At 37.7% G+C, this 60,948-nt stretch overlaps 5 protein-coding genes across 8 annotated transcripts; 4 read left to right on the top strand and 1 right to left on the bottom strand.

Annotated features, from left to right (window-relative positions):
* The first annotated feature begins 389 nt into the window (after window positions 1-389).
* On the top strand, window positions 390-1,007 carry LOC130955321 (uncharacterized). The gene has a single exon (XM_057882162.1). It carries the CDS (start codon window positions 390-392, stop codon window positions 1,005-1,007), a length of 618 nt encoding a protein of 205 aa, XP_057738145.1.
* A 7,916-nt stretch (window positions 1,008-8,923) lies between these two features.
* Window positions 8,924-11,698, top strand: LOC130955663 (60S ribosomal protein L18a-like protein). The gene is made up of 4 exons (XM_057882583.1): window positions 8,924-9,197; window positions 9,581-9,656; window positions 10,404-10,518; window positions 11,377-11,698. Exons 1-4 carry the CDS (start codon window positions 9,050-9,052, stop codon window positions 11,440-11,442), a joined length of 405 nt encoding a protein of 134 aa, XP_057738566.1. The 5' UTR covers window positions 8,924-9,049; the 3' UTR covers window positions 11,443-11,698.
* Window positions 11,699-13,502: 1,804 nt separating this feature from the next.
* Window positions 13,503-15,319, top strand: LOC130955662 (60S ribosomal protein L18a-like). The gene is made up of 4 exons (XM_057882582.1): window positions 13,503-13,738; window positions 13,820-13,935; window positions 14,048-14,111; window positions 14,778-15,319. The coding sequence occupies exons 1-4, from the start codon at window positions 13,724-13,726 to the stop codon at window positions 15,117-15,119; spliced, it is 537 nt and encodes a 178-aa protein (XP_057738565.1). The 5' UTR covers window positions 13,503-13,723; the 3' UTR covers window positions 15,120-15,319.
* A 16,889-nt stretch (window positions 15,320-32,208) lies between these two features.
* On the top strand, window positions 32,209-38,870 carry LOC130955710 (zinc finger CCCH domain-containing protein 34-like). 4 transcript variants are annotated; one of them, XM_057882641.1, is made up of 7 exons: window positions 32,209-32,704; window positions 32,890-33,035; window positions 33,301-33,369; window positions 33,596-33,715; window positions 33,826-34,140; window positions 34,398-34,718; window positions 37,654-38,870. In XM_057882641.1, the coding sequence occupies exons 1-7, from the start codon at window positions 32,629-32,631 to the stop codon at window positions 38,062-38,064; spliced, it is 1,458 nt and encodes a 485-aa protein (XP_057738624.1). In that variant the 5' UTR covers window positions 32,209-32,628; the 3' UTR covers window positions 38,065-38,870. The 4 variants fall into 4 exon arrangements, with proteins under 4 accessions (XP_057738624.1, XP_057738625.1, XP_057738627.1 ...); XM_057882642.1 differs by lacking the exon at window positions 37,654-38,870 and adding an exon at window positions 36,050-36,118; XM_057882644.1 differs by lacking the exon at window positions 37,654-38,870 and adding an exon at window positions 35,797-36,032.
* Window positions 38,871-56,188: 17,318 nt separating this feature from the next.
* On the bottom strand, window positions 56,189-57,241 carry LOC130955319 (ethylene-responsive transcription factor ERF086-like). Its single transcript, XM_057882158.1, has one exon. It carries the CDS (start codon window positions 57,239-57,241, stop codon window positions 56,189-56,191), a length of 1,053 nt encoding a protein of 350 aa, XP_057738141.1.
* Between the last annotated feature and the right edge of the window lie 3,707 nt (window positions 57,242-60,948).

The following is a 60,948-nucleotide window of genomic DNA, read 5'->3' as shown; positions in this document are numbered from 1 at the left end:
GCTCTCACAGCGACTGAGAAGATTCTCTCTTAGGAGGGGAAGACCCGTTCAACAAGGACATAATGAGGGCAAAAGTTCCAAGGAACTTTAAAAGTCCTGATATGGACCTCTACGACGGTACCACTGATCCAAAACATCATTTAAGCAACTTTAAAAGTCGGATGTATTTGGCTGACGCTTCTGATGCTACTCGCTGCAAGGCTTTCCCGACCACCTTGACGAAAGCAGCGATGAAGTGGTTCAATAGTCTTCCCTCAAGGTCGGTCACTAGCTTCGACGACCTCTCACGAAAGTTCTTGATGTGATTCTCCATCCAGAAGGACAAAGTAAAGCACGCATCGAGCCTTCTGGGAGTAAAACAGGAGGTCGGGAAACCTTTGAAGGACTACATGGAAAGGTTCAACAAAGCGTGTTTGGATATTCAAAACCTGCCCACAGAGGCAGTACTTATGGGCCTAGTAAATGGACTCCGAGAAGACCCCTTCTCCCAGTCCATCTCGAAAAAGCATTCGACCTCTCTCAGCGATGTACAAGAAATGGCTGAGAAGTACATCAACATGGAGGAAAACGCTAGGCTCCGAGAGTCAAGTTGGAGATCCGGGCTCTCTCACTCGTCAAAAGAGAAAGAGAGAGAGCCCAAGAAAAAGGAGGAAGTCGGTCCAGAAAGGCGTCGGAGATATTACTCCTATACTCCTCTGAGAGTTTCTCTAGTAGATGTCTATAGAAAAATTTGTCATACTGAAAGGCTACCTCCCCCTAGACCCATCAAAAATAAAAAGGGGAGAAGTTGTAGCGACTACTGTGAATACCAGAAGATATATGGTCACTCAACGAATGAGTGTTACAACCTGAAAAACATTATAGAAAAGCTGGCCAGAGAAGGTCGGCTAGACAAATATCTCGTGGAAAGGTCAGATCATCATGGCAAGAGGAAGCGAGACAACGAGGACCGAAGAGATCCACCACCACAGACCCCGGAAAGACATGATCTTGGGGGAATTCGGTAGAGGCGGCCTCACAAAGTCATCTCGCAAGAGGCACTTGAAGCAAGTCTACCAGGTCGGGGGTGAAGCTCCCGACCTCCCTACCATCTCATTCACTTAAGAAGATGGGTAAGGCATCATCCCTAGACACGATGATCTAGTAGTAATAACCATGGTTCTTGCCAACGCCCATCTTCACAGAACCCTGGTGGATCAGGCAAGCTCAGCTGACATCCTGTTCAAACCAGCATTTGATAAGCTGGGATTGGACAAAAAGGAGCTAAGAGCTTATCCCGATACTCTGTATGGGCTGGGGACACTCTAATAAAGTCACTAGGATTCATACCCCTGCACACAACTTTTGAAAAAGGGGTAAAATCCAAAACTCTGAGCATCGACTTTATAGTCGTTGATGTGGGTTCAGCCTATTGCCCTAATAGGCAGGACGACCCTAACTCGGTTTGGAGCAGTGTTGTCCACCCCCACCTTTGCATGAAATTCCCAACGCCAGAGGGAATAGCAACCATCAGAGGGGATCAAAAGCTGGCAAGAAAATGCTATAATGAAAGCCTAAACCTGAGAGAAAAAGGCAAGGACGTGCACACCATTGAGCTTGGAGGGATCAGAGCTAAGGAAGAGCTGCGACCACAACCTGGGAGAAAGACTGAAGAAGTACATGTTGAAAAAGAGAAAGGAAAAATACCAACATAGGAGTCAATCTGAAAGAAGATATGAAGCAAAAACTTATAAGGCTCATACAACAAAATTCTGACCTTTTCGCCTGAAAAGCCTCCGACATGCCAGGGATTGATCCCAAACTCATATCGCACAAACTGTCAGTATACCCTGGATCACGACCTATACAGCAAAGAAGATGGAAGCTCGGACCCGAGCGAGCCCAAGTGGTGGAAGAACAAGTACAAGCCCTCCTAGAAGCCGACTTTATCAAAGAGGTTAAATATCCAGCATGGCTGACAAATGTAGTGCTGGTCAAAAAATAAAACGGCAAATGGAGGTTGTGCGTCGATTACACTGACCTGAACAAGGCGTGTCCCAAAGGCCTATATCCACTTCCAAACATTGATACTCTAGTAGACTCCAGCTCGGGGTATCAATACTTGTCGTTCATGGACGCATACACGGGATATAATCAAATTCCGATGTATAAGCCGGATCAAGAAAAGACATCTTTCATCACGCCACGAGCCAACTATTACTTTGTGGTCATGCCTTTCGGGTTAAAAAACGCAGGAGCCACATATCAAAGGCTGATGAATAAGGTGTTCGCACCTCACCTTGGGAGTCTAATGGAAGTCTATGTAGATGACATGCAATTAGAAACCAGGGATGAGGCTGAACTCTTAGCTGACCTCTCGAAAGTCTTTAACACCATTAGGATGCATGGGATGATGTTGAATCCTGCAAAGTGTATCTTCGCAGTGGAGGCGAAAAAATTTCTAGGATTTATGCTTACACAAAGGGGGGATTGAAGCTAACCCTGACAAGTGCAAAGCAATTCTAGAAATGAAAAGCCCGACTTACTTAAGGGAAGTCCAGCAGTTGAATGGCCGACTTGCAGCCTTCTCCAGGTTCTTGGCAGATTTAGCATTAAGATCCCTACCACTTTTCTCCTTACTAAGAAAAGGGTGCCAGTTCGAATGGACTTCTGAATGCGAAGAAGCATTCTAGGAGTTCAAAAGATTTTTAAGCCAACCTCCCATTCTGACCCGACCTAAAATTAGGGAAGAACTCATCCTATATTTGTCCGTAGCCGACAAAGCTGTAGCATCAGCTCTAATACGGGAAGATGAGGTCGGACAACATCCTGTGTACTTCACTAGCAAGGTTCTACAAGACCCAGAATTAAGGTATCAAAAACTTGAGAAGTTTGCATATGCCTTAATTGTAGCCTCCCAAAGGTTATGACCTTATTTTCAAACTCACACAATAAGAGTTCGAACGAACCAGCCCATGAAGCAAATCCTTCAGAAGACGAATATTGCGGGCAGAATGGTTTAGTGGGCTATAGAGCTATCCAAGTTTGACCTTAAGTACGAATCTCGGACGACAATAAAAGCCCAATGCCTCACTGACTTCATGGTAGAATATGCAGGAGATTAAGAAGAAGCCTCCACCACATGGGAACTATAGGTGGATGGATGAATGGATCCTCCAACAAAGTCAGAAGTGGTACAGGAATAATCTTAGGCAACCAAGAGGGAACTCAAGTGGAAGTCTCCCTCAAGTTTGAATTCCCAGCCTCCAACAATAAGGCAGAATATAAAGCCTTGATTGCAGGGTTAAAGCTGGCAGAAGAAGTGGCACGACCAAAGTAGTCGTGTTCAGCGACTCTCAGGTGGTGACCTCCCATATAAACGGAGAGTATCTGACCAAAGACCCCAACATGAAGAGGTACCTAGACAAAACCTTGGAGTATCTTGGGCGTTTTGCAGAGACCGAAGTTAGACACATAACTCGGAATCTCAATAGTCGAGCAGACGCCCTCTCCAAGCTAGGAGGGAACAATAGAAGCTTGATACAAGAAACTCTCCAAGAGCCCTCTGTCGCAAAAATAGAGGTCAAGTAAGACGTCCTTGAAATATCCGGATTAGACCTCGGATGGATGAATCCACTAATCGAATACATGAAATTCGACATCTTATCCAACGAGGAAAAAAAGGCCAAGAAAATCCGAAGGGAAGCACAGAACTACGCCTTGATAAAAAAATATTCTCTATAAAAGAGGGATATCCACACCATTATTGAAGTGTGTCCTGACTTCAAGGACGGTCGAGGTATTGGAGGAGGTCCACAACGGTATCTGCGGGAATCATCTCGGAGCAAGGTCATTAGCTAGGAAAGTTATCTGAGCAGTATTTTACTGGCTGAGATTACAAAAAGATTCCACCGAGTTCATGAAGAAGTGCCAGCCATGTCAAATGCACGCAAACTTCCACGTTGCTCCCCCCGAAGAGCTCATTAGTATAACTTCTCCATGGCCTTTTGCAAAATGGGGATTGGACCTACTAGGACCCTTTCTCCAAGCGCCTGAACAAGTAAAATATCTAATAGTGGGAGCAGACTACTTCACGAAATGGATAGAAGCAAAGCCATTAGCCACCATCACAGCCCAAAGAAGTCGGAAATTCCTCTACAAGAAAATTATCACAAGGTATGGGGTACCTCACTCCATTACCACTGATAATGGCACTCAGTTCACCGACTCTACCTTCAAAAACCTAGTAGCCAGTATGAAGATCAAACATCAGTTCACCTCGATAGAGCACCCACAAGCAAATGGGCTAGCTGAGGCGGCTAACAAGGTCATACTGACTGAGTTGAAGAAAAGGTTGCAAGACGCAAAGGGAGCATGGACTGAAGAACTCCTTCAAGTACTATGGGCTTATCGGACCACACCTCAGTCTGCCACAGGAGAAACACCCTTCTGACTTGCTTATGGCATAGAAGCCATGATACCAGTTGAAATCAACGAGCAAAGTCCAAGGGTGAGCTTCTACGACGAGGTTGGAATCATAGAGGGGTACAAAGAAGAGCTCGAGCTACTCCCTGAAGTCCGAGAACAAGCCTAGATAAGAGAAGCAGCATTGAAACAAAGGATGGCAAACAGATATAACAAGAAAGTCATTCGAAAAAGCTTCACTCCAGACGACTTGGTCTTGATAAAAAATGACATAAGAGTTAACAAGTATGGGGAAGGAAAGCTTGCTGCTAACTGGAAAGGACCATACAAAATTAGTGAGGTCTTAGGAAACGGCTACTACAAGGTGACCGACTTAAACAGCACCGAGTTACCTAGGTCGTGGCATGCTTGTAATATGAAAAGGTACTATAGTTAAAAGCGAACTCCACTCCCTGATATACTCTTTTCCCAACTTCATGGTTTTCTCCCAAAGAAAGGATTTTCCTGAAGGGAGTTTTTAACGAGGCATCAAAGTGGAGACTAAGGGGCAATAGTTTTTAAAACCCTTAGTAGTAAAAAAAGTACCTTTGACAAAGCAAATAAAGATCTTTTCTTACATCTCTTTGTCAATTCCATTAAGTTGTTTTTTCTACGAAATGCATCGAGTTTAAGCTCGACAAAACGTGAAAATTCCATGACCGACCTAAGTGGTCGTCAAGATAAAATGACAAGGTACAAGTCGGTATAAAGATGTTATAAAAGTAGATCATGATAAACTTGGAATCTATCGACTTATAAGTCGGCCAAACCGAGAAGAATGGAAATGCATCGCGAAAATAACCTAAGTTACAAACAATTCAAATGAAGAAAATTTGAATGAGTAAGGAATGTCAAAAAGAGATAAAAGAAAAACCATCAAAAACGAAAGGCAAAAGCTGTGTCAAGTCTTTGAAAATCCAAACATAACTCAGGCAAAACACAGCCTGCCCAAATAAGAGGTTTTTCCAAAAAGCAAAAGATCAAAAAGGTTTTTACAAAAAATGTAATAGAATAAAAGTCAAAAGCATGCACGCACCAAAGATATACTAAACCCTTATCCAAAAAAGGGTATTTCTAATTTTGTTAACGGCCATAAAAGGCCAGGAAATGTCAAGAACAAGCCACAATCAGAAGACCAAATATAAAATTGTTTAAAAATAAGAGGCCCACAGGCCGGGCCCTAATAACCAAATATCAGTTGGAAGGAAGATCAGCACCGCCAGAAGGAAGACCACCGCCACCAGAAGGAGGATCAGCAGGGAGAGAAGTCGGAGCAGTAAAAGGGGAGGACGGGGCAGATTGTTCAGGACCTTGAGAGGGAACCCCCAAAGAACTCAGGAGGTCCCCAAGTTGTCGAGGAGGAGACTCCATTATCCTCTGCCCCCGGGTCTTCAGGTCGGAGGCAGTCTCAGGTCAGGGAGGGGAGACAATGGCCCCATCCACCACAATCTTGTCAGGGTCCAAAGGAGAAATGTCCAGGTCGAGAGCAATAACCCCGACTTGCTCCTTAAAGACCCTTCATGCCTCCTCTGCACCCTCAGCTATCGAGTCCTCCAGATCCTAGAAAGCATCCCGACATCCCGCCAACTCCTTCTTCAAATCAAGGTTCTCCCCAAAGAGCCTAACATAATTCTGCTCCGCCTTCTCCTTAAGGCCCTCTGCCATGGCGCATTGGCCCATCAATTTCTTCTCCCTTTCCCAAAGGCGATCCTTTTCCTCCTTCAACTCGGCGACCTCCCCATTCAGCCTCTTCTCCTCTTCTTGATAAAGGAAAATCTTCCTCTCAAGCTCTTCCACCTTTTGGGTGGAACCCAAAGAGCTAAGTGGAGTCTTATCCAAAATATCGAGGAGCTTCGTACATATCCTCGCCGCACGAATACTCCCCTGAACTAGGCAGTTAAGATGGTTTCGAACAGAAGCATCATCCATATTAATTTGAGTATAAAGATAGATATGGTTCCGAACGAACTTAGGACCATCAAAATTAGCTTCCCCAGATAAAGAAGAATCAGACTCAGAAGTCTTGCGCTTCTTCTTCTCGGGTTCCGAGAAGATCGGGGTGGAGGAGAAGGAAGAGAAGAAGCAGAAGATGAAGATACCACAATGGGATGAGAGGAGGTCCCCAAGTTACGAGGAGGAAGAGGGGGACGAGGAGGAGGGGGAAGAGTGCCAGCAGCCCTGGCGGCGTCAACTCGGGCCCGAGACCTCTTCTTGGCATCTTGGACCTTCTGGTAAGAGGAGTTAGAAGCTTTCTTCACCATCTGTGAAAAAAGGAATAACAAATAATTTAGTTTTACAAAACAAAAGTTTACAAGTCAAAATAACAACTCAAAGATTTCAAAGTCGGAAGCAACAAACTCAGCAAATCTACCTATTTGGGACCGAACAAAGCTCGGAGACCCTTGGAGGAATTTCTTTGTGTCTAGGTAAGGGGCTCTTCCCCAAACTTCCTAGAAAAACACCACAACAGCCTCCTCGATCTCGTCCAGGTCATCCAGGCCATACTTGTCCACAGGTGAGGCCTTTAACCAGTAAAGAGGAAAGTGGGGAGAAGAATTTTCATCCAAGAAAAAGGGATGGTGACCCTCTACGACTTGAACTTTGAAGAAAAAGTTTTTGAAGTCATGAAATGATTCATCAAAAAGATTGAAAATTCTTTGACCTTGAATGGCCCGGAAAGAAAGCCACTGTTGTTTATTATTCTGCCCACTGAAGGGCTTGGTCATATGAAAAAGAAAAAAGAAAATCTTCAAAGAGGTCGGAAAGTCCAGTTCTCGACTGACGAGCTGGTAAATTTTTAAGAAAACCCAAGAATTGGGGTGGAGCTGAGTTGGAGCAACTCGGCAATGGTTCAAAACTTCTATCTCAAAGCTAGAGAAAGGAAGAGACACCCCTAGGCGGGTAAAAAGACTCTCATACATGAAAAAGAAATGAAGGTCAGCGTCAGCAGCCCTCCCAAAACAGATCCGATCTTTAGGACCCAGGGCAACTAGTTCGTACTTAGGTTCATCCTCCTTTAACAGGAAAATGCTATGATGAACGCGAAGTTCAGAGAGAGAGTTGGTGTCCAATAGGGGTTCTTCCCCGAGAACAGTAACATCCACCCACTCAAAGAAGGGATAAGACATCTTTTTAGTAAAAAAGGGGGCGACGAAACCTACAATGAAAAAGGGGAAGGATAAAAAATAGGGTCTCTAAGGGGCCAGAACAGGTTCCTCAATAAAGCAAAGTCACTAGGTCTACAGCCAGACTCGCTATAAACACTCCTCTAAACAAAACATGCAAACAATAACATTCATTAATAAAAGAGGAGAAGAGAAAGAACTGACCTTTGCTTGTGAAGAGGGACAGATGCGACGACAACTAAGGCACTCAAAGAAAGAAGAGTTTTCTTTCGAAACAGAGTGTAGGCAGAAAGTTTCTTCAGAAAAGAAACAAGGCAATAAGAGGAAAAAGTATTTATAAACACGTCAGGGGCATAAAAGTAAATTAGCGCAATCATTTAAGGAACGCGTTGTTACCAATGTAACTGGTCCCCACGTGTAAATACGAAAACTCTAACGGACGCGACGTTTGATTAGACGCGACTGTTGAAAAATTTGAATCACGTCGGTTTTAAATCACGTCGGCTATAGGCCCGAGTTCAAATACTCGAATCCAACTCTTGAGTAAAAGAGATCAAACTCGAGTAGGAGCACTGTTCATACCCTAGCCCAACGCTAAGGCCCAAGTCCAAAAAAGATAAAAAGGTCCAATTCATAGATTGGCCTCCCCACATAACCGACCTCCTCAGAAGAGGTCGGATTCAACACAGACCTCACCCCAAGAAAGTCGGGACTGAAGGATAGCTGGCAGATAACACTTATTCAAATAAGTAACTGCCCTAAAATCTCTCAACCCACTTCCAGGTGCCATATCTCAACTCCCCTAAGATAAAAGGACGGTTATCCTCCTTAAAAGGTGGAACTACTCCAACGGTGATTATTGATTCACCACTATAAATACACTGACACCTCTCAGGTATCTCTAAGTTCCAATACTCTCTAAACCTGCTAAAACCCTTTGCTGACTTAGACATCGGAATGTCTTTGCAAGTACCACCCCCCATTCATCCACACACACAAGTCGGAAGAGTACTCCCTGACGCAAACCTAGTCGGAGACTTCCTCCTTCGGACGATTGGGCTAACCTTATCAATCCAGCTCACTAATTTCCGGTTACCTATCGTAATAATATATATAAGTTCTTTTTTATTTTGACTCTTAAGGAAACAAATATTAGAGTGTTTTGATTTGTATTTTTATTTTTAATATTTTTAATTTTTAATTTTATAAAAAAATAAAAATATTATTATTTTTACTGTTTTTTTTTTTTTACAAAATTTTAAAAATAAAATATACTAAAAACAAAAACAAAAAATAAAATTACAAAATAAATACATTTTTATTGCTTGGTACGAAAATAGACGGATCCATCTGTTTCGTGATGGATGAACAATAAGCAGGTTTGGGCCAAAAAAAAAAAATATAGTCTTGAGAGAGAGAGAAGGGAAAAATTTGTCGGAGATTGAGAACAGGCAGCGTGTGGGTCTGAATATCTGTCTCCGATGGGTACTGGGGGAACCACCTCCGCCAGCTGCAGCGATGAAGCCAACATGCCTCCCTACTATGGAACCTTTCAAGGCGTCGCTAACTTCTATCCTCCTCAGCCCTCGTCCTCCCATAATTCTTACCAAGGATACACCCTCCTTCCCGGTATAACTCCAAACAATGACATTTTTTTTTAATTTTTCTTAATTCTCATTAATTACCTTGTTTTCCACTCTTAACCATAATAATAATAATTTCATATACGATCTTCATTGGCATCAATATCTGAATTTACGACTACCGTTTTCCCGTTTTCTGCTCATCGAAGAATGATAGTAGCTGCACAAAATTATTTGCTTTTATTTTGAAGAGAAGAATAGTATTTATATTTAGGTGCTGGAACGTTATTTTATTTTAATTGCGATTGTATCTCATCACTTGCCTGTTCTATCTTATAGAAGCCACGTACTAACTGATTTCACTTATATCTCATCACTTATTTTAATTGATTTCACGGCCTCACTACCTTTTTTTCCATATTGTGCAAGTTTATGCTGTTCTTGAGGGACACCCCATAAGAGAACGCCGTCTTCCTTGCTGCGGACTTGGCCTGGGTTGGTGCATGTGAGTTTTCTTTACCCTTACTTAATCGCTCTTTATCCTGTTCTGGTCAAGTGTATTCTTCTCTGTTTCTATGCCTTAGCTAATAAGTATTTTAAAGGAATGCCTCCTTCTGATCTGCAATGCCATTGGAGTGCAAATCACTGCTTTTGTGTATAGATTTTGTACTTGTCTTCTTCTTGATTTGCCTCAACTCTGTTTGTTTGGCAAGTGTCTCAGGACAAACCCAATGAGATAGACAAGTTGTGTCTCTGTCCTAGTTTCTGGATGGACAAAAATATTATATTCTATATTTCTGTCTTGTTTCAACTACCAAGCCTAGCCTTAGATACCTTCATTCTGTATTCTTGTTACCTATGGGACAAATGGAATCGAGCAAAGTATAATGGGACACTTAGTTGTTAAGAAGAAAAAACTGAAAACAATTTAACAAGTTATGTTATTGCCTTGCAATGCTTTTGGGTAACCAAATAAGATGGAAAATATTTTGGCTTCAAGGAGCAGATATATTATAACAAGTTAATTGGATGCCATTTGGTGTGATGCGCAACTGCCACCGCTCTAAGATTTCTTGTGATGATAATGTTGGAAATTTAATCGTCTAATATACTACCTACCCTCCTCCCGTTCTTCCTAAATGCTTTAACCTTGAATGCAGAAATTCAAAAGAATATAACAACATCTGAGCTAATTTTCATAGGTTGTACTTTATTTTTCCAATGATTTTGATTATTTGACTTGTATTATAAGGTTTATACTGGGATTTTTTCTTGGGGGCATTCCCTGGTATTTCGGAACTTTCTTGCTACTATGTACGCGGGTGGATTACCGAGAAAAGCCTGGATTGATTGCGTGCACAATTGTTGTAAGTGTTCATTGGTATTTGTTTCATACTCATTGTTTTATGGTTGTCGGGTTGTCTCTAATGCCATAATGGTTTGTAGTCATGCCTTATGAGTTATGATAATCTGTAGGGGGCTAAGAAGACTTCTGAAGATGATCATCTTTGTTTCACTTTTAATATCTCAAAATTATCCATAGCATTTTCTGTTTTGCTCGGCTATTTGTTATACTGTTAGAGATAAAACCATTCATGTGTCTCCTTCTATTAGCTTATGTTTTTGGAAGAAATGATTTCATGACATGGTATAAGAGCTTCTATGATCCAAACGTCTAGAGTTCGATCATTGATAACTCTAAAAGAAAGAATTTCAGTATAAGGCAAATAAAAAAGAAAAAAAAAGGGCCTATACAAAAAATTCAAGTAAATCCAAAAAAGGCTATTGCTTGAAGGACATGTTAGAGATATAATCATTCATATTTTTTCCAATTAGTTTAAGCTTTTAGGAAAATTGATTTCATTACATATACTAAGCAGCATAAAGACGAGTAGCGAAAATTACATTTTGCTAATATGTTGGGGGTAATAGGACTATGATGTTAGATGCCAAACACCTAATTTCCAAAAGAATGCTCCTAGGTTTTTAATTCTATTTTGTGAAGAACATTCTTACAACTATTGATATGGGACCCGTGCTGCTAGTATGTCAAATTAGTTGTCTGATCCTATAATGAGTCAAATATTTCCAATTTTTTAAAATTGTTACATGAATTCGCCGTTTGTGCAGTGAATTTATTTCCAAGTATTCGTTTCTCCTTTCATTGAGTATTATTTGGAGTTGATCTTTCGTGTGCTCACTTGGACTATTTACTTGATTTACAGTCCCTCATAATTGTGATAGCCATTACCCTTGGCTCGAGTCATCGACATTTTGTTTGGTGGACATGAAGCATAAATTTCACTGTACAGCATGTTCTGCAAAACCTGTGGAACTTTTCTTCTTGTAATTCATACTCTTCAACTCATGCGAAAGTTGCACTTAGCAATTGGCTGCTGCGCCTGTAAATTGCAACTCAAAAACATTTTTCCGTGTTGACAAAGTTTGGAATGAAAACAAAAACAAATATATCCAACTTGTTCTAACTTCTTTCCCTAAACTTATTTGGATTGCTTAGTGCATTATCTAATTATTAATTAAAAGGCTCACAACAAGAGTTGCTAGTGGTTTTTCATTTGGTTGGGGTTAGATGGAAATGGATTGTTCACATGTTTTAATTTTAGTTTTTTTTTTTTTTGGTTCCCCACGGTATCCCCCAACCCGACAGGTCAAGGACTAATCCGCCGCGGTACTGAGTTCCATTTAAGGGTTTGCCGCTGGCCAATGTATTGCTGTATGCACAAGGCGGGATTCGAACCCCCGACACTTGCTTAAGCGGACTAGTGAGCTAACCACTAGACCAACCCAACTTGGTTAATTTTAGTTTTTTTATATGGATAAGAATTCAGCATAATTTTTTAGGTTTTTTTTTTTCCTTGGAATGAAATTTTAAGTGCCTAGAATTTTTACTCAGAAGTTAAAATTCGAAGTAATTAGTTAACCGTTCGTAATCAATCCCATGTTGGTAGATATTTAGGAAAAATGGATCCTCTTAATTTTTTTTTAATAATTGAAAGAGTAAAATATGATTTCTTACCATTAATTTTATAAGTGAGATTAAGAATAAAAATAAAAGAAAAAATAATGAAGGGTTAGAGATTATACTTTACACTTTTAATTTTTTTTTTTAACAATTAAGAGAATTCATTCCTGATATTTAGGTGTGGCTTAATTTTCAGCAAAATACAATGAGGTCGATTAAGCTTATATTAGTAACCGTCTATAAAAAAAAGGCTTTATTATAATTATTGAATCCTATTCTAACTTGCATATTTGCCCTTATGTTATATACTTATATTAAGAAAACCGTTATTTTTAAAATACTAATTTATTCTTTATTCTTTTGTCTAAGTTTTTGTATTTATTTATAAATTTGATTAGCTAACATATGTCTTAAGGTACATATTAAAATTATCAATTAAAAACTTTTGATAAAAAATATATAAAATTTAAGTTTTTAATATATTTTTTATATATTTATTAAACTAAAAAATTTCAAAAATGTATATTAATAATAATTTTAACATGTGTTTAGCTCATTTTTTTATTAATTTGTTTAGATTCTATGAAGCATAGACTCACATAGTCACTTCGCATATATTTTTGATACATTTGGATACAACATTCGTCTATATGTATCTTTCAAATTTAACTGTGTCCTAATTATTAAAAAGTACACTATTTTTTTATCTCTAAAATTTATTAAAAATTTTAAAAATATACTTAAGTTTTATTTTATCTTAAAAATTTTTTTATTTATATCAACTAATTTTTCAAAAAATTTAGGATTTATTTAAAAATAACTTTACAAGGACAAAGACAACATTTTGTTATTGACACCTATTTACCAAGCATTATTGCTGTCAAGTATACAATTGATGATGCAAAATTTTTTTGGATAAAATTAAAAAAATATAACTTACGAATATTTTTTAAATTTCTGACAAATTTAAAAAAATATACTTTTCCTTAAAAAAAATAAAAAGATACTACTCTAAATATGTTTGAACATATACAAATATAATTATGTACCAACGTGTTCAATTTTATTTTTAATATGTATTTTTAAATAAATTTAAAAATAATATATATTATTAATAAAAAATTATCTATATATTTTATATAATAAAAAAATTAAAACCAATAAAAAATTGATTTATACTTTATATCATTTTTTGTGTCTAATAAAAATTTAAAATTAATGCGTCGATGATGCCATGTCATATCTTAAGCATGTGTTCGTGCTCTTCATAGTTTAGAATTAGATTCATATATATTTTTTAAAGATATTTTAAATTGTGCTGTTTTTGGTAGTGATAAATTTAATATTTAAAAGGATTTTGTTTCTGGTCACAAAAGAGAAGAAGGCCATTGTTATGAAACAAAAAAAAAAGCTGGGAAACATTTGGGCCTGGAAAATGGTCCAGCGGAGCTCCGAGTCAATGTGTTCTGAATTAGGGTTTCTTGGCGCCTCATATATAAAATGCCGAAACTAAAACCCCCTTGTTCCTTCGTCTTCCTCATACCACAGCCAGAGAGAGAGTTTCTCGCGTTCATCACGTACTCTCAGAAATGGTTACCTTCAGGGTGAGTCAAAATCGAACTATCTATATATCGATATCGACGTTGCTCGATTGAGTTGATTTTTGGTCCTTTGTTGCTTTGCAGTTCCACCAATACCAGGTTGTCGGGAGGGCTCTCCCTACTGAGTCAGATCAGCACCCTAAGATTTACCGCATGAAGCTCTGGGCTACCAATGAGGTTCGCGCAAAGTCCAAGTTCTGGTAACCCTTCTCTCTGTTCCTCCTATCTAGATTTTCGCATGATTATTTCTCCTGTTAGATTTTTTGGGTTTGGATTATGGTTTAGATTTTTTCTCCTGTTGATTTCAATTAGGTATTTTCTGAGGAAGCTGAAGAAAGTTAAGAAGAGCAATGGTCAGGTCCTTGCCATCAATGAGGTAAAATCTCTCTTAGGAGTCAGTATAAAATGTTCTTAGATGTCGAAACTGGATTGGCTGTTTTTTGGAGGTAGAATCGCTTGTCATTTTGAAAGAGATATATGATTCTGCTAAAACGTATTTCTTTATGACTCAAAAATAACCAAGAAAGTTCTCTACTACTGCTTAGGAAAACTATCTTAGTTCCATATGCTGAATTATTGAGTTATACCAGTTCTTTTTGTTAAATGTAGCGAATTTATATGTTTTTCTTTGAACTATTTGCAGTGCACAAACATTGCAAAATTATCCTTTGATTGCCTTTATATCTAAAAAATGCATGTAAGGATGTTGATCCCTTGAAATCTTTATGTTCATCCATTTTAGGGCATGCACTTCTGATGAACAGAATTTTTTATGTGTTACATTATTTACATCTATGGTGGTAGGATACTTCCACTAGGTTTCATAGGGTCAAATTCCTGCTTTTATAACCTCTCATACAATGAGGCTTAGGTCATTGTTATTGCAATATATAAAATGTACTCTTTGAAAGATGTATGCTACTTCTAGATGTAATTTTCCGAGAGTGGAAACACACCTATCAGCAATGGCCTGTTTATTGTTCAGTCTTTGTTGCATTGAGTATATATGTATGTGTGTGTTAATCATCTTTTTGTTCTACAGATTTTTGAGAAGAACCCAACCAAGATCAACAACTATGGTATCTGGTTGCGCTATCAGAGTCGGACAGGGTACCACAACATGTATAAGGAGTATCGTGACACCACTCTAAATGGTGCTGTTGAGGCGATGTACAATGAGATGGCTTCTCGCCATAGGGTTAGGTTCCCCTGCATTCAAATTATCAAGACTGCCACCATTCCAGCCAAGCTTTGCAAGAGGGAGAGCACCAAACAATTCCACAACTCCAAGATTAAGTTCCCATTGGTTTTCAAGAAGGTTAGGCCACCAACAAGGAAGCTAAAGACCACGTACAAGGCCAAGAAGCCTAACTTGTTTATGTAATGTGGTTGACAAACGAGTTTACAAACTATTCTAGTATCCCTATCAGGCATTTTGGGTAGAAACGGTCCTGTTGATTCCTTATTACCAGATTTTGTTTAAGATTTTAAACTATTGTTGGGTTCAAATCTTTTATGTTATTTTGTTGGACGTGATCTTTTTTGATAATTGAGTAGAATCAAGCAAGTATATATTGCTGTCTATGTTAACTTGCATGAAATTTATGCGTTCTCAAGCCCGTGTTCTTTGTTGAGTACCACCGTATAAGGGATAAATTTGAGTTAATCTACCGCTTCAAGAATAGGAAGTACAAACTATAAATTTTCAATTTATAAAGAAATTACTGATACTTTTTTAGTTTTGGTTTTGGTATTTGGAACTGGAAAGTTTCCTTTGCTTAAATAGTTAATAGCTCTCAAGTGAAAATTCGCGATATTGGTCCTCCTCTGGCCTCACCCAGAAGTCCCAAATACAGAAACCACGTGTCCCACAGTCCTCTAATCTGTTGGTGATGTTCAGATGCTTTGTTCCCATGGTGTCTGCCACCCTACGCTGGACAGTTGAATATCGTCACAAATTCACACTGCTACTTTGGTGGCAACAATGTGATGATATCTTGTCCCTTAATTCATCGCATGGGGTTTTGGGCCAATGAAACTGCCCGGGGGATCTGCCAATACCATGCAATGTAATCGATACCAAGTTAGCACGCACCCTTTTTTTGGGTGATCTTAGAAATATCAATTGAAGAGTACATATGGTATTTATTTATACAATTATTAACTTTGTACCCTTCTTTGTGTAATGGTATGGTATGTATGAGCATGACAGATGGCACACGTCATATGGCCATGACTTCTTTTACAATTTCAACACATGAAATGCCAATTTCAACCAACCCCACCTTTTGAATTTGTGATAGGATCTGTCCCCATCTTTTGAATTTTCACTGCTGCCGAATATCAATCTAATCTGTTATCAACTATTCAACTACCTTGTGTTAGAGGTGGTGGTGCCCATGGATTAACATTTTATTTATAGTAATGCTCTTTCTAAGCTCCTTTTTTTATATTAAAAAAGTTTATACAAATTAAAAACCATCCCATTTCATCAACTTTTAAAAGTTTTCTATCCAAAGAACTATCATTGGCCTTAAAGTATATTTAAGTGAAGATAGGGTAGTAATTAGGTTTAGGCCTGGTCTTGCTCCTCTAACAGTCTGATTCTGTTGGTACCTTCAAAAATGCATATTTATTTCAAGCATGCACGCTTTTTCATCGTTTTTGTTTTATGTTACTGCTCTTCCATTCATTGACTGCACTACTGCTTCTAAGGGGGTGAATAATCAGTTTAGCAGTCACAACAGTAATAATGATCTCTTCATTTTCATCTAGGCTTCTTCTTGCATTTTTGCTCTTAGAAAGGATAAAAAAGGAAAATTTTTCCTATTACTCCACCAAACAGTATTGGTAGGAAAACAGGATTCAATATATAGCATTATTGTTTGATAAGATAATGTGAATGAGGAGAGTCATCTTCTATCTCCATCTTACTCTTCAGGTTGAAATCTCTATAGCTAGCATTAATAACTGCTCTTTCTTTTGCTGAACCATTTTTGTTATGTTTCTTTAATTTTCTTTTTGCAACGTAATCATTCAAGTTTCGATCTTTGCTCAAAATGTAATAATGATCACTGTAACTTTAATAGTGGAGTCCTAAACCTTTTTCTTATCCTTAACTTTGCTTTTAGACTACAAATTTGGCATTATTAAGATTTGTTTTTTAGTAACTAATTAACTATTATCAGATCATTTCAATTTTCAACTGGTGATTGTTAGCACACCATTTTTTGTGAATGTGAACTAAATTAATGGACCAAGTTGTTTGAAATATATAATTGCCTGCTGTTATGTGTCGTCTATCTCAAATTTGCTGTTGTCTCTTAATTTTAGAAATAAATATTATTTTAGGCAATAATTCAATCCAATCGATCGACACTCATATGTACCGGATTATTACTCATTTATCCACTTTTAGATTGAATGTGGAACTACAATCCAATATAAATTTTACATTTTATTTAAACATAAATATACATGTATTTTTTGAATATGTATATAAATAGAATGCCTGCAAATAATAATATATTTCAACTTTTTTACACACATATATAAGTGAATTATAAATCTCTTCAAGTTCAAACCCCCTCTTCTCTCTCTATCTCTTTCCTTCTATCATCATGCAAGAAATCTAACATCTCGTTATCTAACAGATGCTTTCAGACTTCGGTGCTTCTTGCCACAGTTGGAGGTGCCATATCTCTTATAAAGTTTGATAATTTATTCAATAACAATCATCAAAGATTAGGTCTAGCACTTAATGTTGTTATATTTGTGCAAGGCTTCATTGGAAATTTTCGGCCTCAAAAGGTTAACTATTACACCTACTACGTCCATATTTTTGCAAGCTTCTCTCTCTCTCTCTCTCAATATATGGATTATCTCTTTTGTTTTCTAACGAAATAAAATATATTTTTTATCATCATTTTTATATTATATTATATTATTTTTAAATTTTAATGTCGCAACAACAAATATCGGTCGACGGTTTCCAATAAATTATTTTTTGATGGAGTTACACCATAAAATGTTAATAATATTAATACTTGCTCTAATATTTTGGAATAAAATACGGTTTGCAGCAATACGTTTATATACTGTTTATGATGCCACAAATGCAAATAGTATAGCCGAATCACATTTTCAAAGAAAGTCAAAATTAGAACACTAGAAATAATATACACAGAAAGTCAGAAACGTTATTCTCTGTCCGAAATAAAAAATTTCGCGCTAGAAAAGGATAAAATAATAATTAAAAAGAAAACTCCAAAAAGAAGTTTGTAATAGGCTAATAGCATTAGGCCATATTATTTCACACACGTGTTTTTAGAGGAGAAAGTGCTCTTTTCACTAAACGGTAGGTCGCAACTCGCAAGAGTACTTTCTCTCAGCCAAGTAACCAACCGCTTCCATTCTCATTTACCCATCAGTCAATTTTTTTATTGTAATTTATTTAGTTTAATAATTTAATAATATATTTATTTTATATTATTATAAAAAAATATTGAATATAATTAGATTAATGATAGATTTAACAATAAATTTATCGAATAAAAAAAATTATCATCAGATTCAGTTTTTCAATATAATTGAAAAAAATTAAATAAAAGTGCTTTTTTGATTACACGATGTGTATTACCGATAAAATTTTTTTACGATAAATCTGCTGATAAAATGGATCCTATTCAATTTTGTAAACTTCTTTCCTTCTATATTTATTGGTAAAAAAGAGAGAAAGATAAATAAAAAAATGAGAGAAGAAATTTGTTAATTTTGGATAAAAAAATATTTTGTGACACATTTTAATTGTTGAATTATTAATATAAAATATAAATTATAAATTATATATAGAGTGGAAAGGATAGAGAAAAATAGAAAAAGAAAAGAATGTAAATAAGAGAATGTAAAAAGGGAATTTACTAATTTTAAAACTTTTTTTTTTAATTTTAATAAGAGTGTTGTTCATACCCTGGCCCAATGCTAAGGGCCCAGGTCCAATCGAAAGGCCTGATCTAATAGATTAAGCCTGGCAAAGCACCGCACTCCACTTAAGAAGTCGGGGTCAACCACGACTTAGTAAGAAGAAGTCGGTTATAAGATTAGCTGGCAGGTAAACACTCATTCAAATGAGTAACCGCCCCTAAAATCTCTCTAACCACTTCCTAAAGCCATATCTTAACCTCCCTAAGATAGTGGGACGGTTATTATCCTAAAGATACGGCACTACTCCAACGGTGGTTATTGGCTCACCATTATAAATACACTGACACCCCTCAGGTATCCCTAAGTCCAATACTCTCTAAGACCTGCTTACACCCTTGCTAACTTAGCCATCGGAGTGTCCTTGCAGGTACCACCCCCCATTCACACGCGAGCACAAGTCGGACGGAGCCTCCCGAGCTGCGGACATACCCGGAGTTCTCCTCCACCATACACTTGGGCCGCCAAACGCCATCCATTGGACTAATCTCCGGTTACCCACCGTAACATTGGCGCCGTTGCCGGGGACCCGAGAGATCGTCCATCAATGGCGGATAGATTCCACGAAGAAGTTCGTGCGGAAACGGATTCCGAAGAAGAGAATCTGAACGCAGGGAACGACAACGTGGATTTAACCCTCCACCAAGAAGTTAATGATCAGCACAGAGAGGGAGCCTCCGGGGTAAAAAACCCGAAGACAAATCCCTCAGACGAACGAGAATCGGAAAAAGGTGGACCATCCCATATGACTGAACTAATGGGGTTAGTCTACAGTCGCTTGGAGCAATTGGAACAAGAGCGGGAGAGGCAAAAGGAAACCGAAAGGTACCTTAAAGAGGAGATGGAACGGCGAAAAGAGTTAGAAAGAAAACTCTTGCAGCTAGAATCCTCCCTCAAGAACTCCCGCGACGAAGGAGAAGATCAACTCCCCGGCGGAGAAGATCCTTTCAGCGAGGACATAATGAGGACAAAAGTTCCAAGGAACTTCAAAAGCCCTGATATGGACCTCTATGATGGAACTACGGATCCAAAGCATCATCTTAGCAACTTCAAAAGTCGGATGTATCTGGCCGATGCCTCCGACGCTACGAGATGCAAGGCTTTCCCGACCACTTTATCGAAAGCAGCGATGAAGTGGTTCGATAGCCTTCCCCCAAGATCCATTACTAGCTTTGAAGACCTCTCCAGGAAATTCTTGATGAGGTTCTCGATCCAAAAGGATAAGGTAAAACATGCACCGAGCCTCCTGGGAATAAAACAGGAGGTCGGAGAGTCCTTACGAGCCTATATGGAAAGGTTCAATAAGGCATGTTTAGAGATCCAAGACCTGCCCACAGAGGCAGTAATAATGGGGTTAGTCAACGGACTTAGAGAAGGCCCCTTCTCACAGTCCATATCTAAAAGGCACCCCGTTTCTCTAAGTGATGTACAAGAAAGGGCCGAGAAGTACATCAACATGGAAGAAAATGCAAAGCTAAGAGACCTGAGTTCCCGACCCGGACCCACTTCCTCCTCCAGGGAGAGAGAAAGGGAAGTCAAGAAGAAGGAAGAGCTCGGTCTTGAGAGGCCCAGGAAGTACCACTCTTATACTCCTCTAAAGACTTCTATAGTGGACGTATACAGAGAGATTTGCAACACTGAAAGGCTGCCACCCCCAAGACCTATTAAAAACAAAAAAGGGGGAAGCCGCGGCGAGTATTGCGAGTACCATAAAATATATGGTCACTCCACCAACGACTGTTACGACCTCAAAAATGTGATAGAAAAGCTGGCTAGAGAAGGTCGGCTTGACAGATATCTCATGGAGAGGTCGGACATCCATGGAAAGAGAAAGCGAGATGATATGGACAGAAGAGATCCTCCACCACAGACCCCTGAAAGACACATTCACATGATCTCAGGAGGATTTGCGGGAGGGGGAGTCACCAAATCTTCTCGCAAAAGACATCTGAAGAGAGTCTATCAGGTCGGGGATGAAACACCCGACCTCCCCACTATATCATTCACAAAAGAGGATGGGCAAGGGATAATCCCCGGGCATGATGATCCCGTGGTGATAACTATGATCCTAGCCAACGCCCATCTCCACAGAACCCTAGTAGACCAAGGAAGCTCGGCGGACATCCTTTTCAAGCCCGCCTTCGACAAGCTAGGGTTAGATGAAAAAGAGTTGAGAGCTTACCCCGACACTCTATACGGGTTAGGGGATACGCCAATAAAGCCACTGGGATTTTTACCCCTTCACACCACCTTTGGAAAAGGGGAAAAATCAAGGACTCTGAGTATAGACTTTATAGTCATCGATGAAGGGTCAGCCTACAATGCCTTAATCGGCAGAACTACCCTTAATCGCCTTGGAGCAGTGGTATCGACCCCTCACCTCTGCATGAAATTCCCGACTCCAGGAGGAATAGCAACGGTGAGGGGAGATCAGAAATTGGCTAGGAAGTGCTACAATGAAAGCCTAAATCTGAGAGGAAAGGGCAAAGAAGTCCACACCATAGAGTTAGGTGGGGCAAGAACCAGAGAAGAGCTGCGACCTCAGCCGGGAGGAAAAACCGAGGAGATACAAATCGGAGAGGAGGAAGGAAAAAACACTTACATAGGAGCCAACCTAGGGGAAACCCTGAAACAAAGGATGGGTGAACTCCTAAGAGCTAATTCCGACCTCTTCGCCTGGAAGGCGTCCGACATGCCCGGGATTGACCCCGAGCTCATGTCCCATAGACTCTCGGTTTACCCAGGGTCCCGACCTGTACAGCAAAGAAGACGCAAGCTCGGCCCAGAGAGGGCCTCCATAGTAGAAGAGCAAGTACAGGCGCTCCTGGAAGCCGGCTTTATCAGAGAGGTCAAATACCCAACATGGCTAGCCAATGTAGTGCTAGTCAAAAAACAAAATGGTAAATGGAGAATGTGCGTCGACTATACCGACTTGAATAAGGCATGTCCTAAGGACCCTTATCCTTTACCGAGTATTGACACCCTGGTAGACTCCAGCTCAGGGTACCAATACCTATCATTCATGGACGCCTACTCGGGATATAACCAAATCCCGATGCATGAACCCGACCAGGAGAAAACATCGTTCATCACACCAAAAGCCAACTATTGCTACGTGGTCATGCCATTCGGACTGAAGAATGCAGGAGCCACGTACCAAAGGCTGATGAACAAAGTGTTTTCCTCCCATTTAGGGAGCCTAATGGAGGTATACGTCGACGACATGTTAGTAAAAACCAAGCAAGAAGTTGACCTCTTAACCGACCTCTCACAAGTCTTCAACACTATAAGGTTGCATGGGATGAGATTAAATCCCGCAAAATGCGCCTTCGCAGTAGAGGCAGGGAAATTTCTAGGCTTCATGCTAACACAAAGAGGGATTGAGGCAAATCCCGACAAATGCAGAGCCATCCTAGAAATGAAAAGTCCGACTTGTTTGAGAGAGGTTCAACAGCTCAATGGCCGACTTGCAGCCCTCTCCAGGTTTTTGGCAGGATCGGCACTAAAATCCCTTCCACTATTCTCCCTATTAAGGAAGGGATGCCAGTTTGAATGGACTCCGGAATGTGAGGAGGCGTTCCAAGAGTTCAAAAAATTCTTAAGCCAACCTCCTATATTAACTCGACCAATACCGGGAAAAGACCTCGTCCTATACCTATCCGTCGCAAACAAGGCTGTTTCATCAGCCCTGATCAGAGAAGACGAGGTCGGGCAACACCCGGTCTATTTCACCAGTAAGGTTCTACAAGGTCCTGAGCTAAGGTACCACAAACTAGAGAAGTTTGTTTACTCCTTAGTGATAGCCTCACGAAGGCTACGACCTTACTTCTAGGCTCACACAATAAGAGTCCGCACGAACCAGCCCATGAAGCAAATCCTTCAAAAGACGGATGTTGCAGGGAGAATGGTTCAATGGGCGATAGAGCTCTCCGAGTTTGATTTAAGATACGAAACTCGGACTGCAATTAAAGCCCAGTGCCTCGCCGACTTCATTGCAGAATACGCAGGTGAACAAGAGGAAAAACCGACTACATGGGAACTCTATGTAGACGGATCCTCCAACAAAACAGGAAGTGGCGCAGGCATAATATTGGTAGATGGAAAAGGAACCCAGATAGAGGTCTCCTTGAAATTTGAATTTCCGGCTTCAAACAATCAGGCAGAATATGAGGCCTTGATTGCCGGATTAAAATTAGCAGAAGAAGTTGGCGCTGCGAAGGTGATGATCTACAGCGACTCACAAGTGGTGACTTCCCAAATAAGTGGAGAATATCAGGCAAAGGACCCCAATATGAAGAAATACTTGGAAAAAACCTTGGAACACCTTGGGCACTTTGCGGAAACCGAGATAAAGCATATAACTCGGGATCTAAATAGCAGAGCTGATGCCCTGTCCAAGTTAGCAAGTACCAAACTCGGAGGGAACAACAGAAGCCTGATTCAAGAAACCCTCCAAGAGCCCTCGGTATCAAAAACAAGAGAGGAACAAGAGATACTTGAGGTAGCCGGCCTAAACCTCGGATGGATGAATCCTTTGGTCGAATACTTGAAATTCAACATTCTCCCCAAAGAGGAGAAGGAAGCCAAAAGGATCCAAAGGGAAGCACAACATTATACTTTGGTAAGAAATGTCCTTTACAGAAGAGGGATATCAACACCGTTGCTGAAGTGCGTGCCGACCTCAAGAACCTCCGAGGTGTTGGAGGAAGTACATAGTGGGATCTGCGGAAATCATCTCGGAGCAAGGTCACTGGCCAGGAAGATAATCCGAGCAGGATTCTATTGGCCGACCTTGCAGAAAGATGCCACAGACTTTGTGAAAAAATGCCAGCCATGCCAGATGCATGCAAATTTCCACGTGGCTCCACCCGAAGAGCTCATCAGTATAACTTCCCCCTGGCCTTTCGCGAAGTGGGGAATGGATTTGTTAGGTCCTTTTCCCCAAGCACCAGGGCAAGTCAAATACTTGATCGTGGGGATAGATTACTTCACAAAGTGGATAGAAGCGGAACCACTAGCCACTATCACCGCTCAAAGAAGTCGCAGGTTCCTCTACAAAAACATTATCACAAGGTATGGAATACCTTATTCCATAACCACAGACAATGGAACCCAATTCACCGACGCCACCTTTAGAAGCCTGGTAGCTAGTATGAAAATCAAACATCAATTCACCTCGGTAGAACACCCACAAGCCAATGGGCAAGCCGAGGCAGCTAACAAAGTCATATTGGCAGGCTTGAAGAAGAGACTACAGGAAGCAAAGGGGGCTTGGGCTGAAGAGCTCCCTCAAGTATTGTGGGCTTATAGGACGACCCCCCAATCCGCCACAGGAGAAACACCCTTCCGACTAGTCTATGGGGTAGAAGCCATGATTCCCATAGAAATCAATGAGCAAAGCCCAAGGGTAATTCTCCACGATGAGGTCGGAAATGTACAGGGGCACAAAGAGGAACTCGACTTGCTCCCCGAAGTCCGAGAGAACGCCCAGATAAGAGAGGCGGCATTAAAGCAAAGGATGACTACCAGATACAACAAAAAAGTCATTCGAAGAACATTTGTCGTTGACGACTTGGTCTTAATCAGAAACGACATCGGAGTCAACAAATCGGGAGATGGAAAGCTCGCCGCAAATTGGAAAGGACCATACAAAATCAAGGAAGTGTTAGGGAAAGGTTATTATAAAGTAACCGACCTGGACGGCACTGAGTTACCCAGGTCGTGGCATGCTTGTAATATGAAAAGGTACTACAGTTAAAAGCGAACTCTACTCCCTGATGTACTCTTTTCCCAGCTTCATGATTTTTTCCCAAAAAAGGGTTTTTTCTGGAAGAGGGGTTTTTAACGAGGCATCATAGTAGAGGCTAAGGGAAAATATGCTATCAAGACCCTTAGTAGCAAAAGGTACCTTCCCAATTAATAAAGATCTTTTTTACAATATCTCTCTTAATATCCTCCTTTAGTATTTGTAAGTCTTTCTACGAAACGCGCCGACTTAAGCTCGACAAAGCGTGAAAATCCCATGAACCGATCTAACATGGTCGTCAGGATAAAACGACGAGGTACAAGTCGGTGTAAAGAGGTTATATAAGTTGATCGTATGAAACTCGGGAACAGTCCGACTTATAAGTCGAAGACAAGAACCCGAGTAGAAAAACTCGGATATATTCCGAGTAAACGAAAAACGCATCACAAAAATAACTTAAGTCATAAAAACTCACTACAGCAAAGTTGAGTATAAAGGATAACAAAAGAGATATGGAAACCTGAAAAAGTTTAAAGTTTGCAGACAAACCTTTGCACGAAAAAGGCTCAAGAAAACAATGCAAGCTAACAAAAGGTTTTTTCGAAAGGATCAAACATATTCAAAGTAGAAAAGCATGTACACACGCAAAGTAACTTAAACCCTTATCCAAAAAAGGGCGCCTACTTCGATTAGAAAACCCTTATCCAAAAAGGGCATTTATTTTGTTTAAAACCCTTATCCAAAAAGGGCAACGAACAGAATATTTTGTTTACGGCCTTAAAAGGCCAGAAGGAAATTGTTCACAACCACTAGCAAATAAATAGAAGTTTAAAAAAGAGGGGACCCACAGGCCGGGCCCCCATATAGCCACAAAGATAAAGAAGTCATTTTTTGGACGGAGTAGAGGAATCGCCACCACCAGGAGGAACACCACCAGGACCGGGAGGAGGAGCCAAAGAGGAAGTCGGGGCGAGGGTCGAAGAACTCGGAGCATCTTTGGAATGAGGAGGAGACTCTATAACCCTCTGCCCCCGAGTCTTTAGGTCTGACTCGGAAAGAACCTCGGGAGCAGGAGGATCAACAATGGCGCCGTCAATCACCACTTTGTCGGGATGTAGTGGAGAAAGATCCAAGTCGGGGGCTATAACCCTGACCTGCTCCAAGAAAATTCTCCAAGACTCCTCGGCGCCATCGGCGATAGAGTCCTCCAAATCAGCATAAGCATTCCGAGAGTTCACCAAATCCTTCTTCACCTCCACCATATCTTTAAATAAGCTTTGATAACTCTCCTGGGCTGCCTTCCTTAGATTTACCTCCATAGTGCATTGGGCTCGCAGCTGACTCTCCTTCTCCCGGAGGTCATCTCTCTCCTTCCTCAACTTATCCCTCTCCCCCTTCAACTCCCTCTCATGTTTTCCAAACATGAGAAGCCTCTCCTCCAGCTCCTCAACCTTTGGGGAAGTCCCCAAGGAGCTGAGGGGAGTCTTCTCAAATATGTCCAAAAGTTTGCCACAAACTCCCGCCGCCCTAAAACTTTCCTCGGCCAGAGCGGTAAGGTGGTTCCGAACAGAAACATCATCCATGCTTATAAGAGGATAGATGTTCTTTCGGACGAATGCAAGAGCATCCGCCTTAACCCCACCTTCCCAAGAAGGGCCAGACTCTGAAGTCTTGCGCTTCTTCTTATCCGGCTCAGAAGGAAGTTGGGCAGGAGGGAGTGGTCGAGCCAAACTTGAGGAGGATATAATAATAGGTTGAGAGGGAGTACCCACATTTCTAGGAGGAGGAGGAGGAGGAGGAGGAGGAGGAGGAGGAGGAGGAGGAGAGATGACCGCCTTGGAACCCCCGGACCTAGACCGGGACTTTGCCTTAGCTTCCTGGATCCTTTGGTAAGACTCTTGAGCATTCTTTTTTGCCATATCTACAAAAGAAACAACCAAATTACAAGTCGGTAAAATACAAGTCGGGCAAAATAACTCGGAAGACAAAACGACTCGGAAGTAAGAAATGCATGCACTACCTATACAAGATTGAACAAAAGCCGACGTCCCCTGAAGGATTTTTCTCGTATCTAAGTATGGGGCCCTCCCCCATGCTTCTCGGAAAAACCCCACAATGGCCGCCTCCACCTCGTCTAGATCATCTAGACCAATCTTTTCGCAAGGGGTGGCCGGCAGCCAGTAAAGGGGAAAGCGAGGGGAGGAATGCTCGTCCAGAAAAAAAGGGTGGTGGCCCTCTACAGCTTGAACCTTGAAGAAGAAGTTTTTGAAGTCGTGAAAAGATTCGTCAAAAAGGGTGAAAATCCTCCGACCTTGAATGGCTCGGAAGGATACCCATTGTTGTTTGTTGTTTAGCCCACTAAAGGGCTTAGTCATATGGAAAAGATAAAAGAAAATTCTCAAGGAAGTCGGAAAGTCCAGAGCGTGGCTTATAAACTGATAAATCTTCAAAAAACCCCAGGAATTGGGGTGGAGTTGAGTAGGGGCAACTTTACAGTGGTGCAAAACGGATATCTCGAAATCTGAGAAAGGAAGGAAAACACCCAAGCGGGTGATCATACTTTCATACATGAAGAAAAAATGAGGGGCCGCCTCATTAACTCTCCCAAAACAGACCCGGTCTTCAGGACCCGGGATTATCAGTTCATATTTGGGCTCGTCCTCGTCCGAAGTACAGAGCCTATGATGAGTACGAAGGTGAGTGATGAACTCAGCGTCAACCAACGGTTCCTCCCCAAGGACCGTATCATCAACCCACTGAGAAAGAATGTCTACAGAAGCCATTTTTTATATAAAGAAGAAAAGTGGCAGAAAACCTACAAAAAGGGAAAAAGAAAAAGAAAATCAAAAAACACGGCCACTAAAGAAGAGAGATTCGAAACTAGAATCTACAGGTCAACCTATCTACTCGCAAAACAAAACATGCAAACATAAAGCATGACATGGGAAAAGCAAAACTAACCTTTATCCGAAAATGGAGGTTGGAGAAGAACAGAAGTCTTCGAACGCAAGGATGCAATACGAACAAGATAAGAAGAAGTTTGAAAGATCGCAGAAACGGAAAATAGAAAGAGAGGGAAAGTATTTATAAATAGGCTAAGGGGCATAATGGTAAAAACGAGGCAGTCATTAATGCGACTGCACCGTTACCAAAACCCTCAATCCCTAAACGCTTCCCCAACGGACACGACGCTTGAATTGACGTAACTGTCAGAAACAAAAAGTCGCGAAAATCACGTCGGTTTCAAAACCCGTAAAAGTCGGCTACGAACCCGAGTCAATTACTTGAACCCAAGCCTTGAAAGGATCTTGGGCTCAAGTAGGGGCACTGTTCATACCCTGGCCCAATGCTAAGGGCCCAGGTCCAATCGAAAGGCCTGATCTAATAGATTAAGCCTGGCAAAGCACCGCACTCCACTTAAGAAGTCGGGGTCAACCACGACTTAGTAAGAAGAAGTCGGTTATAAGATTAGCTGGCAGGTAAACACTCATTCAAATGAGTAACCGCCCCTAAAATCTCTCTAACCACTTCCTAAAGCCATATCTTAACCTCCCTAAGATAGTGGGACGGTTATTATCCTAAAGATACGGCACTACTCCAACGGTGGTTATTGGCTCACCATTATAAATACACTGACACCCCTCAGGTATCCCTAAGTCCAATACTCTCTAAGACCTACTTACACCCTTGCTAACTTAGCCATTGGAGTGTCCTTGCAGGTACCACCCCCCATTCACACGCGAGCACAAGTCGGACGGAGCCTCCCGAGCTGCGGACATACCCGGAGTTCTCCTCCACCATACACTTGGGCCGCCAAACGCCATCCATTGGACTAATCTCCGGTTACCCACCGTAACAAGTGTCATATGACACATTTTGGTTATTAATTTAGTTAATAATATAGCTATATTTTAAGATTAATTTTAATTTAATTTGAATGCAATTAGAGAATGTTATGTTGTATATTTTAATTATCAAATTTGTAATTACTCATTGATAATAATATATATGAGATATAGAGAAAGTGAAGGAATGGGAGAGATATATAAAAGGAGAGAGAAGAGGAAAAAATTCTTTAATTTTGGAAGAAATGATTTGATTTCAATTGTAATAAAAACGTGACATATGACATATTTTAGTTGTCAAATTAGTAATATATAATAAATTATTCTAAAATTTATATAAATGATGGTACTGTTATAGTTGCTTGAGTATTTGATGCAAGTTAATTGTTAGAATTTTGAGTTTTAATGGCCTTAATATTAGTTTTATATTGTGGTTAGTTTATACTATGTTTGTGATTTGTTGTGTTGTTTCTTTGGGTTGTCCTTGACATATATTCGAGTATTGCAATTGATCCAAAGTGCATTATAAATTATATATATATGTGACACATTTTTTTTATTCTAGACTAGTATTTTGCAGTTGTATTTTTTATTATCATTGTGTTGTTGTATTTTTTATTATTGTTGTGTTGTTGTATTTTTTATTATCTTGTTTCACTATTTAGTCTTTCAAGAATTTAAGTGTTGTGTTATATTTTTTATTATTGTTTTTTTTAGTGAATGATCTTTTTAGTGAACTTGTTTGTGATTTATAGATAAATTTTAAGAAATTGTAAAATTTTAAATTTTGTTAGTTTAGAAATTTTAAATTTAAATATTCAATTTTTAAATAAATCATTAAAAAAAATTAAGTTTGTCGTCGGATTTAACAGAAAAAAAAATTTGAAGGTGAAAAGCTTTAGAATTTTGCCAATTAAAATTTTATATTAAACAGGTTACCAATGAATTTGTTTAGTAAATTCACCGATAAATACAATGGTATCTAAAGACTTTTTTATAATATACATTTAAACATTGATGACTAACTCATGGCCAAATATAATAAATTTTAATTTCTAATGGCCCTTTGGTATTTTTCAAAACACATTATTTAGGTGTAAATGACACATAAATTTTCGATGAATGGTGCGTGAATTTTTGGCGAATGACATGATATTTTTTGTGAATAAACAAAGATATTCAAAGGACCACAAGTTTAAAATAGACTCACTCAACAAATAAAATATATTTAAATATATTTTAGATTCAAAAGACACTTAAATTATTACAGATGACACAAATAACTACATTTCTTATCAATAATGCTAGAGAGACAATCATCTAAAATTATTTTGTTTAACTTGACATCTATAATTTTATATATATAACATCTAAAATTACATATTTATTACATCTAATATTTTTATTTATTTCAAAGTAATTAATAAATATAAAATAAGACAACTTTAGGCTGGTTTGTATTATCTCCGAAACATTTTCGATCTCTTATATATTAGTTTAAATCACACATGAATGACTAGATCTCTCGAGTTCAATACCATTCAATCAATTCAATAATAAAAAAATTTAGAGTTCAATATGACTCAATCAGTTCAATGATAAGAAAATTTAGTTAAAAAAATTTCTATGTCATAGTTAAAAAATTCCAATGTCAATTAAGAAACTTCTTAGATCACGTTTAAAAAATTTTGGTGTTATTTCTAATAAATATTGTATAATTCAAAACTGTCATTCCTCCTCCTTTTTATCATCATCGTCGTCGTCATTTTTCTTCTTCTTGTGTTATTGTTAAAAAAATTCGATGTTATTTTTCTGATAAATTTTGCACAATTTAAAACTCTTTTTCTTCTATTCTTATTTATCATTATCATCATCTTCTTTTTTTTTTCTTCTTTTTTTTTTCTTTTTTCATATTCTCTTTCTTATTTCACCTTCTCATAATTCAATACCACCCAATTAGTTCAATGATAAAAAAATTACATCGTTTAAATAAAAATGACACGATTAAAAAATTTCTATGTCACAGTTAAAAAATTTCGGTATCAAAATTAATAAATTTTCTGTATCACAATTAAAATTTTTTTATGTTATTTTTCTGATAAATTTTGCATAATTCAAAGTTCATCATCATCATTGTTGTCGTCGTCATCATCATTTTTCTTTTCTTCTTCTCTCACATTTTCTTAATTCTTGTTTCATCAATTTAACAAGAACTCGTATCACAATTAAAACTTTTGATGTTATTTTTTGATAAATTTTATATAATTGTGAATTATTTTTATTGAATTTAAACTATCTTAATTAGATTTAGTTGACGAAAATGGTTAGATATGTAACGGAACAAACCGTTAATTAATAATCGGCAACAAATAAAACTTAACTAAGTTTGGTCTGATTTAAGTTAAAAGTAGTGGCCATTTTATGGGATGCATAAATGAACTTACATGCTTTACATTAATTTATTAAATCCGTAACATATGAAAATTAATAATCAGAGTGAATTATTATAAAGAAACAGTGTGTGAAGAGGCTATAGTTAGGAGTTAGGTTGGGAAGTTTGCATAACCGAACTGAAAGTTTTTTGTGTCTGATCTGTTTAGGAGAAAAAGATCCCATAATCCTCGTCACACAGTGAATTCATGTGACCTTTTTACCACTTTTAAGGAAGATCCTCTTTTATATGCCACGCGTAGCCAACACCGTCTGTCTGATCTCATGCTCTCCTTTTGGCCTATGCTGTCATCACCTTATGCCCACACCAACACAACACTATTACATAATAAGTTAATAACATCTTAATTAATTATTAACTAATCTGCCCATTATTTGTTTCCAATTTAACTAATATAACACCACAAGCGAAAGGACAGCTCTGTCATGTCTTAGAAATAAATGATCTCAAATATTTTTTTCTCAATTATTGTAAACTGTAATTTTTAAATTAATAAAAAAAGATATTAAATAATATAAAATCTTAATAATATCAATTAAAATAAAAAAAATCAGAAAGATGTATTCTTATTAACTGTTTGTTTGTAAGTATACGATATTAAAATACAAATACCGATATATAAAATTATATTTAATAGATACAATATGGATATAAATATTATATTTAAAAATATTAATTTAATATATTTTATATTTTTTAATATAATTTTATTTTTTATTATTTTTATTATTTTTTATAATTATATTTTTTCTTAAATTCTTATATGAAATAAATTAAAATAATTAAACTTTTATAATTTATTTTTTATATTTTATTTTTAATATCATGTATTATTATCTTAGCCATAATGTTGTTGTCTAGCTAGTAACTCTTACTATGAGAAATTTAATGGCACTTTTAGCCTTCTCAAAATTTCATTCTTTTTTTTTTTGTATCTTTTTTTTTCTTTTCCCCTCTGTCTCTCCCCAAAAATTCTGACACTAGCTTAGCTTGTTACATCACCGTACCCATTCAGCCAATCCAAAACACACACCGAGTTTCAACAAAATTTCCATTCTAGAAATATAAAATTTTTATTTGCTGGACAATAAATTTTTATATCAAATTGTTTGTTTATATGAAAAAATCTAATCGAATATTTTAAAATTATTAAAAACTGTTATGTTTTTATTAAATAATAATAGAGACTGATTTATTTTTTTTATCAAAATTTAATAGAAAGATTGATTATATCTAACAAAACAAAAAGTTAAAGATAATTTTTATAATTAAAATTTGTTAAAAATCAAATTATCTGATTAAAAAATTTTTGAAAATTAATTTGGAAAATTAACAAAAAAATGATAATAGTTTCGGTGGTAAAAAGTATAATAATATCGTGGAAGTGTGTTGGCGGGTGCATATAAATAAAAGCAACCAACAAACTCACAGACCAAAAAGAAGCCCCCCTTTCACACACAGAGATTAAAGAGCATAATAATCAGCATATACAAAGAAAGATCGAAAACACAAAAACGCTTTGAAACTGAAGGAGAGTGAGGAAAAAAATAAAAATAAAATATATATAGAGAGAGAGAGAGAGAAATATAGAGAGAGAGAGGGAGAGAGGAACCAACCTACCTTAGTAGTTGTTAGAAGAAGCAGCAGTTCAAGTCGCTGTCTGTGTGTGTGTGTGAGAGAGTGTGTGTGTGAGAGAGAGATGAGAGAGAGAGAGAGAGAAAGAGCACTCAAGAAAATCTAACCCCATTTTTTCTCTCTCTACTTTCTCTCTCTAGAATCTGCACTCTGGAGCAGGGGAACACACCCCATTTCATCGGAAGAACCTTTTCATTCTCTGTTCCATCAGCTCCGGTTTCCTTGTGTCCGCGCAATGGAGCGGTACGGCCGGTCCAGCGAGGGTTCCCGGTCTGATCCATCGCCGGAGTGGACCGGAACTGGTCTCGAAGGTATGATATTATATTTGATATAATGCCCCAACCGCTCTGTTCTTTTCATTTTTGTTCCTAAAATAAAATATGAAAATCGTTTCCCTTTTTGCCCAAAGTTTGTGGCTTTCTGCGATTGTGATTTGTGTTATAGGAGAATGTGGGGTGTTGTGAAGTGTGTCTGATCCTGATTTTGAAAAATGCAGAGCCGGTGTGGCAAATGGGATTGGGTGCTGCTGAGGAATCTTATCCCCAAAGGCCTGATGAAGCTGATTGTATCTACTATTTGAGGACTGGATTCTGTGGCTATGGTTCCCGCTGCCGTTTCAACCATCCCCGTGACCGTGCCGCGGTAAAATTTATCGTTCGTTTGATTTTTAAGTTTGTGGAGGGTTTTTTGTTGTGTTATTTTTGCGCTTGATGTGATAATCAGTTTTTCTTAGTGTAGTTTGATTTGATATTGGCTATGATCAGTTTGATAGTGTTGAGCTTATTGAATCAAAAGGCATTTCGTTTGAGGGGTTCTCCTTTGAATCACTATTTTTTTTAATCAATTGAACTCTGAGATTGATATATTTGCAGTGATCTAATGATTTGGTGATATGTGAATGTTTCAGGCTGTTGGTGCTGCTGCTAGGACTGGAGGAGGGGAGTATCCAGAGCGAATTGGCCAGCCTTTGTGCCAGGTGCTTAATATGGTTCTGCTTATACTTTTGATATGCATTGAATTATTCCCTTTGACAATTGACCCCTGTGATTCCTTGTTTTATATGAAATGATGTGCTCTGTGGTAATCTATAATTCTATTATATGTTGAGGATAGAATAAGCTTGAATTTCTGTTTTGACTCATCTTTGTAGTTTAAGTTTCCTTTTGTGTGTTGATTATATCTGCTGATGCTTAAAAATGCAGTATTACATGAAGACAGGGTCATGCAAATTTGGTTCTTCCTGCAAGTACAATCATCCTAGGCAGGCTGGAGGCTCTGCTACCCTTGTGACACTAAATTATTATGGTTATCCATTGCGACCGGTCTGTATTGATATATATATATATAGTGAACCTTGGTTCTCATTTTTAGTCATAGGTCATGTCATATGGGCTTACTTTGAACTGACATTTTACAATATTTTTTCTGACAGGGTGAGAAAGAATGTTCCTATTATGTGAAAACTGGGAGATGCAAGTTTGGTGGAACCTGTAAATTCCATCATCCCCAGCCTGCTGGCATCCAAGTTCCAGCGTCATCACTGGTTCCTCCAGTTTCAACTTTACCTGTACCAGTACCTTCACCGTTATATCAATCTGTACAGCCTCCATCTGGTCCTTCATCTCAACAAATTGGTGTACTGGTTGCAAGACCACCGCTTTTACCTGGTTCACTAGTCCACAGCCCTTACGGTCCTGTGGTTCTGTCCCCTGCCATGGTCCCTTTTTCTGGCTGGGGTCCATATCAGGTAGGCTAAGCATTTTCTTGTCAACTCTTTTTCAGGTTATACTTGCATTTGTTTTCAAAAAATACATTTGAAGGTTGTGTGGTCTATTTAGATGTGCTTTTGAAAAAATAAAAATTGAATAAAAAACTAATCTGCTTGTGTTTTCTGAGAAGAAAATAGATGGCAGCCTTGGCTTTATAGTACTTTTTAGAAGGTTATCTGAATATATCATCTATCTGCATTGGTTGAAGTTGTTGACTGTTGAGCTCTTTGTACAGGCTCCTGCAGCAAGTCCCGTCCTTCCTTCTACTACTCCATCTAATGTTGGGTCAGCACAGCTTTATGGGATAACTCAGTTGCCTTCATCACCAGCTGCCTATGCTGGACCTTATCAACCTTCCGGTTCTTCTCTTGGTCTTTCAGGCAGTAGTCAGAAAGAGCAGTCATTGCCAGAAAGGCCTGATCAGCCAGAATGTCAGCATTACTTAAAGACAGGGGAGTGTAAATTCGGTCCATTATGTAGGTATCACCATCCACCAGACATGAGTGCACCGAAAGGGAATGTAATTCTTAGTCCTGCTGGCCTTCCGTTACGTCCGGTAATTGTTACCTCTGAACTTCTTTGCACTTAATATTGAGCTATGAATGATACATATTTTGTATTCCCGTTTCTACCTTGTAGAGAAAAAAAAACATGGCTTTCTCATTGATCCATCTTAATGTTTAGGCCAGATTGACTTATAATAATTTTGTTTCAAATAGCTCTATGTAGGATTTGAAACATGGTTTATCGAACCTGAGATTTAGTTTTGATTTTATCATAGAAAAGAATGTCCCAATAGGAGCAATTCTCCCTTGTTCTTGTTCTTTGATTAATATTTAATGTTTGCATGAAATAGTGTTGACAAGGCTTTGTTGTTGTTTGCATGAAATAGTGAGCTTTTACCATTGTAGTATCTTGTTTAATGCATTCATGTTGGGTTATAGCACACCAGCTCTCTAAAATTTAGTGAATTGTAAGAATTTGATGATCTTGACTAAGGAACCTTTAAAATAGTAGGAAGATGGTTTGCCAAGATTCCTGTTCCTCCATTTTCATGGAAGTGGTTCAGTTAAGTATATGGAATGATGTTACAACTGCCTTCTGTATGAGTGTTTTAATCATAAGGTTGGGTATCTTTAAACTATTATGCTTTATTCTATTGGGGATTCTTCTAGCAAAAGTTTAAAGCATGAACATAAAATTTTGGTTTAGGAGTGCCACTTTGGGATTGGTTTTACCGCTAATGAGTGGAATTCCCTTGATGTCGTCTTAGGTGTGCATCTTGTTTTTTTCTGTCATAATACCACTTCTCCCAAAAATTTAAACTGAAAAGAGGAGATACATGAATGATTATATCTCTAATACGCGTTCTCACACAAGGGTCTCTTGGATTTACATGACGTTTTTTGCATAAGCTTTCTTTTTTCTTTTTATTTTTCTTATGCTATTATTTTTCTCTTTTGGGAGATAATAAGGATCAAACTTTAGATTTCGGTTATAAAAGCTCTGGTATCATGTCATGATACCACTTCTCCCAAAAGCTTAAAGGAGGAGGCACATAAATGATTATCTAACACTTTCTTTAGGTGTATACTCGATAAATATTAAGATCTGATCAATTGGCTGTATCGAAGGGTTAAGTTCTCTTAGCATATCAACTACAAGAAATGGAATGGAGCAGCATCTGGATAGGATGGAGTAATAGCTTGTGTTCTCTACTAAGCTTTATGGATTGTCGAATATGTGGATATGTTATTGTGTACTTTAATCTGTTGAAAAGTTATTCTGTACTATAAATGTTTGAAACTTATTGACACTTTTTAAGTATGTTTATGTTACATTTAAATGCAATGCTTCTCTGACTTGTTTCTACTGCATAATTTTTAGGGATTTCTCCCATTAATGTATTGTTCATGAAGGGATATTTTAATCCCAATGTACTCCCTAAGGTAATTTATTTAGTCCTGCATATTAAAGTTGGACCTGCTACCATTAACGAATTTTTGTATTCCATGTATATACTTTCTCGTCCAACGCACACCCTTTTTTTTTTGTAAAATATGGGAGTTCATTTTTGGTATCATATTTTGTTTAAATCATCATGAAGAGAGGAAAGTTAAATGGAAGATTTTGTCTTTCATGTTAAATATTATTTCCTCTTTCGGTAGCATGCATGATTGCATGCCCTTGACCAAAATTTATGAACTCTTGTGTTTCATGAAAAAAATATTGGCATTGATTACTGTAATGTTTTTTAAGATTTACAAGATTTCAGCTTATGGACATTGACATATAGTTTTTTTTTTCTTTTTTTTCCCGCTTATCAAAGTATATGAATAGAATTTTAATAACATATATAAATGTGGCTGAGTAGGTACTGGCTATTGAAGTTCACTCAGGTGACTTGAACTTGTCAGAGGGTATAACAACTTGGGTGTATTTGTTATGATTGATATGTGTTACTAATTGCACCACAACCACAACCACTATCACCTCCTTGATCCTCAACTTCACTAACAGCAAATGTCCCTCTGTCATCATCATCTTTCCCCTCTAACTGCTCCAAAACTGCATCTTTCACCTTTAATATCCAATGTCTACTCATGATCAAAGTTTTAGTTGATATCACATGAAGTCCTGAATCCATTGAAATCTGTGCTTTGCCATCTCTGACACGGTGATTCTGGTTGATGTGCGTGATCTAGGTAATATAATAATGAATGAGAGAGGAGGTTGGGGAGGGATGAGCCCTTCAGAATTCAGAGAGAAGGGGATCACTGAAATATAGGGTTGGGAGTAGGGGTTGGGCCGTTGGGGCATGCGAAAAGTGCAGCTAGTTTGGACTTAGCATCTATAATTCACCCTTGAAATATTACTTCTCCAAATGCTATTTTTTTTCCCCATCCTCTCTTTTATTTATTTATTTATTTCTGTAATACCAAAAGAAGCCTAGAACTTATGATCGAGTGTTTGAGCATTCATATTAATTATTTACCTAGTTTGTCTGCCTGAATCTTATTCACATCATGGGGTGCCTCTTGGGTTAAATATGAAAGACTTATGCATGCTTTATTTGGTCTGTGCACATCAGTTGCTCAGTCATTAACATTTCCTTGAAAAGTTGGGCATAGGAGCCTTGTGTTGTGTGATTATTCTAGAGATAGTCTCATGCTTTGTCATCTGTTTTGTCTCAGTTCTTCCCATTGTAGCTTAATTATTCAATGCCCAAACTGTCTGTGGTTAGATTTTATGTCTCCTTTGGATTAGAAGCACTTCCAATTCTCCATATTATAGACAGATAGCTGTGGTTCAAGAAAAGTATTTAATTTCTTAATATTTTTTTTTGTTTGTCTTTGTTTTTCATTTAACATTCCTTGGTTTGAACTAGCACTTGGTGATGATAGGTTCGTCTGTTCATTTAAAGTATGTTTTAAAATATTTATTTGACTGCATTCTTGATTGTCAAGCATCCAATCTTTGTGTTTGATCAGGGGGCATCACCTTGCACACATTACACACAGCGTGGAGTATGTAAGTTCGGTTCTGCATGCAGATTTGATCATCCTATGGGATCATTGAGTTATAGTCCATCCACATCATCCCTGGCTGACATGCCGGTTGCACCCTATCCTGTTGGTTCTTCGGTTGGTACACTTGCTCTGTCATCTTCAACATCAGAGTTGCGGCCTGAGCTCACCTCAGGATCCATCAAGGAGTCTGTTTCATCTCGGATACCATCTTCAATGAACACATTGACCGGATCAGTCGGCTTGACTTTGTCAACGGGTGAACCTGTTTCTCAATCAAGCAGTCAACCATCTGCTCAGAGTTCCAGTACATCAGCAGCTGCTGATACTGCCACAACTAGTACTGTCTCTTGCACCACCTCAAGCTCGAGCTAAGCAATGTGAATGCATACCTCATCCTTACCCTTTTTTTATATCTAAATTCTTCAACTGGACATCATTTTCAACGAGGTCCTCAGATACATTCTTATTTTTTGGTTATCCCAGTTCCAGATTCAGGTCTAGCACATGTCTATCCAATTACCTTCATGTTCATATAAACTTTTTGTGGCCATCCCATTGATCTTGAATAAGCCATGGCCAGCCTTGAGAATTTCATCAAAAAACCATACAGTCAAGTTGCTTTTGAATAACACCAAAAGAATCTGCAAGACCATCCACATCTTCAGTTTCTCTGAAGTTTGCTGTGCTCATTTATGCTTCTAATCTTTTGTTATCAGAAAAATTTTCTCCAGAATTAAATTGACCACATGTTTATTTCTCTTCGGCCAAACCCCTTTTTCGAATTCAATATCATCTTTTGGTTCAGCTTCGGAAAGCCTTGTTCAGTCCTATTCCCAACTTGTGTCTAGGGTTTGCTGTGAAGAGCGGTAATCAGGAGATAAAATGAGGCTTCACATTGCTCTCTTATATGGTTTTGATGTTGTAAGAATCAAAAGCTTGACTTGGTACTTAAATTTATTACAGAATACATATATATGAAGAAAACACATAAATTGACACCTAGTGTGCAATAACCTTTCTTTTCTCTTTTAATATTGGTTTACTTGATCAAGCATTGATCGGGTAATTTTTCAGAGGGGTTCTTTTTTTTTTGGTTTTTTCACCCCCTTCCACCCTTGACTGAATATTTTGATATTTGTAAGATGATTGTATTATAAATACAGTACCACTTTGCTTAAGTAGAAAGGGTAGCATGCAGCATGATGCACAACATCCAATGGAATTATGAGACAAATGAAATGCATATCTTCATTGGACAAGTTACCTGCGCGATCATTAGATAGGTAAGAGTAGCCATTTTGTTCAGGGAAAGGGCTATGATGCACCGGGATAAATATGATATATCATGCATTAAATACGATAGGGTAAAGGATGTTTTTTATCTCAAAAGTTTTCGAAAATTTTCTAAAACATCTTTAATGTTTAATTCGATTTAATTTGTCCTTAAAGTTTGAAACAACTTTCAGTTATACCTTTATCATTAAATTTTAGAGATCAACTGTTAGTCAATTATTTTCATGTATTATATCCAAGTTCAATTTCCCATCTTATGTCCTTCTAGTGGGATTTTTTTTAAATAAATAAAATAAATTTTTTATTTATGGATATGAATAATTTGTAGGTTTTTATCGATTTACACTCTAGAAACGTGTTTATCTCATTTATATTGTAAACCATATATATACAGTGTTATTCCATTTACATTGTAAACAAGATACAGTATGCCAAATTTCGAGCAGCTATAAAGAGATTTGCAACCATTTGTATTCTTCACAAATATTTCACTTCTCCTCCGATTTTCTTCCAAAAGTTAAGAAAAAATGTCCAATGGTAGTGGATATGTGGTTGTAAGTGTGTATTCCAATTGTCATATGAGAAACAGTGACACTGGTGATATTTGAGTGTGATAATCTCATTTTGTTGTGCACTTGGAGAGTAAGTTCTTTGTCCGAGCTAAAGAGTCTAATACTGAGGAGCATTCGTGCTAGCAGGAGAAAAAAGGTTGGAAGAATTGGGTATAGGTTACTAGTACCAATGGGAAATGGATTTTTTTCGATTTCGTCTGTTTTGCCTCCATGGCGATGAGTATGTATGTCCCATGTTTGACATCCACGGGAGAATCATAGTGGAACAAGTGATGGAGCTTTCTGCGGAGGTTGGTGATGTTGGTGGCGGTGGATCTGGCCACTTGAATTTTGTGTAGGATGACCCACTTATTGCACCATCACCGTTATACTGTGCTAGTCCAGCGGAAGACATGGATGTGGACAGTGAAGAGTCCGATGATGAGTATGTTGCCAATAACAATGATAGTGGTTCTACTGAGGATTATGAGGAGGAGTTTGTACCAGAGACTCCAGTCGACACATCAGTTCTGTATCTTTTTCCTGCCCCGCAACCAATTCCGACCTTATCAGCTGTACCCAATCACTATCATACATTGCATCTGAATACGATGCACAAGAAAACTTCATTTTCTCATATGGGTGGGACGATTGCAATATAGATGGTGGTGTGGAGTTTAGGGTTGGCCATAGATTCAAAAGCAGAGAGGCAGTATTACAAGGTGTGAAGAATTACAATATTCGTAAAAGTGTTGAGTATCGAGTCGTGGAGTCGAATCAAGTTTAATTGTGGCGTGTATTCTAATTTATCATGATTATTTTGGTTATAAATGCCTACATGTATATTTTATTTCCTTAGGGAGGTGCGTAGATGATGCGTGAGCATCTTATACCCTTTTTATAGTTATTTTTATATTGTTTTTAGTTAGATTTTATTTACTTTTACTTGGTTTTAGTACAAAAATCACCTTTGGACGCTACTTTGAGTTTTTCTTGTGTGTTTATGGTTTTAGGTGAAATTTGAAGCAATTTAGAGAAGCCTGGAGTAAGAATGGAAAATGCTGGCAGCACTCTCCTTGGGCGTTGAACGCCCACCTGACATTCAACGCTAGCAGGGGGCACAAGACCAGAAACGTGCTTCCCTCCCTTGGAGTCCAACGCCCAGTTCTGAAGTTGGATGCCAGCCAGCAGTCCGAATTACACTCTATTGGGTCTCCAAGTGGATTTGGCACTTATTAGTTTTATTTTTTTGTAATATTTATTTACAAATAATATCTTTTAGGTTTAGCATTTATTATTAGGTTAGTATTTAAAGGAAAAGATCAATTAGGTGAAGTATCTTCTTCCTTCTTCACTTTTCAGAACCCTATTTTCTTTGTAAGTCATGAGCAACTAAATCTCCTGGTTAAGGTTAGGAGCTCTGTTTATTTCTATGGATTAAGATTATTATTATTCTATTTTAAATATATGTTTGATTCAATTCTAAGGTATTGTTTTCGTTCTTAATCTTATGAACTGGGTGGAACGAGAGTATGATCATTTTCTATATGAGTTCTTGTGATTCTCGAGAGAGTTATCTCGCTTGAACTATAGCTTGAAAACACTCCTCCTAAATTGCTAATTACATGAACTAATTGGGATATGTGACGTAAAATCCTGTTAGCTTTCGGTAATTAGGGTTTTTGTGGCGTTAAACTGGTTTTCTGAACTTCACCCTCTGATCTGAATTGAGTGACCACAAGAGTGGCATTTGATGAGGATTAGAAGAGATTAAATCACTAAGAGATTATGATTTAATCACTTATGGTTTGCCATAGAATGAATCACTCATTGTTAAAATAGTTGGTAAGACGTTTTAATCTAGAAAGATAAACATCTCCGAGACCTTAACTGTTTTCTCATCATTGTTTTACGCCAAATATGTTTATTTGATTTATTTACTTGCTTTTCACTATTTATGCATTTTACACTAGCAAACAACTTTTACTGTTTTCCTGACTAAGTTCAACAGGATAGCTATTACTTGCTCAGTCCAACAATCCTTGTGGGATCGACCCTCACTCACCTGAGGTATTACTTGGATGACCCGGTGCACTTGCCGGTTAAGTTGTGCGAGTTCTAATTTCGCACACCAGTAGATTTGGAGGTGCGCATACCTGTTTAGCCCTCACCATGTCTTAGGACCATCAATAGTTGGACAACCACCTCATTTGTAGTGTTATCTTGCCCTTCATATAGTCCAACCCATCAGCCAATATCCGTGTTCTACAAGGTGCAGTTAGGCAAAGCTATCACTTCAAACCCTCATACATAAAGGTCTGGATGGCTAAGCAAAAGGCAATTGTACATATATAAGATGATTGGAAGAGGTCATATAATAAGGTGTCAAGGTTGCTCCAAGCATTGCAGAGTTGTTGTCCCGGAACAATATGTGATTTCAGGGCCGTACCGTACTATGATGGGAACTTGGTGGTACGCGATTGTAGCTAATTTGATAAGGTATTTTAGGCCTTTCTTGCCTGTGTGGAGGCTTTCAAACATTGCAAGCCCTTTGTCTCCACTGATGGCATGCATTTGTATGAAAAATATTGTGGTGTGTTGCTAATTAGAGTGGCACAAGACGGTAACAGTAATATCCTTTCTATGACATTTGCAATTATTCAATCTGTGACTATGGAGTCGTAGTCATTCTTCCTTACCAACTTGAGACGACATGTAATACCACAAGACGACCTATTGGTTATATCCGGTAGATCCCAGGCGATTAAGGCTGCACTAAGAGCTAATGATAGTGGTTGGAACCCTCCTAAAGCATTCCATGCTTATTGTGTCAGGCACATGGCCGTGAACTTCATGTCTCGTTTCAAATCTGCCGAAGGAAAGTGATATCTCATAAATGCTGCTTATAGTCCAAGAAAGGCTAAGTGCGAGTAGTACATGGATACCTTGAGAGGTTTATTGTGTGAGATGGCAAATTGGATCGGTAGATTCAACAAAAAAATATGGTTACAACACTGTGATGGCGATCACTGGTTTGGGCACATGATAACAAACCTCTTCGATTGCATGAATGCAATACTTAAGGATACGTGTTATTTACTGATTTCAGACATCGTGCGATGCACTTACGAGAGGCTGCAGTAGTTGTTTGTCAGAAAGAGTAGGGATGCATTGGCACAACTGGCCACTGGGAATCAGTTCTCTCAGTGGCTGATAGCTGCTATTGAGAAGAACAAGGAGAAAATCTCCAAGATGTGTGTTACGCACTGCAACAGAAGGGCCTCAGTGTTTGTGGTGGAGGAGTTAGAGCCTTTTAAGAGTTGGTCTCAAGGTTCATTCTGTGTTTGGTTGAGTATGCGCACGTGTGATTGTGGCCTTTTCTAGTCACTTTGTTTTCTATGGCATTATGCACTTACCATTTGTGCCACTGCAAGTGTCGAGTAGGAGACATATGTTCATTTGGTATACAGGTAAGATGTTGTGTTCAAGGTGTATAAGGTAGAGTTTCTACTGATACCAGACAAGAAGCTATGGCTAGAGTGGTATGGGACACGGTTGCGTCCTAATCCTGCCATGCATAGGAAAGCAACCGGTAGACCAATTTCCACGAGGTTTCGAAACAAGATGGATGAGGAAAAGCACCAAGAGCAACGGTGTGGGTTATGCAGGCAAATTGGGCATACTCGGAGAGGCAGACCCAATCAACCCGTAGAGGATCCCTAGCAATGTTGTATCTGTTGACGTATATCGTTTGCACTGGTTGTGTCCTACATTGGTATGGTGTCATTTGCGATTTTTTTGTTTAATTCGTTTATATGTAATTGAATGCAAAATCTAAATTAGTATTCGAGTTATTTTGTTCATGTAAACTTGAAATGAGTTACTAAACTAATAGACAACGGTAGATAAAATTTAAATTCTAATAAGTTAAATAAAATGTGAAGATACAAACTAAATAACGTAGAAAACAAAAGTTACATAAAATATGAATACACAAAATAAATAAAGTACAAAATACAGTCTGAATACTAGAAAAAGCAAGGTAAGAATATCACCAGTGCTGATCAGGCGGGTAATCTAAGCGATGTCCAGTGCCACAAGGTGGAGGTCGCGCTTGCCGAGAGGGTCTGCTAGGCCGTGGAACCGGAGGAGGCTGTGCATGCGATGGGAGATCTTATGAGTGTGGTAGTCGAGTTGGTGGTGGTGGATGATGTAGGACATCATGAGTATCGTAGTACTGCACGAGTATATGGTTGTGTCTAATACTGAGGCAGTACAGGTGGATAAAATGGTGGTGGTGGCATCAGCTAGGATGCAGTCATCAACCGCCCGTAGTCAACTGATGGGGGTGTCGCATACTAAGCACCAGGGTGGATATTTGTGCCATATGAGGTGCTAAGTCCTGATGACAAGTATGGCAACCATACTGAGGTAGATACAAGAGCAGAAGAATGATGATGACCCTATACAGGACTCTGCTCTTTGCCCGTGCGAAACTGCTACGCGATATGCGGCATGGTGTGCTAGTCAATGGTACAAATCTAGAATGCCTCGTCAAACTGGATCTCGTCGACCATGGAGGCCTTGTGACGACTGCTAAATGCCCTGAGATCCACCCAGCCAGGTAGGGAAGCAAAAGGATTGTTCTAAACTAGTTGTGACTGTGACCCCAGTGTGGTGGTGGTGGTGGGGATGGAGGTGATGAGTCCTCCTCGCTGGCTGGTATGTCATCGTACTCCTCCTATCGGTGATACCCTGCCTCCTCAGAGTCCACATCTAACCGCTCCATGCGAGGCTTGACCTTCTCCCTTTAGGCACTACAGCTCCTTTGCGGTCCCTGGCACCCCTCTCTGTCCTAGTCGGCCTCCGGGTGTCTGCTCGAACCTCCCTGGAACGCCTACGATGATCAGGGACATCTCGGAGAAGGTCAAGCACATACCTAGGCTGGTTGGCAGTAGGCAGGACGTCATCTAGCAGGGCCAAAAGTCTAGGATCACCAAGCACATCTTGGCCAGATAGATGTCTAATGTGGCAAGCTTGCTGGAACCAGGCCCAATACTCTTGCGTAGGCCAGTAGTCTATGAATGGATGAATAGAGATCTGATGGCCTTCCTGAAATCGAGCCCTCCATCTATCATACCACTGCTGATGACGAGTAGGCCACCACACGTCCTCGCCGCATCTTGTAGTGATCAAGAACCTATTAACATTGCCCGGGTTCCAGGCACTGGCTGTTCGCCACCGGACTAGCGTTTCACCCGATCAACATGGTGAAACTCAACAATGCTGCAGACGAGGGGAACAACAGTTATCCAGGTCCCTCACTTTGGCTCTTTTCTCAACCAGTCTAGGCATAGGGCTTGCAATGCTAGGTTGTCGTACGGCATCCACAGGAACTACAATATAAGGTGTAATATAATCATCGGTTATAGTTAATTACATCAGAGATCTAATCTGTTAGTGGTGACTAAATAAAACAAGTTCACTTACCTCATATAACTGTAATCGATCCAATGACAAATTCCATCGGAGGACTCTCTGGTTGTACTGGTCCCTACTCTGCTGAGCCATACCTATCAATCTATAGAAATACGCAACAATAACAATGTCTCGATTTATGCAAGAAGAGGTTCAATTACATAAATAAAAAAGAAAAATATCGTAAATGAAAAGTTACCTCATGGCCAGAGGAAACATCAGAATATGTCTCTCAGGTGAACACCACTGAAAATCTATGGTATATCCAAGAGACTAGAAGCAGAGTGTATCCAGCAATGTCTGTGGCATCTTGATGTGCTGCAGAGCCTAAGGAGTGGTATGTCTATGCAAGCACAGCGGATCTCCAAGACAGACCGCGACACTTCTCTAAGTCATCCAATACTGGTAGCAAACTGATATAGACCTAATTGTTTGACTTGTTGGTTATTAGATAACCCCGTTCAACAACAGGATGTAACATATAGTGTATTGTCAGCGGGTGGCTACATCTGTAGTAAAGAAAGATGCCGGATTCGATCTCGAAGCCATGTTAGCTTGATGGAGAATGACTCTTTTCTCTGTGCACCCTACTGTTGAGCATGAGGAAGCTTGACACTGAGGAGATTATATATCTACCCACTCCCAGGTCGGGTGCTGGTACCTTGTTTGAAAATCACGCAAACACCCACCCATTGGTTTTCTATGCGAGCGTAACCTAAGATGGTACACAATATCCTGTAGGGTGATGGTGCACTCACCTCATGACAGGTAGAAAGTATGGGCCTCCGAACGCCAGCCTCCTTCAAGTTCTTGAGCTGCATCGTGTCGCTGATCCCAGCCTCCCTCAAGTAAGGGAGAATGGCGTCTGGTGATTCAAGAGTGTGACTCACTTGACTAGAAAGAAGTAGACGAGGCTTCTGATAAAAAATAAAAAAGTTTAATAACAAATCCATTTAAAAAATAAACACTTAAATGTCAAAATAAAAAAAGATAAAAAAATATACTAAAAAAATAAGTATTTCATATTTCTAAATTTAATTGAAAATAGAATAATTAATTTTTAAAAATAAAATAATGAAAAATATCAAACAAACATAATAAACATTAAAACAATTGAGCAATAATTAAAAAAGTTATCTACCATAATCAAAATTAAATTTAAATATGTAAAATTCAAATGAAAGAAATAAAAAAAATAATAAACATTTATTTTATTTAAAAAAAATTCCCTCAATATATAGAGGCAGCCATTACTTATCTCGTTTACACTAAAGTGGCTTCAATAAATTATTCTTATTCAAAAGTGATTTCAATTGTAAACGAGTTTAATATAGAAGTGCGTCTATTATTTATCTCGTTTATACTTATACGGTAAATGACATAAACACATTACACACTATGTATACAAATATAATACGTGCACATAAATTTGTGTCTTATTTTATTTACACTATAAATAAAATTTACACAATATTATTTTATGTACACCGTAAATAAAATGAGTAATAAAGTATAAATTGATAAAAATATTATAAATTATCTGTATTTATAAATAAAAAATTATTTTATTTATTTAATAAAAATCCTCTCTCTAGTGAAGTACACAGCCAACCAAACTACCCCATGTATTGCGGCACCAAATCATATTTTCAACGTAAAGTTCAAAAGTGAAATTCTAAAGTTTCCAACCATTAGTGCATATAAGAATCTCTCAAAAAAACAAAAAATTATAATTATATATATACTTTAATAAATGTTTTAAAAAATTAATTCTAATAATTATATGTTAATTATTTTTATAAAAAATTCTCTATTCTCAATTTTCAGAGTCTAATATAAATGAAAAATATCTTAATAAAATAGTACTAATAATAATGATGTTTTTTCTGCATAATTTGTGTAATGTACAGCTATTTCTTTATATATATATAGAGTAAATACTCAATTTCGTCCTCGAAAGTGTCCCCGATCTCCATTTTCGTCCCCGAAAGTCAAAAGTAATCAAAAAAGTCCTCGAAAGATACCCGTGTTGATCACGTTCGTCCTTCCGTCTTCTGGGTTGATGAGATGGCAAACGGCCGCTTACGTGGCACGTTAACTGCCAAGCTGGCATTGAAGGAGGACGACGTCGTTTTGGTTGATGGAGGCAGTGGCGTTGAAACGTCGGCGTATTGTGTTTTGAACAGGTTTTGAAACGTTGCGATGGCTAACCCCTGTCTCATATCAACCATCGCTCTCTCTTTCGCTCCAAAACGTGTCGTCTCCCACAAGGCATGCCCTAAGGGTGGAACCGAAGGTCTGAACCACCCTGACAAGGATCGTTAGTGCTGCTAGACGAAAACATTGTAAAGGTTTTGGCCGTTGAATGCAGAGTGGGTGTTATACTGGCGCAGCATTGCTAGTAAAAGAAGGCATTGAGACATTGAGAGGTAATAATGATTGAACTCATTATATCATTTCTTACTTATTTTGTGATGTGTTGTATTGGTAATATGGTGGTGTTAGTCTTCGTCTGATTTAGGGTTTATTCTGTGATGTGGTGTATTGTATATGAGATTGTGTTGCTTTGTATGCCTCTGTGACAGTAGTCAGTGATGTTTGAATTTAGTTATGGTTCTGTTGCATGTTTTTTTTTGGGTGAAAGGTTGATTGGAACCAACTAGGTGTACTAGGTGGTGATTGATACAGAGCAGCTGTTGCTTGTCATGTTTGTTTATGCTGTTTTCGTGTTTGTTTGTTATTGTAGATGGAGGGTCCTCCCATGACGTTTGTCTTTCACCACGGTGGGTTGTTTAGGACGGGTGAGGATGGTGACATGGTTTATGAACCTGATAACACAGAGGTATTGATGGGTGTCGAGGGAGACACACTTGATGTGTTTTTCGTGAGGGGTTACTATAAGGAGCTGGGATACATTGAGGCTGGCAATTGTTGGTGGAAAGTTCCTGGAGTTCCAATTCCATCTGGGTTGAAGAAGTTGGAGAATGATGCTGACTTGATTGCAATGTGCAAGGATTGTAGGAGGAACCACCACTTGATCAACCTATACTTTGAGGACTGCATCTCACAGCCCTGTGTAGTGGACAACAGAGGGGAAGGTGTACCTCTTCTGGAAGCAGGAACTAGTAAGGAGAGGAAGTTGAGTTCCCAGGCCAAGATGCATCACTCCCAACCTGTGAAAACTCCTACAATGAACCACCCTCAGCCAAGGAAAGCAACCTATGAGCCCACTAAGGCAGCCTCACAGCCCAGTAGGCCCAAAGCTCAGCCCAGTAAGCCCAATCCTCAGCCCATGAAGCCATCCTCACAGCCGAGTAAGCCCAATAAGGCTTTTTCTCAGTCCACCAAACCAACACATAAAGCCTCAAAGACCACCTCTCAGCCCATAAGGACTCCCTTGCAGTCAACAAAACTCCACCCTGAAGAAGCCAAAAGCAACAGTCAGGGGAAGACAGTCCCACATCATTCCAAAACCTCCTCCCAACCAGCCGAAACTCCAGAAAGTAGTAAGAAGAAAGGAAATAGCAGTGCATGCAGAGTAACAAGATCCGGAAGAATTGTAAGAGAAGGTCCCATCCAGCATGAAGATTCTGACTCTCATGACTCGTATGAGAGTACTGAAGATGAGTTGTACAAGCCTGCAAAGGTTGTAGGAGACAGTTTATACAGCAGTGAAAGTGATTCTGATAGTTTTATAGGCTCAGAAAGAAAGCAAAAGCAAGCTGAAGCAAAGGAGAAGCATAGGCCTCCTAAGTCTAGACTAGCAGATAAAGAAATTGACACTGATGACTCAAGTTATGAGGGTTTCGAAGATGAAGAAAGCTCTGAATCTGGTAAGCTCTTAATCTGGATTGCTATTGTTTCAATATTTCATTTGGCCAAATTTTAATGTCTTTTATGTTATGACTTGGTAGATGTAGACGAAGATGATGATGATGTTGAAAGTTTGTCAGATCCTGACTCATGGCATTCAGAGGATTCGGGGAAGGAGTTAGAGTCTGATGAGGAGACACCTCCTGTTTATCCCCAGTACAATGCAAAAACCAAATTTGGAAACCTAAAGTTTGAGGTTAGTATGACTTTCAAATCAAAAGCTGAATTTATACAAGCCACTAGGGATTACACTATCCAGTGGGGCAGAAATATATTATTTACCAAGAATGATAGAGTTAGGGTTAGAGCTGTTTGTAAGTCAGATGATTGTCCCTGGGTGGTTTATTGTGCTTGTAACAGTAAAGATTTGTCTTGGCAAATTAAAACGTTAGTTGATAATCACACCTGTCCTAGAAAGAGGAAAAATAGGGCTGCAACCCAAACCTGGACACTTAGCAAGCTAGTACCTAAGCTTAGAAAGCACCCAACCATGAAGCATCGAGAGGTGTATGATTGGTTTGTCCGCAAGTGTAATGTGTACCTCAATAGCACCTGCATCACCAGGGCACTAAAGGCTGCTAGGAAAATTGTAGAGGGTGATGAGATAGCCCAGTATGGTTTGGTGTGGGATTATGCAAACGAGTTACTTACTAGCAATCCGGGATCCAGAGTGCAAGTTGGCGTGATCCCAATGCCTGAGAGTCCTCCACTATTTGATCGGTTCTATGTGTGTCTTGATGCTTGCAAAAGGGGGTTTAAGGCAGGTTGTAGACCGCTAATTGGACTAGATGGTGCCTTTCTAAAGACTCTACACGGGGGCCAAATTCTCACAGCCTGTGGACAAGATGCTAACAATCACATCTTTGTGATTGCATATGCAATTGTCAGTGTGGAAAACAGGGATAACTGGCAATGGTTTCTGGAACTGCTTCACAGTGATCTAGGTGACTACAGAGAGCACAAATGGTGCTTCATCTCAGATATGCAGAAGGTAATAATTTCTGTAAGGACTAATTTGATTTAAGTATTTTTCTTTGAAGGACTATTTTGATTTAATGAATGCACTGTTGAGGACTGACATGATTTAATATCTTTTCGTGTTTGGTCTTTTGGTGCAGGGTTTAATCCCTGCTGTTCAGGCAGTTTTCCCACGAGTTCACCACCGCTTCTGCGTCTGGCATCTGTGGCGGAATTTCTCAAAGCAGTGGAGTAGTTGCGAGTTGAAAGACCTTGTGTGGGAATGTGCAAGGTCAAGGACAACATCTGAATTTGATAGAAACATGAAGAGAGTTAAATTGATCAACGAGAAAGCCTGGCAGTATCTTGATAAATGGCCAAAAGAGGCATGGACGAAGGCGCATTTCAGTGAGGTTCCGAAAGTGGATAACATATGCAACAATGCATGTGAGTCATTCAATGCAAAGATCAAACACGACAGGAGTAAGCCTATCCTGACCCTGGCTGAGGAAGTAAGGAGAATCATCATGAAGAGTATGGTTGACAACAGAAAGAAGTTGCAGAACTATCAAGGAATTCTCCCTCCTGTTCTGCAAAGTAGGTTGGAAGCTATGACGGTGCTGTCCCGCCATTGGGCTCCTCAGTGGTCTGGTGATGAAAAGGAGGAGTTGTACGAGGTACATGGCTGGCCGACAAATATGGTGGTTGACTTGGGCAAGCACACATGCACCTGCAGGTTTTGGCAACTTACAGGTAACAACTTTCTTCCCTTACTTAATTAACAATGTCTTCATTCATATGATATTATAGTTACTGTATGAGTTTGATTGGCTTGATAGGAATGCCGTGTATGCATGCAATATCGGCAATACAAGATAAGAATGACAAGAGACCTGAGGAATACTGCCATGAGTGGTTAAAGATGGAGGCGTATAAGCGGACCTACTGTTTTAATGTCAATCCGGTTAAGGGGCAGGATCTATGGGAGAAAACGCCACATCCATCCCCAATCCCACCCCCAGTGAAGCCTAAACCAGGGAGGCCAACAAAGAAGCGAAGGAGGGACAAGGAAGAACAACCTAGTGGGTCAAAGACAAAAATGAAAAGAAAATACAACCCAATCCGGTGTATGTACTGCGGTGAGGTTGGACACAACAAGAGAGGGTGCGCAAAGAAAAAAGCTGTGGATGCTGAGGAACATGCAAGGCAGATGCAGCTACAATTGGCAGTTGTTACCCCTGCTCCACAAGGTTCTGAACCTCAAGTAAACCCTTATCCTACTGATACTGACATTGGTACACAAGCTGAGGCACCTATGCCTTCACTTCCATCACCCACTCAGGCTGACTCAGACAGTGACAGCAGTGACTCGGAGTGCATTCCACCAACCCAGGAGCCCCTAAAGGTAGTATCATATATTATCATATATCATCACTCCTAAAAAAATTTGGATGTAGCCTAATCATGTAACAATATCATTTGCTACTAAATCATACAGGATCAGTTGATTGGTAGGCCAGCTAAGTTGCAAGTGATCAAAAGGAAAGCAAGGTCAATTTCCTCCCCTAAGCACATTGCAACTGGATCTGTGGCTGTTTCTGCTGAGACCATTAAAGGGACAAGCTCCGGAACTGCTAAGCGGCTGGAAAAATTCATGACCTTTGTGCCTACTCCAGGCTTCAAGGTTCCAAGGAAGAATGATGATAAAGTTTGAGTTGTTAGGAGTGTCTACTTGTTAACTCATTTTAACATTCTGTTTGTTGCTTTTGTTTTTTTGTTTTTTGTTTTGTGTGTGGTAATTTAGTCTATGGACAATGTATTTGTCAGCTAGCAACCTTATGACTTTGTTATGCTATTTCTGTATTAAGACAATGTGACAACTAGCTGTCAATGACAAGTTACTATTAACCTTGCTTATTATCTTCATTTTGTTTATGCCTCAACATAATACATGTAAACACAGAATCAGTTCCACACTTTACAAAATTATCCACATTTGACAGGAAATTGCTTCCAATTTCAAATAACTACTCTCATTCAAAGCAACAATTTCAATACATCTTTACATGTTCGTACAGCATAATTTATTCATTTAGAATTACATAAGAAACAACAAATTATCACAACTACTACAAACAGCAGAATCATTAGCAGTTTCAAAGCTCTAACTTCAGCTTCCACAGTGCCCAACTTCCATGCCACCTTCACCCGCCATTCATCATACTCACCTTCAACCTCCATATCAGCTCCTGCATCTTTCTTTGTATCCCACACACCCACTGCTTCGAATTCATCATCATCAACCCACTTAAAATAATTGCAGTGACTGCCCTTCTGCAATTTCATATGGGAGTAAACAAAAAAATCAGAGAACACCCAAAAGAGGATAAGAACATCAAAAACGTTTACCTTCTTTTACCATCACTCACCCGGTACCTTGGACATGCATGGAACAATCTATTCGGGTTCTCCGCTGTCCCAGATTTCTTAATCACAGTCTTCAGCCCACAGAAACACGATCCATCATGCGCATTCACCCTCCTCCTTCGCATCGAAACACTGGATCCATGACTGTCGTGCGATGCATGTGACAAACCACCACCACCACAACCACCATCTCCTCTCTCCATCGACGCAGCCAGCCAGGGATTACGCCTCCTAGTTACCTCTCCTGCCACCGAAAGTGATCACCTCGAACTATTTATCGTTCGTTTTGGGATTAGGGTTAAGAAACTCCAAGGACTAATTTGATGGCTTAACCAAAACTTATCTTGTCAGCAACAACATCGTACATCGTGGCCTTGGCCAGCTTGGCAGTTAACGTGCCACGTAAGCGGCCGTTTGCCATCTCATCAACCCAGAAGACGGAAGGACGAACGTGATCAACACGGGTATCTTTCGAGGACTTTTTTGATTAATTTTGACTTTTGGGAACGAAAATGGAGATCGGGGACACTTTCGAGGACGAAATTGAGTATTTACTCTATATATATATATATATATATATATATATATATAATGAGTTTAGTTTCATGAACTTTCATGAATTGCACTCTCATTTTAAATGGATAAGCTACTAAAAATGTTCTGAAAAAAAATTGAACGTGATAAATTTTTTTCTAAAATATTAAATGATAATAATATTTTTTAAGATCTAATGTGATTGTTTCGATCCGGCCCAATAACGATCTAGGTCAACCCACGAGCGGTCGACCCGACAAGTCACGCGACCTGATCTAGGAGAGAACCTGCTGTCCCTTCCTTATCTACGTGGAGTTTGGACAGCTAGTCTAGCAGAAGCTTTTAGAAAAGTGGGCTTGGCCACCAAGAGTCCACCCGAGTACGGATTATAAGAGAGGAGGAATCTACCCCTCTCCAGAAGTACGTCACCTACCCTAACTCTAATAGCCGCCTCTTATACGGATATTAACTTAAGCGTTGGAGTCTTTGAAGGTGGCCCACTGCTTCCTCAACTCGGCAACCCAGAGGAGTCTCTATACCAGAATCCATTCAGGACCAGTCTCCTACAACCTCCCTATCCCGATGAACTTCGTATTCAACACGTTTGGTCTAAGAGCTACCGAACATTGACGTTGTCTGCGGAGAACTTAGCGTGAATGGACTTCTTGTTGGGCCTGCTGGACAAGCAAGAGGAGGAGGAGGTACGTGAGGAGAAAGGAACCCGCTTGATGAGTAGGATAGCCTCTATGGCTTCCTCCCGTGAGCGCACGGGAACCCGTTCCTGCAGAGATGATCCATCCTCTAGCTCTCATGAGAGACGCCCATTTTGGGGTACAGGTGATGACAATGCCAAAATTATGCAGGAGCTGCGCCACTGGGTGCAGAACCTCGAAAGAGAGCTGGCAACGAAGGACTGCTACTATCCTAGTCCAAGTCTCTCTCGCACCCGATCTCCCCAAGAAGGTCAGAAGTTCAGGGCAGAAGCCCTTGAAGAAATGACAGATATCGAACTGACGCTCGGTCTCACACGACCCAAGACGGGTCGAAAGGACACAGGGAGACCCACCGAAAGAGACCGAGAAGACGATGATAACCCATCATCATGGAAGCCATCCCTTTCCACTCCTCCATTCTCAAAATCTGGCTGCCAAAATATTTCGACAAGCCAAAAATACTCGACGGCCTTTGAAGCTAGAATGAACCTGAAAAGCGTGGGCGACGTAGTGAGGTGTCGAACTTTTTCAATAATGTTAGTAGGTCCCGCGATCTGGTGATTCAACGCACTTCTGCCGAGATCCATTACGACAAATTTCTAATAAGAAAATATATCAACAAAAGAGAATATACAATATAATGTAAACAAGCAATAGTACGGGCACAAGTGTACAAGTACTCTCTTTTCTTTTTTTGTTTGGTTCTTTTCAAAAAAAAAATTTTTTTTAAAGAGGGTGGTCTTAGAATACAAGTATCATTTTATTCCCATGAAAAAATTAAGCACCGGTAATCATTCCTTTATTAGATAATTTTGCCAAACTAATCCAATGTTTTATGTGTATTACTGTATTTACTATTTAGTTACTTTATATCTTTTTACTATTAGAATTATCTACACTGAAAATTTTCATAATGAAAGTAAAATTTTTATGTGTATTATTTACTATTTAGTTACTTTAATTTATATATCTCTCTCTTCCTGTGAGTCTATGTTGTTCATTTGTTCATAGGGTATTTCTTGCTGCCAAAAGTTCAGGCAACTAGCCGAAAAGTAGCACACACTCACCCTTACATGATGTGTCTCTCTATATAGAAAATATTAATGTAACTACTAAATACAATCATAGGTATATATTAAAATTGACCAGTAATATAAAATATAAAATAATAGATTAAAAATAAATAAAATTATACATGAATTTGTATAAAAATATATTATATAGTGATTAATTTTAATAATTAATTTTAATATATAAATAATATTTTTTAAATTAAATATAACATGTTATGAATTTTGCTCGCGATTGTTCTAAGCAAAGTCTTTAATGAGCTAAACATGAAAGTTGTTTTTCCAAAATAAAAAATCAAGGCTTCTTAATAAGTATTGTATGTATTAAAAACTCCAAAAAATAAAATTAGGATATTGCTGGCAAAAATCTAAATATGAATTATATTATTGGTGGTTTTTATTGTAAAAATATTATTAGTGAATTTGATCATTAAAAGATTATATTTAATTTTTATGGATTATATATAAATTTTTTATATAAATACCTAACAATATATTATTACATTAGCAAAAATAATCATTTTTATACTTATTAATTGAATAATAATCTAAATATATGATTTGATTTTATAAAATTTTGTTCATTACATTCAGTCAAAGTAAGAGTAGAAAAAAAAAGGAGTTAAATCCAATATTAATAACTAAAGTTTCAGTTAGCTTATTCATTTTTGTTTAGATAGTTAAGTTATCTTTATCTTACTCATGTATATATATCTTTGACAGAATAATTAAGAATTTCTATCTTGTCAACATCACATTATCTTTTCACATATTTTGTGTTCCAAATGGATATATTATAATCATTTAAATGGCATGTTTTTTTTTCTTTTTCTTTTTTCACTTTTGAATATCAATTCAATTACCTATATATAGCTTGAACCTAATACTCCCAGTTAAATTATCACAGCCGCCCCACCACCTGAGCTTAAATTAAAACAATTATATCAATAGTATACTAAAAATTAACATTAAATTAATTATTAATATAGAATATATATTAAAATATAAGATATATATTAAAAATAAATTTATATATAATAGTAATTTTTAATATGTATATAATATTTTTTAATTAAAAATATTAATTGCAAATTAAAGCACTCTTCTCTTTCACCGCATTAAATTTTCTTAAAGCTTTCTCTTTATTCTAAGTTCAACTCCAATGACTTTTAGTTGATGTGAACGTCACAACAACTGATAGTAGTACTGACAATTTAACCTATTATTATCATTATTTTGGGGAAATTTTAGAACAAAAGGAGCACACATCATAATTTTGAGATTACATTAACAAGAAAAAAGAAAAAATAGAAACAAAAAAAAAGGAGATGAGGGGCGCTAAGAAACGTACAAGGTACATGCAACGTACATAAAGTGTAGTGTACCATCCTTCGTCAATCATCGTAAGGACACCTCGACGATGTAGTAATAAACTAATAATTGACTTGAGTTTTTCACTTTTTTGTATCTATTGTGTACTCATATTTATTATTATATAGAATAAAGCGTAATTCTTAGTTTAACTAAGAATAACATTTTATTCTATAATAATAAAACAATGAATACATAATAAATAGATATAGAAGGAAAAATAAAAGAACTAGAAGAGCGAGTAGGTCATTCCTAAGTGGACATCCCCCAAAGAAGGAATTGATGGAGAAGTAGTTGAAGGAATAGGAATAGCAGCCTCACGAGTAGTCACTACTACTCCATAGCTTGGACTAGTCTCATTCATGATGGGACACAATGCATTCATGCAACCTTCTTGTTTGTCAAATATAGCTGAAAGTTCACCATAATTATTACTCTTATTATTGCAATCCCAAGATGATTGTTGCTCATCCTGATTGTTCCAGAATAATCCTTGACCATCAAGTTCTTCACCACCATAGTAATGCTTCAATGCCTCCATGGTGTTTGTGTTAATGTGGCTAACAACATTTTGGTCACTAGGAGCTGAAGCAGCACTCATGGAGGAGTTTGAGGTATTGTTGTTGGTGGGAGTGCTAGAAGAAATAGGTCTGAAACAGTTCTCTGGAACAATGCATTCCAGATAGCCAGAATTTGTGGAATCAGTGGCTGAGAAGAAGAACAAATTCTCATCGCTCTTCATCACCAACTTTGAAGGGTTCTCATCGTCGACAAGGGAAGTAATATCATCATCAAGTTGGTGAGGCATGATGCAATTCTGATGAGTGTTGTTGAGGAAATAATCTTGTGAAGGTGGCAAAATAACTTGTTGATGATGATGAGGATTATTATCCATAGAGTTGAGAAGATTATTACCATTGATGGTGTTGTTTTGTGTGGTTGTGTAGATGAAGTTTGTTCTTGCTAAGCCACCTTTGATGGAAAGAGCAGCTCTATCATAAGCAAGAGCAGCTTCATGAGCAGTGTCAAAGGTTCCAAGCCAGTGTCTCTCTTTGGTTGTAGGGTCTCTGATCTCAGCAGCATATCTTCCCCATGGCCGTCTTCTCACACCAAGAAATCTTCCTGGTTCTGCTGATTGCTGCTTTCTTCTGCCTCTTCTCTCAGTGCCACAAGAAGATGAAGTGTTGCGTTGTAGAATAATAAGAGTTGATGATGAAGAATTATTCATGTGTTCTTCATGTCCTTTGAGGTAAGTCTGTGAGGTTCCAGAGGAGGTGGACATGGCTATAGGAAAGACAAGTGGCAACACAAAATATGTGTGTTGAATATTGACACAAGTGAAGTATTGAGTGTATAATAAGGTTAACGATTATGATTAAATTGAAGTTATGAGGGCTATTTATAAAGGCTGATTTTATGTTTCCTTCTACCTGTTATCTATCTTTTGTTTAATTGACAAATTTTAAATACTTAAAAATTATTAATTTTTTATATTTTTAAATTAAATATTAATTATTTAACTTTTTTTACAATTAAATACCAACTGTTTATAAATAAATTAAAGGGACTTGGACATTATTCTACAGATGTCATTCATTCTTAGCTTTCAAACACTATATGTAATATATATAGACTGTTCTTTCCTTTGCACCCACTTTTGTTTTGTTTTTTGGGTTGTTTCTATTAATTTATTATTAAATCTCAAAAGTCCTAATCATCCTTCATCCATTTAGTGAAAAGCATGCCGGTCTAATGTATACTTGTGAATTCTTTTTGGACATTCTTAAAAATATTATCTAAATAAATATACTGTTTTTGCTATATTATATGAGTAAAAACACATACTCTAATTTAATAATAGAAAATATATATATGTTAGGTCAGTATCTAGATTAAAGAAGAGTAACTACAAATTGTAAAAAAGGAGTAGTGTTCAAATAACAGAAATCATCACCTTTAAAGACTAACAAATGAGCAGCAGCGAAGAAATAATGATTCACTTCACTTTATAATTACTTTGATTCTATCATATTTCTTCTGAAAATCGTAAATTAGATCAACTTACAGTAGCGAGCTAACTATTGCATCATGTGTTCTCGCAAGGTGTTTATCTATGTCCCTTTTTTTTTCTAAAATATCTTAATATTTAATTTTATTTTTAATATGTTTAGTTTGTGTCAAAATTATTATAGAATATTAATTTTATCTAAAATATTAAAGACAAAATAAAAAATATTCAAAAATAATTTTGATATAAATAAAAAATATTAAAAATAAAATTTAATCAAATAAAATATTAGAATTACTTTAAAAGTATATAAACGTTAAAAGACAGCAAACATACTTTACCCCAAAATTAAACATATATAGTTCCGTTCACGTGCAAGGAAAGGCCAAACTGAAATACTTGAAAATCTACCTTCTAAACTCATTTTTGAGATAATTATAATCGGTCAAAATAACAGATTTCAATTATATCTCTTAGATATTATCATGTTTCACGTATTTATAGTTAGGTTTCTTTTCACATATTTGGTTTCACATTTTTTTTAAAGTAGCTCATGAAAATTGTTTTTAAAGTTAGCTTTTTAAAAGTTATCATATCTGCAAAATTAAATTAAAAATAACTTTTAACAAGTATAAATACTATAATTATATTTAGTGAAATAGTTTTTAAAAGTAAAATTGAATCATAATATATATATATATATATATATATATATATATATATATAATTACTTATATAGTATTATAATTAATAAGGATAATTTTAGATATTTATTATTATATAAGATTATATTAGACTTTTTAATTTTGATTAACATAATTTATCTTTAAAAAAAATTTTTAGATACTGTCAAAAGTATTCCTAACTTTTAAAAACTGCAAGTATAAGCATATAAGTTTTTAATTCACTAAATACAAAATAAAAAACACAAACTCTTCTATCCAAAAAACTTTATCAAATTAAACTTAAGATGTCATATTTCTCAAGATACACGTACGAAAATACTGACTATTTTTAGACAATAATTTGTTCATAAAAAAAATTGAAGACACAATAAAATTAGTATAAAACATTCTAAAAGTATTTTATTATATATTTATTTTTTAATTACTATTTATATTATATTTTATATTCTTTAATTATTATTAGAATAATTATATAATATCAAATGTAATAAAATAAAATTATAAATATTACATACATAGAAGTTAAATTATTATATTTAACATTATAATTTTTTCATATAAAGAGAGAAAGAGAAAGAGAAAGAAAAAGAGAAAGAGAAAGAGAGAAAGAAATACTTCTAATGTATAACTATATATGATATGCAGTGGTGGAGTTTAAAAAAAATTTAGGGGGCAATAAACAATTTTAACATAAAAATTATATAATAATATTTATATAATAACATTTATAAATAAAATTATTTTTAAAATTTGTCAAAAATATGATAAGAAATAAATAATTTTAAAATAATATTCTTCAAATTTTGAGTAACTTAAAAATTTTAATAATTAAATCAAAATAAAAAAATTATTAATTTTTTAATATAAATAGCCAAACTATCATTATAAAAAATCATCTTTTAGAAAATTGTCTACATTAGCTTTAAAATAATTAATTCATTGAGAGTAGGATTTGTTGATCTTCAATTAATTACTTGTTGTTATTTATTTGAAGAGTAAAGTATTGTTTTTGTCCTTAACGTTTGGGGTAAGTCCTAAAGTTGTCTCTAATGTTTCAATCGTCCTATTTAAGTCCCTAACGTTTCAAAATTGAGTCAATGTTGTCATACCGTTAGGAATCCGTTAACAGAATTGACGGCGGAATAAAATTAAGACGATTTTAAAACGTTAGAGACTTAAATAGGACGAAAACGTTAGGGACAAAAACGATACATAAAAATAAATTTTAATTTAATTTTATCTTTCAATAATATTAATTTTTTATTGTACATAGTATTCAATTATTTTTTAATTAGATCTAAATAAATTACACTTAATCACATTACTTTTATTTTAAATAAATTTATTTTTTATAATTTTAAAGAATTTTAATACATTAGAGACAAAAGGTATAATTTATATTTTATTGTATATATTTTTTTCTGTAAGTTTATATACTAGTCATTCTACAAACATTTCATAATAACTAAAAATTTTTAAGAGTAATTATAAAAAAATTAATTTACTTAAAATAAAAGTAATATGATTAAGAATAATTTACTTAGATGTGATTAAAAAATAATTGAATACTATGTATAGTAAAAAAATTGATATTATTGAAGGATAAAATTAAAATTTATTTCTATGTATCATTTTTGTCCCCAACATTTTCGTTCTATTTAAGTTCCTAACGTTTTAAAATTGTCTCAATTTTGTCCCGCCGTCAATTCTGTTAACAGTTCCCTTACGGCAGGACAACATTGAATCAGTTTTGAAACGTTATGGACTTAAATAGGACGATTGAAACGTTAGGGACAACTTTAGGATTTACCCCAAACGTTAGGGACAAAAACAATACTTTACTCTTTATTTGAAATAAAAAAATATATTACAAACAAACAATAACAAAGCCTTGTCCCACTAAGTGGGATCGGTTACATGAATCAAACGACGCCATTGTGCTCTGTCATGTATCATGTCTACAGAGAGACCGTTTACATGTAGACCAACCTTCTTGGTTCCTATGATTTACATCCTGTATGATGCACCCAACATACTTAAAACTTTTAACTTGTCATAGGATGTCTTCTCCAATCTTCACCTCTATATTAGGGTTTTTCCTTCTCAGACTAAACTTACATTCCATATATTCCGTCTTGTTTCGGCTTATGCACAGACCATACACTTCTAGAATTTCTCTCCATAACTCCAACTTCCTATTTAGGTATTCCCTTGACTCTCCCATAAAGACGATATCATCGGAAAAAAGTATGCACTATGGCACGAGCTCTTTGATGTGCTCTGTGAGTACTTCCA

Source organism: Arachis stenosperma, chromosome 10 (assembly GCF_014773155.1).
Source record: "Arachis stenosperma cultivar V10309 chromosome 10, arast.V10309.gnm1.PFL2, whole genome shotgun sequence".
Taxonomy (NCBI): Eukaryota; Viridiplantae; Streptophyta; class Magnoliopsida; order Fabales; family Fabaceae; genus Arachis; species Arachis stenosperma.
This window is presented reverse-complemented; position numbering and strand designations above follow the sequence as displayed.

Coding starts and splice junctions, on each gene's coding strand:
- LOC130955662 (XM_057882582.1), top strand. Junction 13,936..14,047: donor CGCGCAAAGTCCAAGTTCTG/GTAACCCTTCTC, acceptor GATTTCAATTAG/GTATTTTCTGAGGAAGCTGA. Junction 14,112..14,777: donor AGGTCCTTGCCATCAATGAG/GTAAAATCTCTC, acceptor TTTGTTCTACAG/ATTTTTGAGAAGAACCCAAC.
- LOC130955663 (XM_057882583.1), top strand. CDS start 9,050: ATGGGTACTGGGGGAACCACCTCCGCCAGCTGCAGCGATGAAGCCAAC. Junction 9,198..9,580: donor AGGATACACCCTCCTTCCCG/GTATAACTCCAA, acceptor ATATTGTGCAAG/TTTATGCTGTTCTTGAGGGA. Junction 9,657..10,403: donor CTTGGCCTGGGTTGGTGCAT/GTGAGTTTTCTT, acceptor TTGTATTATAAG/GTTTATACTGGGATTTTTTC.
- LOC130955319 (XM_057882158.1), bottom strand. CDS start 57,241: ATGTCCACCTCCTCTGGAACCTCACAGACTTACCTCAAAGGACATGAA.
- LOC130955321 (XM_057882162.1), top strand. CDS start 390: ATGGAAAGGTTCAACAAAGCGTGTTTGGATATTCAAAACCTGCCCACA.
- LOC130955710 (XM_057882641.1), top strand. CDS start 32,629: ATGGAGCGGTACGGCCGGTCCAGCGAGGGTTCCCGGTCTGATCCATCG. Junction 33,370..33,595: donor TTGGCCAGCCTTTGTGCCAG/GTGCTTAATATG, acceptor TTAAAAATGCAG/TATTACATGAAGACAGGGTC. Junction 34,141..34,397: donor CTGGCTGGGGTCCATATCAG/GTAGGCTAAGCA, acceptor CTCTTTGTACAG/GCTCCTGCAGCAAGTCCCGT.